Raw genomic sequence first — 71,235 nt, 5'->3', positions numbered from 1 at the left:
TAATAATATCCGTCCCCGCAAAACCAACATGTTTATTTATCACGTTTGCACATTTACTATTTCCCCTCAAATTTACAGTCTGCAATCTGCCAGCGTACAGGGGGAGGAGCATGGAAATGAGAACAAACTGGCAGAACATCAAGAAGGGAAGAAATGATGAAATATTTATCCCCTCTGTCCACTCGCCCCCCAGCCCCCACCCCAGCTGTCTTAAATCCACTTTCAAACCAAGGTGGTGATTTAGCCGAGCAGTACCATGCATCTCTATTTCAGGCCTCTGACAGCTAATTGAAATGAAGTCATTATAGAGTGGAATGTGTTGCAACAAAATGATTTTTGTGTATTCTGGAGTCATTTGCTAAACAATTACGGGGAATGAACAGCCCTCCAGAAGTGAGAGAGAGGGTCGATCTTGGGGACAAGACTTGTGTGTGTCCTAATGTCGGGGTTGAGAGGGAACAGGAAGCAACTTGGAGGCCAGATTCTCTTCCAAGACCTGAGTTAGGCACCCAACCCATCGTCAGAGTTCCCTGGGCTTCCAAAACGTGGAATGCCCATGCCTTATCCTAGACCTTCTGGATCAGATTTCCCAAAAGATGGAGTCCAGGTGTGGATGCGAAGGATCTGGTGGGCTTGCTGGGAGGCAAAGCCGTACTTACAATTGCCTTGTTGATAATTACTGGCTCTGATCTAGGTGCCTCTATGGTAGAAGCATTCAAAGGATTGTTGTTATCATCCCTACATCCATGGCTTTTCACGCGCCGTGATCTACGTATCCCTAGAACTAGCCCAGTGCTTGGCACACAGCAGGTGTGACCGAAATGCTTGTTGATTTTCTGAATGAGTGTATCAAGGACTATTAAAGGATATTCAGAGAAAAACCACAAGTCATCAGCCAAAGCAAGCCCTTAGCTGCCCTGAATTTTCTCTCCAGTAATACTGAATTGTTTTTCTATTCTCTCACCCCCAGCCTGAGCCCCTAGAGCCGATGGTGTGGTGCAGCCCACTTATACTAGCTCTCAAAAGCCCATTGTGCACATCTCTTCTCAAATTCACATTCAGTGACATCACATCGGTAGCTTGAAATTGGCCATGGTGAGAATATTTACACCATGGAAATTGGCAACTGCTACAAATCAGGTGAGTGGTTTTTTTGTTTGGAGAGCCAGTTGTTAAGTATCTGCCAGCACACCACTGCCCAAAGCACACAGGCACATATGTCCTATTTCTAGTCTTTTCCATGCCTTTATTCATGCTGCCCCCTCTACCTGGAAAGCCTCCTTAAGACTCAGCTCAGGATCTTCCTCCTCCAGGCAGCTTCCCCTGATCACAAAGACCAAATTCAACTCCTCCTCTAACAGCTCTGGACGTGGCCATTGTGATCTCCTCAGTAATCTGGTGCATGTGTGTGTCTCTCAGAGCTCAGGGCATGAGCTCTGTTAGGGCAGGAGCCTTGTCTTCGCCTCTGGATTTCCATGTGCTTCCTGGCCCACATGAGCAAACGTTGACCCAATGAAAGAATGAATACATCAATTACATTTAACACCATCCACCAGCCTCTCAGCTATCACAGACTTTGTGGTGAGTGGATAGAAGGATCCACCTGCCCAGACAATGGCCAGGAAGGCAGGAGAATGAAAAACTATTCAGAGTGATGATAGTAGCTAATATTTATTTAGTACTAATTGTATGCTGGGTACTGTGCTAGGAGCTTCATAGGTATGAATCATCGCCAGAACTCTGGGAGACAGGGACATTTAGTCTCCCCACTTTACAGTGAGGGAAATCCAGGTTCAGAGAGGTTGAGTACTTTGCCCAGTGTCACACAGCTGGGAAATGATAGATCTGGGCTTTGAATTTAGGCAGTCTAGCTTCAGAGTCCATATGTTTAGCCACAGTGCTTCCTCGCAGCGGGAGAAATGAGCGCAGAACCGAGAAGGAAGGGGTGGTTCTCAAGTCAACACGGAGAAGATTGCTGCAATGGGAGATGAGGGAAGAAAAAAAATCGTGCAGAGGATTGGCCTTTCTGGGGTTGAGGAACCACCGGGTGAAGAGGAGGTAGAGACAAGGCCGGAAGCTGGTGCTCCAGACAAGTCTGGGTTCTCAGCAGCAAGGTTGGTTTATAGGTTCCCATGGCAACTGCCAAGCAATAATCTCTTACTCCACAGCTCAGTGATTCTCTGGAATGTCTTTCCTACTCTCTGTCACTACCACTCCTCCCAGCTGACAGAGGCAGGGTGACGGCGTCTTCCCCAGGACAGACTGTGCTGGAGAAGAAGAAATGGCCTGAGACCCTTTCATGATGATGATGGAGGAGAAATTTGAGTGGGGGGACCAAAGAAAGAACAAAGAGGGGCTTAAAACCTCACAGGTCTAATCATCAGACTGGGAAGGGGGTGTCAACTCAGCTTATAAATCTCATGAAAACCATGAACTGTCTCCCCAGAAAAATGTGAGCATACACATATACCCCTGCATGCAGAGTTTTGCATAGAGTTTCAAGGAGCATTTAGGCTCTTTGGGACCTAAAGTAGGAAATTAAAAATCATGTAATCCAGCGGTTTCCACATTAGGGCAGTGGAACCCTATCTTCAATCAAAACCAAATGTGAAATCCTAATCTCTAATACAGTGGTTCTCAATCAAGGGGGATTTAAACCTGGGGATACCTAGCAATATCTGGAGATATTTTTGGTTTGGGTGGAGGCCAAGGATGTAGCTCAAAATCCTACAAAGCACAGAACAGCCACCACAACCAAGAATGATCTGTCCCAAATATCCATAATGCCAATGCTGGCAAACCCTGGTGTAATATAATAAAAGGGGAGCTGCTCATTCATTCATTCACTCATTCAGTGAAATGGGCGGGGAGTGGGGTATGGAGCTCCTCCAGCATCAGACTAAACTGACTTACATTTGGACTCAGCTGTGTGACTTGGGACCAGCTGCCAAAGATCTCTTAGCTTTAGTTTCCTCATCTCTAAAATGGAGATTATCATGGAATATAACTACAGGATTTCTTGTACTGGGCACAGTACTCTATACACAGAGGGAAGAAAAGTGCAAACGTATTCTCTTTATTATCATTACTATGATTATTCATGATGTTGTGGAAGATTTTTGCAAATGAGGAATTCAGTTTGTAATAACCCGGAAAATTGTCTGCCATTGGCTAACTTGAGGGATCAAGAACAGCTATAAACTATCTGTTTGTGTCCTCCTGAAATTCGTATTTTGAAGCCCCAGTCTCCAGTGTGATGGTACCAGGAGGTGAGGCCTTTGAGAGGTGATTAGGATTAGGTTAGGTCATGAGGGTGGGGCCCTCGTGATGGGATTCGTGCCCTTATAAAAAGAAGAAGAGGCACTAGATCTCTTTCTCTGTGCCATGAGAGGACACAGCAAGACGGCAGCCATCTGCAGACCAGGAATTGGGTTCTCAACAGACACCAAATCTGCTGATACCTTGCTCTTGGACTTCCCAGTTTCCTGCCCCTCTGTAAAACCAGGGCACTGAACTGGGCGATCCCCTAACGATCCAATCATCCCTGGGATGGGACAACTAGGGGCATATGTACAACTTAGAATCACACAAACCAACCCACTGGGAACAAGGCCTGGAGGGGGAAAGAGGTTTGCTCAAACTGTATTTCACACCTATGTTCCCTTTTGTCAAAACTCTTGTTCGGAGAACAGTCACCCACCATGTGCCCTTTCTCTGTGTGTTGATGGGCTAAGTGGACTAAGGCCACTGGGTCCTGATGGGAGGCTGGCAGGAGCCTGACCTGGGGAAAATCACACCCTCTTCCTCCTCTTGGTTGCTGCCCTGGAAAGCCAGCCATCCACCCTTCTCTTGCCTCCCAGGGCTGTGGAAAGTGTTTAAATAATAAACACACCTTCAAAGCAAGCTAATGTTAAAAAGCAATGTTTCAGTGCTAATTATTGTTATCAGAGGCTGCTTTCCACCTCATTAGCGGTATGGATTTGGTAATTGTTAGCTAATCCCCAAGGAGAAACCAGCGCCCCCTCAGGTGTTAGGATTGCATCTTTCCCCAGCAAATGACCTGATTCCCAAGCCACAGGATGGCCAGCTCTTTGGTCTTGGAGCCTGGATGAGGTGACTTCACCTTCCCAGGTTCAAGTCCCAGCTCTGCCACTTCCCAGGTGTGTGGCCTTAGAAATGTTGTTTTCATGTTCTTGAGCATCAGTTTTCTGGTCTAGAAAGTGAGACGTGTATGTGGACAGCCTGACCCACTGAAGGGATTTAATTATTATTGTTGTCAATATCTATGTCTTCCACCGTGGGCTCAATGTTTTCTTTTGTTTTTTGATCAGCTTTATTGAAGTATATTTTGCATATAATGAAATTTGCCCATTTCAGCCAAACAATTTGATGAATTTTAATCATCACCATATACAATCATGTCACCACCATCACCATCGTGCTATGGAACATTACCATTTCCCCCCAAAAACTTATTTGATGCCCTTTGCAGTCGATTCCCTCCCTCCGCCCCCCACCCCATAGCCTCTAGCAACCACTAGTCTGCTTTCTATCATTATAATTTTCCAGAATTTCATGTAAATGGAGTCATACAAGTCTTGCTTCTTTTAGCTAACATAAGGCTTTTGAGATTTATACTCAATGTTGCATATGTAAATAGTTCATTCCTTTTCACTCCTGAGTAGTACTCCGAGTACTCTTTTTTTTAACCCATTCACCAATTTATAGCAATTTGACTTCTTTCCAGTTTTTGGTTATTATCAATAAAGCTACTACAAATGTTCACATGTGGGTCTTTGTGTGAACATAATGTTTTCAATCTCTTGAGTAGATACCTAGGAATGGAATTGCTGCCAGATCACAAGGTAAATAGATGTTTAACTTTAATAAAAGAAACTGCCAAACTTTTCCAAAGAGGCTGCACCATTTCGTATTCCCTCCGGGAGTGTATGAGAATTTAGTTGTTTACATAGTTAAATTTTGTGCAGGGATTCACATGACAAAACAATCCCCTGCCCCATCAGTTGGGGATGTTTTGGACAATAAGTATTAGAATATCTGACTCACAGATATGTGAGCCCCCATGAGAACAGGGACTTTGATCCCTCCCCCTGCTATTAGCGGCTGCCATTTTGCTGGATCTATTCAGAAGCAGGCAACTTCCCAGCATGTAATTCTCACACTAACCTTACAGTTCAGAGAACACCACTAACCCCTTTCACAGCAAACTGAGGCTTAGAGGATTAAATGAATTGCTCAAGAGAAGCATGGAATAGTCAGGACCAGGACTTGAACTTTGGTGGGTCTGAGACCAAAGGCAGAGAGTTGAACCACTTGTCACATGGCACAAAGCAGCAGGTGGGGAAGGATGGTGGGGGAAAGATGCTGCCATCTAATGTAGGAAGTAAGACATGGACACAAATACACCAGAACGCAGTTTATTAGAAAGAAACCAGAGCCTTGTGCAGAGTGCTTTGGAGGTCAAAGGAAGCAGAAAGTCTGAAATCCAAGAGCCCTTTTTTCTCCAGCTCCTTTGTGGTTTGCAGTCCCCAAGCCAAGCTTTCCCTTAATCCAATTAAAACGCACTTGTTTATGCTTATCAGCCCTTTATTTGGTTTGTTAAAAATGTGCAAATTACCCAGAGGCCTCTTCGTCCTCTGAACCAAAAGGCATCAATAAAACTATTAAGTTAAATCCAATTAAGCGCAACTGCTGGAACATGAGTGTGGTAGAGCAGAACAGAAGGGAGGGAGGGAGGGAAAGGATTTTGCCGGGGAGAGGAGAGATTCTTCCTACTCCTTTCAAACATTCTGTGAGTGTGGGCAGGAAAAGGGCAAAAAGATCCACGTCTACCACATGCTGGATGGTGGATTTATATGTAGTATATCGTTTAATTATGTCAGTAACTCCAACAGGTGGACACGATGGACCCATTTTGCAGATGAAGGAACTGAGACTCAGAGAGGTGAAGCTAATAGTCCCACGACTGGGAAGTGGCAAAGGCAGGATTTGAGTCCTGATCTGTCTAAACCCCCTGCCTAGAATCTTGGAATGTCAGAGCTTAAAGGGTCCTTAGAGGTCGTCTGGCCAAGAGCAAGCCTCTGGAAACACACAAACGTGAGTTTCCACATCCATAAAACATGTATAGCCATGCTAGCCTCCCCGGGTTTGGGGAGGATTCGATAAAGTAATGTGTGTCTTAAGTACCTGGTACATAGTAGGTACCTGTTATATGCTAACTTCTGATAACTGCATTCCTGTCAAAACCCATCTCCTTCCCCTTCCCTATTTTTTCAGAAAGAAAGGCTGAGATCCAGAAAGGGAACATGACCACCTCAAAGTTACAGAGACCCCGTGACAGAGGTAGGACTCAAACACAAGTCTCTTGCCTTCTGACTTAGCACCTCATTTCAGAACCTGCACTGCTTCTCCATTTTGCAGATGAAAAAAAAAAGAAAGAAAGAAATTGAGGCACAAAGTGTAGAAGGCACTTGGTGGCCAGGTCATCAAGTTCAATACTGAGCCTAAGAACTTGGCAGCTGCCATGTCCTAAACTCTAGTCTTGGCACCGCTATTCCTTAGCTGTGTTGCTTGGGCACATGTCTTGACCTCTCTGAGCACCTGGTTCCTCCTTATTAAAATTGGGGCTCATCCCCCTTGTCCCAGTGAACATTTAGGGTGCAGTGAGGTCAGGCAGGTGAAAGCCTCTTGTAAGCCAGAATGGCTGCAAACAGCACTGCACATGGAACATTTGGGGAATGGCTTGAGCATCTGTTCTTGTAGTCTCCAAAGATCCAGGATGGGTCTCTAATTCCTGGTAACCCTCTGACCCAGGGGACGCAGAGAGCTCAGGAAGGGAGAGAGGATGGCCAGGATTCCAGGCAACATTAATCCTATTACAGATGCATTAGGAGACTAAGGGGATCTCATAAAGCACCATCCTCTACATGGAGCTTTTCCAGCCGTGTCACTGGCTGAGTCCCAGGTCTCAGAAATCTGGGAAGCAGCTCACCTAAGTGGGCAGAAAATCACATGTGGCTGTTCACAGGAGCCTGATTACAGCAACACCAAAACCTCCTGGGCTGCAATGATGCACTCTTCCTACTGCAAGGATAAACAGCTTGAAGTCAGACAAAGGTGGGTTCAACTCCCGTCGCCATACTATCTCCCCATCCCAGTCACCTTGGGCAAGAGGCTTCACCTCTCCAAGCCTCCATTCCTCCTCCAAATGTGAAATGTAGAATAATTGTCAATAATTGTTGCAAGTTGTTAACAATGATCTTAATAGTGATCATTATGACTTTTTCATTCCACTTTTTAAGACGCAAACCCTGTTGGGAGCAGCAGAAAGTCAAGAAGTAATGGTAACAGGTGGCTCTTCTGGAAATGATAATAAAATGAAACTTTTTTTTTTTTTTTTTTTTTTTTTTTTTTTTTTCTTTTTGCGGTGTGCGGGCCTCTCACTGTTGTGGCCTCTCCCGTTGCGGAGCACAGGCTCCGGATGCGCAGGCCCACCGGCCATGGCTCACGGGCCCAGCCGCTCCGCGGCATATGGGATCCTCCCAGACCGGGGCACGAACCCGTATCCCCTGCATCGGCAGGCGGACTCTCAACCACTGCGCCACCAGGGAGGCCCAAAATGAAACTTTTATTATTAGTGTTCCAAATGCAAGATCCTTGTCCAATTGGCCCCAAGAGGCTGTGTGCGTGGGAGGAGAGTTGGACCTGTTGTATAAGAGGAAGAATGATGGGATATTCTGCTCTGACACACGCAATGGGATTTGCAGGAAAGCTATGGACTAAAGGCGGGCTGTTGTCTTGAGGAAGGATTTTCCAACTTCCTTTATTCTCTTCTTTTAACGCACAAAAGAGAGCCTAGCTCCTGGATTCTGCCAGGGTGCAGAGCAGACCCCCTTCCTGCTACAACTCAGAGGCTTACCGCCAGATGATAGGGGAATACAACATAGGGAGAGGAAAAGAAAAGCTGCTGCTTTTTCCAGAACGAGGAGTCGTAGAAGGAGAAGGGGAGAAGGATTCAGGAGAGAGGACTGCTTAGGTATTTGCTTGGCCTTTCTTCTTGCAGCTTTGCCCCAGGTACAGTGAGGACAGCGGGGCTCTCTAGATCACAGCCTCATCTCACTGGCTTTCTCAGCACCCTCAGTTCTCACGTGGTATGGATGTGGGGCAGGACCAGGTGACCTTCACACAAGCTGGGATGCCTCACCTCAGTCCAAACTGGGAGGAGGGCAGAGGAGGGGTGCTGGGGTTTATATCCAGGGGAGCCACGGGGAAGCTAACCAGCCAAGCCCAGGGCAAGATCCTCTTTCCATGGTCTTATACTCACACATGCAGGACCAGGGAGAATGGAGACATTTCTCCACACGCACTGGGTCAGGGAGCCCTCAGGAGCTCTGGACTCCTCCACACTCCCCTGGGACCATCAGACCAAGCCCCGCCCTCCACATGCCCAAAACCACCCCAGGAGAAAAGCAGGAGGACACAACCTCAGGAACCTGTATAACTATCATCTAGACTAAAATGTCAAAACGGGGTTAGACTCATTTGCTAGAGCTGCTGTAACAAATTACCACAGATCGGGCGGTTTAAACATCAGAAACACATTGTCTCACAACTGGAGGCTGGAAGTCCAGGATCAAGGTGTCAGCAGGGTTGGTTCCTGCTGAGTGCCTGGAAGGGAAGATCTTCTCCACATCTCTCTCCTTGGCTTGTACATGGCTGTTTCCCCCTCTGTCTCTTTATGTCGTCTTTTCTCTGTATGTGTCTGTGTTCAAATTTCCCCTTTTCATAAGGACACCAGTCATATTGGATTAGGGCCCACCCTAATGACCGATTTCAACTTTATTACCTCTGTGAAAACTCTATCTCCAAAGCAGGTCACATTTTGAGGTACTGGGGGTTAGGAGTTCAACACATGAACCTGGGGGGTACACTTCAACCCACAACATGGGTAAAGCTTAACTGTTTGTTTTTTGTTTTGTTTTCTGCCAATGCAGGGGGGTGGGAGAAGTTGGGACAGATGTCATAAGGAAGACCAGATCAGCTGCAGACAAAGAAATTACATTTTCTTCACACACCAACATTGCAGCAAGCATTCGAGGTGCAACCCCAATACGTAATTTAAGCAGGTTTGCGCAGCCTCCTGAAACAATGGTCTGGATTAGGCAAGGCCCCCAGAGATAACAAAGCAAGTGCAGTCTTGTAGCTCCAGTAAAAGGGAAAAAATGGAATAAAACATTACAACAGCGAGAGCTAGCAACTTTGGGGTGCATGTAATATTTTCCAGATGCTGTGATAAGCTCTTGACATGGATTATTTTATTGAATCCTCATGCAACCCTGCAAGACATTTTCCCCACACTCTGAGTCGTATGGATGGGGAAACTGAGGCTCAGAGAGGAAAAGTTATTTGCCCAATCAACCTGGCCTCATTCCAGAGACTATGCGTGTGATCACTGCCTACTGCACCCGCCTCTCTTTCCTGAGCTGGCTGACCTCCTCTTAAGGCCTCCAAAGAGCGTGTCCCTCTCCTCCAAGGGAGAGAGTGGGGTCCAGACCTGAGGTGGGGCTGGTGTGTGGAAAGCTCAGATTAGTCAGATCTGCAGATTTCCCGGGGCTTGAGGGTCAGGCTTCAGAAGCTCAGCTATATCTAGCTTCTCCGGGGAGAATCCATCAGGGAGTTACAAAAACAACAACGGCCAACAACGACACTTCTAAAAAGGAAACAATCTACATGTCCCTCGATAGGGGGTTGCCTAAATAAGTTGTGGTTCTTTTACTAGGTTTGCTAGGAAATCAACTGAGCAATTAATGCTCTATAAAGGAATATGTGGTTGACACAGATTGATGTTTCTGAACCACAATGTGAGAAAAAGATGGAGCTGTTGAAGGGGATGGACAACCACACTGAAGAGCAGAGAACAGTGGAGCTGGCTGTGGGGACATCTGGGTTCTCACCCTGGCTCACCTCCAATGAACTGTGGAGTCCCATCAGGGATCCAGTGGAGGGGCTCCACTAGACTGACCATAAGGGTCTTGTCAGCTTTGACATGTTCAGCTTGAGCAAGCCGTTTCCACAGAACTATCTGCATCCTTGAAGATGCTGTGGGCAGGAGACCTGGATGAGGTTTATAAGCAGGTGACACACCTGGGAAATCCAGGAACAAGAAAGGGGTGACATTTGAGATTCCAACAAGCTGAAAACCCATTGTCCCTATGGTGAGCTTGCTAGGGGAGCAGGGAAGTCCCCACTCCATTCCCAACTTCTTGTTCCTTCAACCTTCCCGGTTCCTGCAATTCCACCTTTAGCATGCCATTCGTTTGGGCTAAGCAATGCCAGCTCCCTGATGCTCTTTCAAAGGAGGGAAGGAATATTGGATCAAATCACTCTCCTATTTTGAGTAGTGAGAGAGGGGGGAGTGGTTGCTGACAGATGCATCCTGGCCCCCAGAATCAATCCCAGTTCAGCAACTCGCAGCCAAGATGTGAGTCTTCTCTCTCTAACTCCTGGGAGGTTCAAGACTTTATAACAGAAAGCCTTTCTCTCCCTTCTGTACTAATTTCTTCGTACCTCATTTATTGAACACAAGAAGCAGCATATCTAGTGAAAGAGTACGAGCCACCAAGCAATACAGGCGTGGGTCCAAATCTCAACTCTTCTCCATACTAACATGTTGTAAGAGATTCAGGAAAGTGAGGATAGTGACTGCTATCATATTCCCAGAGCCCAGCACAGTGTAGGTGCTCAATAAAAATCAATGCAACTTCTCAAGTTTCATCAATATAGAAAAAAGGGTGAAAACAATTTGGAAATGGTGAATTGTAATAGCCATTGTCATAAACTCGATGATGATGATGATGATGAGAAAAATAACATCAGCTTGTGCTTATTTCTTCATTCATTGCACAAAAAAATACTGTGAGCACTTTTTGTGTACTAAGCACAGCTCTGGGTGCTGGGGATACAGAGGTGGGCAAGATATACACCAATCCCTGCCTTCATGGAGCTCACTGCCCAGTAGGGGAACAGCCTTAAGGCAGTTAAACACAGAAATAAATGAAATTATTCCAGATGGCAATAAGTACCCTAATGGATATCTGTGTGGTTCTAGGAAACTTGAGCTCTTGAGTTTCAACTTCTTCATCTCCAAAGTTAAGACGTTTTTACGCTTCAGGCTTCTAATGAGGATGAAATGGGATGATGGATGTGGACTTGCCTAAAATCCCATCATGAGTCAAACCTTCCCAGTAAAGCACTGGACCCTGAGCATCATAAACTGCCTGCCATGAACCAGGGGCTCATAGGCTGTTACCAGCCACAAGCCAAGGCTGAGAGCCCCCTTTCCCACCTCCCTGTGTGTGTCCCTGCTCTGTGGCACCAGCATCTGGGAGCCAACCAGAAACTCATTCTATTATCCAGATGTTTACACTATAGGTGTCAAACATCTGTATGATGGAAGCCAGGGAGAAGATAATCCAGATCCACCTCTCCCAAAGCTAGGCATCTGGGCTCCGGGGACACTGGGCATCAGGGAATAATTATCTGGCTGTGCTTCTTGCTGTAGTATCACCCAGTGCCCAACACAGACCTGGGGCCCAGTTGCTTGCTCTATCCATGATTTCTAAGTGGAAGTTTGTGGTCATGGTTGTACCAGCCAAATCCTTAACAGAGTCCTGGTCCGGAAAAGAACTACAAAACAGTAGGAGGAGGGGAAAGAGGAGGAGGGAGGTATCTGGTTCCTTTAGTTTCAGGCTGCAATTAATCAGACAAAAGGGAAGGGAAAAAACCAAGGGAGGTAGAAGCACTTAATGGAAGCCTCCTTCATTTGTGACCACTCCTAATGGTACAAGGGAAAGAACCGTGGCTTCTCCACTTCCAAACTAGGTGACCTGGGGCCTCAGTTTCCATGTCTGTGAAATGGGGGATAGTCCTACCCTTTCCAAGTTCCATCAATATGGGAAAAAATGTGAAAATGCTTTGGAAATGATGTATTGTAATAATGATTGTCATGAAATTAGATGATGATGATGATGATAAAAATAACATCAGCTTACGTTATTTTTTCATCCGTTCAACCAAATACTGTGAGCGCTTTTTCTGTGCTAAGCATCACTCTGGGCACTGGGGATACACAGGTGGGCAAGATGGGCACGGTCCTTGCCCTGATGGAGCTCGCTGCCCAGTAGGGGGACAGTCTTAAGGCAGCTAAACAAATAAATCAAATCATTCTGGATGGCAGGAGGTACCATGATGAAAATGAAACAAGAGATCTAATAGACAGTGAATGGGGATGGAGGCTACTTTAAGTGGGGGAGGGGGTCAGAAAGGACCTCTCTCAGGAGGTGACACTAGAGCTGAGATCTGGAGGAGGTGGAGGAACCAGTCATGCAAACAGAGGTCCCAGGATAGCAGACACGAAGGCCAGAAGTGGGGACAGCCTTGGATGTGTTAGCGTTGTTGCCGCTGTTAACCTGCCTCTTTTGTTTTGGGAACGCAGAGAGGAATGCCTGACTGGGGAGCATCACGAGATGAAGATGGAGGAGGTGATGTCAGTCCTCTAGGGCCTTGTAAGCCACAGTAAAACTTTGGATTATTGTACTCTGTGACGGATGGATGCTAACTCTGGCTGCTTTGTGGTGAGTGGTTGTCGGGGGGCAAGGCTGAAAGTGGGGAGACCGGTGATGGGGTGGATGCATGTCTAGATGAAAGAGGGCAGTGAGTGTGAGCCCAACACCTGCTAAATGCTTGCATGCCACATCTCCTTTAATCCCTATAGCAACCCCGTGAGCTGCAAGTTCCTATTATACCCATTGTACAGGTGAGAAAACTGAGGCTTCGGAGATGTTGAGTAGCTTGCCCAAGGTCATAGAGCCTTAACCTTAGCCCTAACCCTAACTGATGTAAATGGTGGAGCTGAGATTCCAACCCAGTCTGACTCCTGAGCCCATGTGATCCTGGACCTTAACCATCAGAAGCCCTTTGAGTCAGGGGACAGAGCTGGGCAGGGTGTGCTCAGTCTTTCCTAAGGTCCTGCCTCTTTGGATAGACCCTGCAGGGATTACCCCCCTCTGAGTTGCTCCCTTGAATCAGAGGGAAGCCCCCAAACCTGGGTCTTTCTATGCTGCCAATGCAAGTGGGAAGTCATTCCTGCAGACACCATGAATTGTTTTATTTTATTTTTAAAAATACTTTTAATTGAGGCATAACTTAATTACTGTGAAGTGCATTAGTCTTATATGTACAGATGAATGGGTTTTTACGTTTGAAGACAGCCATGGAACCACCATCTACATCAAGATAGAGATCATCTCTCGTCCATACCCAGGACAATTTTGAAGGGTAAAGTTTATGCCCCAAACACAGTATGTCTCTGCCCTGTACCAGGTTTTTCCAAGATCTCCTGTTTCCCCTGGAAAGAAGACTCTGCTGGAAACTCCCAGTGACTCCCAGATCTTAGGCAGTGGTCCTTCAGGGCAGACTAGCACCAAAGCCCTTGTCAACAAACTAAGAAGTGAAGAGGGTAGCTTGGTGAATGTCCAGGTTTGTAGAATAATGGTATTTAAAAATGATCCACATGAGCATTTCCACACACATCTCATTTCACAGCAGTCAGTGAGGTCCCAATATTATTACAAAAAAGCCTCAGTTTCACCATCTGCAAAATGGGAGGAGGGGAAGGGATGAACTTGATGAAACAGAGTTCCTTCCAAACTCAACAACCCTAAGATTCTCAGGCTCGGGAGGAAGTGACAAGGCCACCCAGACACCACTTCCTCCCTCCAAACGGAAAACCAGTCTCTCAGATTCCCCCACTCTCACCGCCTCAAAATCTGACACTGGAGAGAGAGCACATGCTTGCCATCGTTGTCCAGGGAGGAGTCTCTTCAGAGGACAGTTTATGTTTGCAAGTTGCTTTAGGGTCCAAAGAGACTGGGGTTTGAATTCTAGCTCTACCACTTACTAGCTGTGTGACACTGGGCAAGTCACTTCACCTCTCTGGACCTCAGTTTCCTCATCTGTACAGGCAGATAGTAATGGTCCTTACCACAAAGATCGCTGTAAGGATTCAATGAGTTAATGACAGGAAAGTGCCTGGAGGGTGTCTGGAGGATTCCCCCAGGGCAGAACTCGGTGACCTCCAAGGTTAAACCCCAACTTCAAGCACTTGGAGTGTCGTCTGCTTAAATTCCCCTTAGCCACCACCCACAACTGCTGCATTAATATGCTTCCATTCCTCTTAGGTTAATATATGTGTTATTTATAGGGCTTTATTAACTGCTCAGAGGGCTCCCCTGAGAAATATAAGTGTGCATTGGGAGGTACATCTGAATAATATTTACAATTAATTTCCGTCAATAAAGCAATGCACCGAGGTCTCTGTGCAGCTGAAACGAGCCCTGGGTTGGTTTCCCGCTAACCGGTCCCTGGAGAAAGCTTGGGTAGCTTTTAACTATCTTTGGAATAGTCCACTTCTCTCAAGCTCCACCTTGGCTCCCAAAGTCCAGGCACCAGGGCATTCACCTGGATGCCGCAGCAGCCTCCCGCTTCCCCCCTTGCCCCTCTCTAGCTTGTCTCCCAGAGCAGCCCTGGGCATCGGGCATCCTTTTAATAGGCAGGTCTGAGCACATGACTCCCTTAAACGTGGCTTCCCCTTCACCCCCATCGCCCCGTCTGGCCCTGTCTCCTCTCCACCCTATCTGGTCCCTCTTCATTCTACTCGCCCTGCTGCAGCGTCCACCCCCTTTCAGTGGCTCGGAGCCATTCTGTTCCCTCCCGCATCAATGCCATTGCCCATGCTGTTTCCTCCACCTGAAACACCCTCTCCAGCACCTACCCACTGAATCAGTGCCTACCCATCCTTCACATCTCAGGTGTCTCTTCCCCCAGGAAATTTCCTTGGCCTTTGGACAGGGTTACATCCCTCTATAATATGTGGGTAGCATTTACTAGGGTTGTTTTCCATTTGGGGTATGCTTTTTTTTAATTGGCTGTCCCCACTGGCCAATGAATGTGCTCAGGAGGACAGAGATGGTGTATGTACTGATCAGCCCCGCATTCCCAGTGCCCGCAGGGCCTGGCGGAGAGGACGTATAAAATGGATGCTTGTGGAGTGGATGAATGGGTGGATTTATAAACAGACGGTTATGGAAATGGATGGGTGTGTGAAAGGATGGCTAGATGAATGTGTAAATGGCAGCATCTGTCCTTGGGTGGCCCGATGCCTGGACTTAGGAGTAAGGAGTCCTGGGTTTCAGTCCCTTCTCTGCCATGGCTTGCTATTTTGTCTTGGGTAAGTCACTACCTATCTCATATCCTTGGTTTCTAGGAAAGTTACATGAGTGGAGGGAATATTTTTCGAGATGTGGATTTCTTGAAGTTCAAAATTTGGGGAATGGAAGCTCGGGAATTTCAGGGCTTCTCCTGCTGTCTCGCAACATAGCTGTGTGACTTTGGACAGGACATTTCACCTCTCTGAGCCTCAGCTGGTATTCCACAAGTTGGGCGGGGAAGACAAGGGTCAGGACCCCCCCCAGCATGGAGCCCCACGCTTGCTTCAGTTTCTTTATTTAAGAGAAATGTTGTCCTCAAAGAGGGGAAGCAAGCAAGCCCCCTACCTCAAGGTCTGACAAGCAGCTTCCTGGTTCCCCTGGTCTTGGATACCAGCCCCAGTAGAAATTTTCCAAAGCCAGAGCATCACAGCGTGTCAGGGAGGAACGGGAGAGGGAGGCCAGAGGCAGGAGTTGGGGAATCAGTGACCACTCCATCCAAGCCAGCACCACCTAATTTTGCAGGTTTCTCGAAGGGCAGCTCTTGCGACCTCAGTTCCCTCATCTGTAAAATGGGAAAGACCTGGGTGGTGTGAGTTTGAATGGCCCTGTGGCTCTCATGATTGGATTCTCTCTTCTCCCACCCATCCTGGCCCCTAAGCGCTCCAAGCTTAAGAGCTTAAGGCAAACTCCTCCCTCAGCCAGCGCCTGGGTTGGTCCCCCCTTCTGAGCCCCTCCCTCTTGTCTTGCTCCTTCTTCTTCGCTCCCTTCCCCTCCCCCTCCCCCCTCCCTCTCCATCCTCCCAAGGGCTGAAGAAGCTGGGAATTCAGGCAGCAGACCCAGTTCCGTTTACTACTGTGTGACCCTGAACAAGTGAGGTCCACAATCTGACCCTCCCTTTCTGCACCCCCCAAGGCGGGTCTGATGGTCCTCTTCTCACAGGACCGTTTCTGAGGGTTTGATGAGATTTTGTGCCCGAGACACACGGTAGATGCTTGATAAATGCCAGATCTCTTTTCTTCATTGTCGTTCTCTGTTTCCTTTGTGCTTCCCTCCTCCCTCCCTCTCCCCCACCCTCAGACAGCACCTTCTCTGCTTGTCCCTCTGCCCACAGCCCCGTGCCCCCTCCACCCACCCACCAAACCCAGGAAGCAGCACTGAGGCTCCACTGGCGGGTCCTGGCCCTGGAGGGAGGGCTTTCGGGCACAAAGCGTGTTGGCTGCCTGTGGAGTAATTCAGGTGAACGCGCTTTGTGAACTGCAGGGCCTTTGTATGTGTGACCTGTGGGGTCGTCAGAAGCTGTAGGGACAAGGTTGAAAAGGGTGTTATGGTTGCACTTAAGCATTTGATGGGGAACTACAATCGGAACAGGAAGACTTGGTGGGGCAGCCAGAAAGAGCGAGCCCTGGCTCCGAGGAGGAAAACAGCTGGTTTTCATTTTGCTCCTGTTCATCAGCTTTTCCAATGACAAAATGATTTCCTGGCTTCCCCAGCCTGGCCTGACCTGCACGCAGCCCGGAAGGAACGAGAAACTGAGCCCCAAGAAACAGCACGGTCCTCCCCGAGGGGCTGGTGACTGTCTCTGGGGCCTGGAACGCGTCCCACTCCATCTCGTGCCCTGGATGCTTCCCCTGTGAAGTTGGAAAGGGGGGTGACAGGGGGCGCTGGGCAATATTTAAAGTTCCCTTAGCTCAAGCAAAGTTCAGATTGCTCAAAACAATCGGAGCCCCAGTGGGGTCAATTCAGAGCTGCCTCACAAACACAATGACCCAACAAGGGAAGGAACAGTTTGTCTCTTAATGAGGTGTGATTCCAAACAGCCCACGGCCTCGGGAACTTGCCGCCAGCGCAGTGTTGATATTACATCTGTTCGCTGTATCTTGTTGAAGTGGCTTCGCAACAAAGAAACTTGGAAGAGAGCAGAATATGGACACTTGGAGGCCAAAGGGCCCTCCCGCCAGGCCTCTCTCCCCACTGCCCTCCCCCAGAGAGCTGGTGGGGACACAGGAGGTGGGAGCCAGGGTGGGTGGCTGTGAATGGATGCCAAGGGAGCTGGGAGCCAAGTACATTTTCTTTGCCACGTTGGATCGTTTTTGAAAACTATTTGCAAAGCTGCCTTTAGAGCCCTTAAGATGTTTACATTAATCTGCTGAGGGATGCATATATATTTATGGTCAAAACCCCAAGCCTCTGCGGACCTATCTGAGCCAGACAGACCTAGGTTCAAACCTAGCCAGACTCTAACAGAGACCTGCTGGGTGCCCTTGGGCAAGTTACTTAAACTCTGAGCCCCAGATGCCTCATCCATAAAAGGGAAGTGATAATTGTACTTAACTCAGGGCTGCTGTGAGGGATACATGAGATACACACATGTAAAGTGCTTAACATAGAAGTGCTAAATAAATGTAGGTTACCAAGATAGTCTAGAATATTCTCAGTAGATACATTCTCCGTAAAAGAACAGAGTTTCTGGGACTAGACAGAGCTGGGTTCAGACGGGTAACTGTGCCCCTGGCTAGCTGTGTGACGTTGGGTGTGTAACTTCCCTTCTCTGAGCCTCAGCTGTGTCGTTTGTAAATGGGACAATGACACTGCAGCACAGGGAGGTGTGGGCCCCAGAAAAGACAATGTGACTGCACATAGGAGGGGCCCTAGGCTGTGGGCCCCCCTCGGCCCTGCATCTCAGGAGCACAGTCCAGCGAGCCAGGCTCCAGATTCTGCTTCGAGCTCGGGGACTGAGCCCTCGGACTCAGCTTCAGCCCGTGAGGTGCTCCCAGGTTGCTTCCTGCAGCTGATGTTGGACTAGCCTCCAGCCAGGCTTTGAGGAAGTTGGGAAGGAGTATATGTCCCCCACCATCCTCCCATCTGCCTCCTGCCCTGGAGTGTTTTCTTCTGAGTATCTCCAACCAGAACCAGTGGATCAGGGAAGAGGGAGGAGACCCTGTGATGGGGTGGAGGCTGCTGGTGAAGCTGCCCACCTCGAACCAGCCCAGGGTAACAAATGCAAAGTGAGAACAGGGCTTTGGGCAAGGGGCTGGCATCACCCCCACCCCCAAAATAGCTACGACCCAAAGCATCATCGCCCTGGGAGGTTCGAGGGTGAGTTGATTCATGTCACGCCCCCTTTGAAAGGTCTTTTCTTTCTTCATTCCTTCCCCCAAATCCCCGAGTCCTCATCATAACCCTGCTTCTCTTGCCCTCACAAAGAGCCCCATGGCTCCTCAGGACCTGTTGTCTGTCTTTTCAGCTGATCTGAAAGTCAAATGCATGGTCCTGGGAGTTCCTGTGCTCATATGTCACCTTCTCTTCCCAGGGAACCTGGAGAAGGTGTGTGCATTTCCACACACCCTAACCCAGAGGAATGGCTTGAGTGGCAGGATTTCTGGCCAGCTATTGACAGAGGGATATGAGCAAGGCGTGACCTACATCACACGGGGTTTGCTCTGACCTCCTCTGCTCACACCAGGAATGCACCTTGAAAAACGTTTGTGTCATTCCTGAGAAGCACTCAGGTAGGTAACTGATCCCTCTGTCTTATGCCCATCCCAGTTCATGGCAGTGCTTTTGAGAATTCTCCCTTTTTTGCTTTGCACCAGTCAAGGCTGGTCTCCCAGGATGCATGGGATGCTGGTCCAAGGCTGAGCACCGTAGCATGCTCTGTCCGCCGTGCCCCTGGAAGAAAGGAGTTCTGAGCCCTGGATTCCCAATGCCAAACAGTTCAGCCCCATGCAAAATACAGCGGGCATCTGTGGGTGCCCAAGGTGTTCTTGCCGTGGTCTTGAGAAGGCGTAGCTTTGAGCCTCCAAGGTTGGGAGTATCCACGGGGGCGTGTTCCAGGTGAGGCTCAGAGCATGCTGGTCTCCCTCTCATTCATGGATGACATCTTGGTGAAACTTCTGTGGCTGGGATAGGAGGAGTGGCCTGTGTCCTCACTCAGAGCATTGACCAGACGGGAGAAGAGGGCCACCTTGAACTTCTTGAAGTCCTGACCCACGAAGACGTACAGAATGGGATTCATGCAGCTGTTGGCAATGGCGATGGCAGTGGCCAGGGGCACACCCAGGCTGAAGACGGAGCCAGGCATGGCGCTGTGATGGAGCTCCAGAAGGTACAGCGTGTGGTAGGGGCACCAGCAGAGGAAGAAGGTGATAATGATGGTCACGATGATCTTGAAGGGCTTCTTGGTCTTGGCCAGGCGGTTGCGCCGCAGCTTGCAGACAATGGTGAAGTAGCAGGCGGTGATGATGAGCACCGGGATCAGGAAGCCACAGAGGAAGCGGGTGACGGTCACCGCCATGTGCCGGCCAAAGCCCACAGGGTCCACTTGGGGATGAGTGGGCCACGAGGAAGAGCTGGTGGCAGACAGGCTGAAGTTGTTAAAGCAGGATATTTTCCCGTGCAGATGGGCTGTGTCCCGGAAGACGAGGGATGGGGAACTCAAGAAGAAAGCCAGGACCCAGATGACCACGCAGGCCATGTAAGCCAGCCGGACGCTGCGGTGGTTCTGGGACCAGACGGGGAGGAGCACGGAGATGCAGCGGTCGGAGCTGATGACCGTGAGCAGGAAGACGCTGGTGTACATGTTGTGCATGAGCAGGAAGCTGCTGACCTTGCACATGGCTGTCCCGAACACCCAGTGGTAGTCCATGGCGGCATAGGTGATGTGGATTGGGAGGAAGACGTTGAACAGGAAATCCGCAATGGCCAGATTGAGGAACCAGACGGTGTTCACCGTCTTCTTCATCTTGCAGGTGGCAATGATGATCACCAAGCCATTGCCCAGGATCCCGAGGAAACAGATGATGCTGTAGACGACCACCAGGAAGATCCTGACCACCCTGCCTTCCAGGGGAGATAACTCCTCGAAAACCACGATGGGGTCGAAATCATCAGAGTACACATACTCATAGGCGAGGGAGGTGTTGTTATCCTCATCCTCCATTCTCTGCAAGTGGAGGCAGGGGTCATTAGGGGAACTTTGATGAGAACTGGCTTTAAGAGGTGGACCACTGCCAGCGCGACTGACAGTGTCCTCCCGGGCTGTGAGCGAGGCCAACTGGGTGGCTTTGCTACTTTATTTACTTGACTAACACCTCTCAGGCACCTCCTATATATCGGGTACTATTCTAAAGGGTTGAGGTATGTAAACTCTTCTCATCCTCAGAATAACTCAATGAAGTTGTTACAAACCCCATTTTACAGATGAGGAAACTGAGGCACAGAGAGCTTAAGTCACGTGCCCAAAGTCATACAGCTGGGAAGAGGCAGAGCCAGGAGTCAGGCCCCAGCTTCAGAGTCTATGGTCCCTCTGGACCACCATGTTTTTGCTACCTCTCTGGGACCCTCCCCTTTCCCTTACAGTCTAGTGGAAGACAAATATTCATGAAAAAAACTCCTCAAATCATGGAAAAATCGCAACAATGCTAAGCGCAATAAAGGAGAGGTGCATAGTGCTGTTCTGACCATATTTTGGTTCTGACCATATTTCCAAAACCCAGGGACAGCTGCACTGACAGTGCACCCACCTCATCCTCGTCCCCCACTGATGCCCTTTGGAGAGAGGAGTTCAGATCCCGTGTCCCTTACCGTTCACTGTTACGATGCCCAAAGCTCTCCAGTATGGGTCCTTGGCCAATCAGTCCCCAAACACAGCTGGAAACACCTGCAGGGAAGAATGAGGAACAGCAGTTGGCTCTGGATCTCAGAACCAGAGGTTTGGGTGGACCCAGAGCCAGAGGTTGAATATATCGCTGTTACTCCCACTTTCCAGAGGAGGAAGCAGAGGCTCAGAGAAGCTAAGTGATGTGCCCAAGGTTACCCAGCTGGGAACCCCTGAACCCAGATCAACAGCTGAACCCTTCATCCCAACCCCCATCTCCACTGACCCCCCCATCCCAGCACATCCAGAGATGAGAACCCGATTCAGGGGTGGGTGCAGGGGAAGGTGCAGGGGAGAGAGTATGGATGGCTCAATACAAATCCACTGCCAGGGCAGGACCCAGAAAACACCATTTCAGGCAGTGTTGGGGACATAGGAGACAAGAAGGGGAACTGCCCAGAGCACCTACTATGTGCCAAGAATTATAATTCCCTCATCACATTAAATCCTCCCAGAGGTTCTTCCAGGCAGGTGATACTACTCTTGGTTTGGAGCTGCAGAAACTGAGGCTAGAGAGAAGCATCCTTCTCACCGGGCATCCTCTGGGCCCTCTGGTACCAAGAACTGGGCCCTGGTGTCACAACGGTCCAATGAGACAGACACAAATACATTCCCTGAGCATCTACTGTATGCCAGACAGTTGAACTGGTACTTCATACAATCCCCATAACAACCTTGTTGGGTATTTTCCCAATTTATGGAAGAAGAAACAAAGATTGGAGAGTTCGCAAGCTTGGGAGGTCTTGGAGGAGGTGGTCTCATGCATCGTTCACACCCAGCCTTGGCCACCTGCCAGCTCTGTGGCTTTGGACACATGATTTCTCCTCTCTGAGCCTCAGTTTCCTCATCAGTAAAATGGGAATACTCACTACTTCACAGAAAGGATGTAAGAATTACAGGCAATCAGGAATTTGGAGCATTTGGTTCCGTGCTGGCACACTCGATAAATATTAGTGATTACATTGCAACCCAAGGGTAAACAGCTGAATTCTGAGCTGGAATTCGAACCCAGGGTGCTGACAACCCAGAGCCCATGCACTTTCCACCACCCATGTTTTCCCCATCTGACAAATGGGCTCTAAACCAGATGTTTCAGCCTGGCGAGACTGGCAATCGACACTTCATTATAAATAAGTCCAACCCTTCTCCATATGAATTCATCATTGCTGCTTGATGGGCTTGAGGTTGTATTTTATTGCATAAAAGTCATCTTGTGCTTTTTATTAAATAAAAGCCACTTGGAAATTTCCATTGAGGACTCTGGGCTCAAAGGAGTGGGCATCATCCCACTCTGCAGCCTGGGAGAAGCATCCAGAGGTGTCCAACCAGGGGTCCCCAAGGACTTCCTGTGGGATGCGGAGAGAAGACGGGGAGGCAGCAGCTGCCCCCTCCCCCGACCCCCACAACTGGGGGAAACGTGACAGGTGTTCACGATAATAATGTATGTGCTGAGCATGTGATTCAGATGGTCTCACTTTGACCCAGGAGGGGCCACAGCGAGGCTGAAGGAGATGAAGACCCTTGCCCAAGGGTCTTCTTGGGCAGGGGGTGGGAGAGCCTGGATTTGAACCAGGTCTGCAGAATGTGGGATCTTGCCCGCCACTCCACGCTGCGAAATCGTGATCTCATGACAGCCACCGAGTGTGTCCTCGAGGAAGGAATGAGCATGTCCACGTTCCCTGTTCCGGGCTGTGCAGGATCCAAGGACGAGGCCGTGGCTTCCCAGGGTGCCTTCCCACAGGGACAAGACAGAGGTAGTGCTGTGTCCTGAGCGAGGCCAGGCTGCCCCCAGGGAGCCCCGCGGAAGGGCATCCCCTAACCTGGGCATCGGAGGCTTCCTGTGGCAGGTAGGCTATGGGCTGAGTTTTAAAGGACACTTGTGAGTTAAGACGGGAAGGAGGGAGGAGGGAGAGCATGCCAGGCTGTCTCCCCCGCCCCCGCATCCCCCCTCATTAGCGGGCGGGGGGCGGTGTCTGAGCCCCCAGAGGAGGGCGGAGAGTAGCAGATCTCAGGACCCAGCAATTGGCACTGAAGCAGCTGCAGAAATGCGACGTCACGTCTGGCTCTCCCGCTGGGCTGGAAGCAGCTCGGGGTCAGAGGTCACAGGTCTTTTCATCTTTGAGCAGGGTGGAGGCCAGGCTGGGCCTGCACAGGGTGGTGCTGACATCCCCCAGCATGTCTGTCCGACTACTCCTCACCCCTCATCCCCCCAGGAATGTCAGTGTCCCCCATAGTTGTGTGCCCTTCCCCTCCACTCCCCCCCCCCGTCTGAGCCCCTGGGATCTCTCTCCCTGCAGGGGGGCGCCAGTCACAGGTTTGCCCTCAGCCTTGACCTCTGCTCTATCCCAACGTACATCCCTCCCATCCTGTACTGCCTCCTGTACTGCCTGGGCAGTACAGCAGAGCCGTCAAGGACACAGACCCTGGGGCCCAGCCTAGCTACCAGAGTCCAAATCCTCCTCCTTCATGAACTCCCTGTGACCTTGAGCCACTCAGGTGTCTTCTCTGTGCCTCAGTTGTCTTATCTATAAAATGGGTATGATCGTAATAGTTCAAATGGTTGAGAGGATTAAATGTCACATGCAAAGTACTGAGAAAAGGGTCTCTTATGGGGTAAGCACTGTATTTTTACTGTCATTGTTACTGTTGTTATTATTATCATCATTTTTCCCCCTCAGTCTTCTACTCTTAACTCCCTTCTAAAATGGCCTTTGCCATTCTAAAATGGTGGGAGGGGCCAGGAAGGCCAGAGGACCTGTGCACCTTGCCCACTTGTCTCCCCAGCTCTGGGTTCAAGGGCAGGTCAAGGGCGATACAGGCAAGAATTTGCTTCTCTAAGCTCCAGTCTCCTCATCTCTCCAGTGGGGTAAGAACCCTTCCCTCATTGCTGTTGGAAGGGTCATAAGAAATGACAATGACTCCTTTGCCAATTGTAAAGAGCTGTAAGATTCTCGTTGTTCAGATTCCTTAAACCCTCTGTAACCAGGAAGCTTAGGAAAAAAGGGTATAAGTAGGGCTTCCCTGGTGGCGCAGTGGTTGAGAGTCCGCCTGCCGATGCAGGGGACGCGGGTTCGTGCCGGGTCCGGGAAGATCCCACATGCCGCGGAGCAGCTGGGCCCGTGAGCCATGGCTGCTGAGCCTGCGTGTCCAGAGCCTGTGTTCCGCAATGGGAGAGGCCACAACAGTAAGAGGCCCGCGAACCGCAAAAAAAATTTTTAAAAAGGGTATAAGTATAAGTATACATACATAATATGTGTATACTAACATTGTATACATAATGTTAGTATACGTTATGTGTATACTAACATTGCATACATAATACGTGTATGGCTAACATTTACTTGAGCACTCCCTATATGCTATTGTGCTCTGCAATAGCCTTACAAGGATACATCAGCTTGCAGGTAAGAAAACTGAGGTTCAGAGAGGTGAAGCAACTTGCCCGAAGCCACACAGCTGGGAAATCTGACTCCAGAGCCTGACTTCCAAGGATCCCAAGTGAAAAGTCTCTTGGGTTCCCCCCTGCTTCCCTGGGAGATTAGGAGTCCCAATCCCACCTCTCTGAGCTCTCTAAGCCTTAGCTTTGAACCCTGAGATCCCAGACCTTCATCACATTCTTGATCCTCCCATGGAGCTGCCTTCCCCGGTTTCCCTTTGCCTTGCCTTCAAGGTCCCTACAAGCAGCTACCACAGGGAAATCACATCTGTGATGTTGTATTAGTCCTGGACAATGATGCTACCCATTGCCTCTCTCAAGATGCCCTTTAGGAAGTTTCCTGCCCAGTGAGAAATGCCCCGGAGAATTCAAGGTAAGGGAAAACATTATTTCCTCTGAGGAACTAGGCTGCTTCCTCAACCTTAATAAATAAAATTCTACAGAGGATCACGCTTCCCTTTTTGATGTGGCCATAAGGAAGCTCAGAGTCACATCTGCAGGTCAGAGGCAGCAAGCCCATTCATCCTGCTGGTCTGCAATTTCTGCGTTGGTTGGCTCTGATGTCTACATCTAGCTATACTTTATGTTGGTTAGTTCCTTGTGATAGATAAATCAGGGCACACTCTAGCCCAAACACTGTACCAAGCTTTTTAATGACATTCACTCACACATCCCCAACAAACCCCAGCAGTAGTACTGCTATTACTCCCAACGTAAAGGTAAGGAAGTAAAGCTAAGGCACACAGTCAGCTAGCAGCCAGTTCACACCCAGGTTGCTGTGACTCTGCGCCCTGCTCTTAACCATCTTGCTTTCCAGGAAGTGGAGCACATCTTTCCATGTCTGTTCACACCCTTGCTGATGCCCCAGGGTCCCCAGCTCCACCCTCCTGGGAAACCTCCTCTTTGCTCCCCTTTTTTAGCCCCTCAAGGAACCCATGTTCCCCAGTTTTCAGGACAATCTGGCTGAGGTCTGGGGCACAGATGGGAATCCTTTGCCAAAGCTGACATTGTCCATCACAGCCCAGGAAGGCAAGTGAGCCTGTAGCCAGACTGTCCTTCTTTCTGCCCTCGGCTCCCCAGGGAGCCCAGGGGACAGGTGAGCTGTCCTGGCTCGGCTCCCAGATTCTTCCTGTGATCCCAAACTTACACCCATTTGGAGCCGGGGCATAGAGCTGGTCTGCTCTGAGTCTCCTGAGACAGACTCCCCGAGCCCGTCTTGGCAGTCTTCTTTGGGACAGTTCCCATAGGTCCCCAGAAGGGGATGCCAGGGAGGAGGTGGTAGGGGAGGCAGGAGACCCGCTATGACACCAGAGCAAGTTGCTTCCCCATCTCTGAGCCTCGGTTGTGCCATCTGCAAAATGGGAATGATAATAACCCCTGCCCTGCTTACTTCTCAGGACTGCTGGGAGCACGCATTAAGGCCCTTCAGCTTGTCCCATGCTTGGTGAGGATGATGGAGAAAGACCCAGTGTGAGTCAAGGCCCTGGGAGGTCTGAGAGCTCCACTTTGTGGAGAGACAAAGCTTCCCGAAGTGACGCAACACATTTGCTACGTGGCATCTGCCAAAAATCAAAATCACTCTTTTTTTCAGAGAGTAAGAGTTTCTATTCCCTTTTAAATTTCCTCTACAAATTCAAACTCATCTCTGAAAACCAGGCCCCTCTCCAGCCGTTTTTCCCTTGGCAGCCCTCCCTCCACCCTCTGCAGTGGGTTAAATGTCCTCCCTCAAAAAAAAAAAAAAGATACGTCTACCAGAACCTGCAAATGTGACCTTATTTGGAAAAATGGGTCTTTGCAGATGTAATTAACATAAGGATCTCAAGATGAGATCATCTTGGATTAAGGTGGACTCTAAATCCAATGACAAGTGTCCCTATAAGAGGAAATGACAGAAGGAGGTTTGACACAGAAACAGAGAAGGCCATGTGAAGAGGGAGGTGGGGCCTGGAGGGATGCAGCCACAAGCCAAGGAACACCCAGAGCCCCAGAAGCTGGAAGACACAAGGAAGGGTCCTCCCCTAGAGCCTTCAGAGGGAGCAGCACAGCCTGCGATGGCTTGTTTTCAGACTTCTGGCCTCCAGAACCACAAGAGAATATACTTTTCTACCGTTTTAAGCCACCCGGTGTGCAGTAATTTGTTACAGCAGCCCTAGGACACTAATACACCCTCCGTTCTGGCTCCGCCGGCACCCTGCTCCCCACTGCGGGGCATGCAGTATTTATATGATTATTACTGGCTTCACCCATCTGACTAGATTGCAAGCTACCTGAGGGGGAGGACTGGGTCTTATTCAGGCTCCATATCTCAGGTCAGAGCAGAATGTGGGCACCAAGTGGGTCCTCAGGATATTGCTGTGTCCTCACATGGTCTTCCCTGTGTGCTGTGCGTGTCCTAATCACCTCTTCATATAAGGACATCAGGCAGATTGGGTTAGGGCCCACTCTAATGACCTCACTTTTCCCTAATCACCACTTAAAAACCCTGTCTCCAAATACAGTCACATTCCCAAAGTACAGGGACTTAGGACGTGAGCATATGAATTTGGGGGAGGGGATACAATTCAGCCCACAACACCTACATAGTTGTCATTATTGTTAGAACTTAACATTGTTATTTGCTGTTCCTCCAGATCGCTTCCTCTGTACTGGGACTGCCATCTGTAATGTACAGGGAATGCCTTCCTGCAAATCCGAAAAGACAGCAACCCCAGCAGAAAAATGGGCTAATGATATAAACAGGTAATTTACAGGAGGGAAACCTCCAAACTGAGGTATTAGACAAACTGATCATCAAAGACATGCGAATGAGAACTGTGGAAAGGTTCTAGAAACCTGGGATGGAGATCCCCTGGGGTTGGCACAGGTTTCATGCCTTGCTGCAGGTAGCCGTGAACCCCTGTGTGCCCCCCAGCCCATGTGCGGTGTTTGGAGGGGCATGCCTTAGCTTTGGTTCTCCAGAAGCAAACCTCACATGAGCCTTCCTGCAAAGGTGATTATTAAGGATTAGGAAAGGGAGGAGGTCCGACAAGGGGGCAATGCCAGGCAAAATCCCCGGGAAGGTGGCTTGGTTCATGCGGGGGCCAGGGAACAATGGAGGTTGAATTCCAGGAGGCTATTTATATCCCTCCATCCAGTCCTAGGAGGGGCGCAGTCCCAGGCCCTCCCAGCACCTGAGGGCAGTCCTCAGACAAAGAGCCACAGGTGCGGGCTGTCAGTAGCGAGAGCCTACCGGGAGGCTGTGTGCCCCCAAACAGTCAGAGATCCAGGGGTCTCGGGAAGCACAGGGGCATCTGCTGACGGCTGGAAGCTGGAAGCTGCTTATGTCCGGTGTGGGAGAGGCAAAAAGCTACGCAGCTGTTAGAAGCAACAGATTAGCAAATGTACACACAGCAAAAGAACACAGCAATTTAAAACCACCTACCCAAATCGCACATAAGTACCCTGAAAACAAGCATCCAAAAGCAGCAACACAGTAACACACGTTTTGCAAGAACAGGGCCAAATAACGAGATACACGCTGAACAGATTAGAATGGCTCCTTGGGAGCGGGGGTGGGGGGAAGAGGGAGAAGGAAAAGGGGAAAAAGGAAATGAATGCAGAGACTAATGAAAATAAGACAAGGGCGGGGGCTTCGGAGGCCTCTGAGGCAGATGGGGATGGGTGGAGGGGTGTCATTATGTCAGCCTTCCCTCCCCTCCTGAGGTCTAGAAAAACCCAAAGCCAACAAACACACACCCCAAATTCCTGCCCGGGGTTCAGGCTTGGGTAGTGACCAGCCCATGCCTGGGTCACTGAATCCCTCATAAAGCCACATTGGGCAGGGGAAGGACCAAACAAGCAGCCTTGTCCCTGCCCGGGGCCTTGAGAGCCCCGCCCTGCCAGCCTCCTCCATCAGGCTGGGAATGAACTTGGACGAGCCCACAAAAGGAACAGCATCAACCCAGTCAGAGGTGACTGTGCGGTGGCCAAGGCCCGATTCCTCCTGCCGGAGACCAGATGGACCAGGCAGAAGACACTGCACAGATGGTCCTGCCCTGCCCACCTGGCCAGGGCAGACAGACCTTTGCTGGGGGAGGGGTGGGAGAGCTCAAGGCCACATCTGGTTCCTCCCACCACAGAGAGCAGAAACCTCAGGCAGATGTTCTTTGCTTAGTTTTTATTAAGCAAACATGTATAGAGCCCTCACCAAATTCCAGGCACGGTTCTAAGCACGATTACAGAAGAGGAAATTGTGCCAGAGAGGTTAAGTGCCCAAGGTCACACAGATAGCTCAGGTAAGCAAGATAGGCCAAGTTGTCATTCCAGACAGGAGGAAGCTCAGAGCCTGATGAACTGCCAGACCCACTCTCCTTCCTTGTCCACTGCCTTCCCTCCTCGGGACATTCCAGAATCCTCTAGTCATTGCCCCAGTGGAACCTCCCAAGAGTCCCCAGGAGGTCAGGGTGTGCATTTTCCAGGTGGGGCAAGACGAGGCTCCCCTGGGTTTCCCCCAAGCCCCCCTGCCTCTAGGTAATGGCCCTAAGGGGAGCATGTCACATCCCAGGTGCTGCAGGAAAAGCCCTTTGGAGGGGGGCTCATTCATTCATCCATTCTTCAAGGATGTGTGGAGCCCGCTGGCCCCTGGCCCTGGAGAGGAGGCCAGGGTGCCGTGAGCACGGCTCTTCCCACCTGGACCTCCCCCTAACCCTGCAGGGTCACTGTCATCAGTCCTGATGTACTGAGGGGATGTCTGAGGCCAGGCTTCAGTGGGAGAAGGGTCATCTGCCTGCAGTCACACACCTGGTTAGTGGCAGTGCAGGGATTTGAACATGGGTCCTTAGGAATCCAGGGCCCCACCTCCTCCAGCTGCCACCTGCTGGCCTATGTCCCCTGGACTCAGGGGACAGCAGGGCTGAGAGCCATCTGGGCGGCAGATGTGGCCTTCAGCTTCCTCTCCGTGTCGTTGCCACGCCCCTCTGCCAGAGTGTGCAAAGGACTCGCTCCCTTTCTGTCCGGGTCTGGTCTCTCCCTGCTTGCTTCTCTGTCGTCAGCCTCTATCTTGGTCTCTCCCCCTTTGTCTCGTCTTGTATTCTCTGTGTGTCCCTGTCTCTGTGTCCCGCCCTGCCTCTCACTTCTCTGTGCAGTCTCCCTGTCTTCTCTTTGTCTCCCTGTTCCCTCCCTCTCTCCCCACCCTTCCCCCTGAGAGGCCAAGCCACCCCTCACCTTGCGGCATCACTCACCTATGTGCCTAGCGGGCTACACCGCAGGCTGCCACCCTGTCTCCCAGCCTGCTGCCTTCCGGTTGCTGCCTCTCCAGCCTATGGCTAACCGTCTCCTGGCTGCAGGCCCCAGGCCGAGTGCAGGGGCTTTATCAGGGCCCGTGGGCGTGGGAGCCCATCGGGGAAACTAGAAACTCTTCCCCCCATGTTTGCCCTGGCTCCTGTCCGCGTCTCCCACCTCCCCCACGGCCCACCCTGACAGTCTGGGCCGGGCGGCCCCGGATGCCTCTCCTCCAGCTTTCGGAGCCTCCAACAGGCTCTCAGGAGCTGGGAGGCCCCTCAGAGGGCATTGTTTTGTAGCCGGGGAAACGGAGGTCCAGGAGAGGGACTGACCCTCCCTAAGCCTCAGAGAAGAGGGCCTTAGCCTGTCTTGCACGTGATGTATCCCAGAGCCTGGAAGCCGGCCTGGTGCCTGACATACCTTAGGCCTCACCACTCCACCCTCCCCTTGTGGCATAGATTTGCAAATGTAGCCTCACTCAGAGAGGTGAAGTGACTCACCCCAGCTCACACAGCCTTTAAGCATCAGCCCAGGGTTTGAACCAAGGACTCTCTGACCCCCAAACCTTGGCTATTTCTACTTGTCCAAGATCACAGCCTCAGCCAGCAGATGAAACGTAATGGGGCCTTCCAGGCACCACTCTCCCGGTCAAAATGTCCCTCCTCGGCAGTGTCCCCCCACCCCCCACCAGGCCCTGCCAGCCAGCTTTGGTCCTGATACCTTGGCCTCTGCCACAGTCCCCTGGCTGGTCCCATCCACCAGTCCCTCATCCTTCAGGGCAGAGACAGGGGGCCTCCCAGCCCCACAGCTGGGTCCAAGAGATACTCAGGGGTTACCATCCCTGGATCCCTAGCCCTGAGAGACTCAGGAATCTCGAAACCACACAGCAGCAGCTGTTCCAGCCACAGCCCTGGCTGCCAGCGCTGGGACAGAATTAGCTCTGTGTCGGGAGAAAATTTCCTCCCTGGTCCCACACCCACACCCGGGAGCTCTGCCTGAGTCACTGTAGTGGGGATCGAAGGCGCTGGCTGCCTAACAGCCTGCCCCATTTTCTTTGGGTTGGGATGGGGCTGCGTTTGGGCTTAGGACTCTGCAGCGGTGGGCAAAAAGCAAGGAGCTTATGCCCTTCGACGTGGGCAACCTGCTTGCCCAGAGGCCCCAGGAAACCTCCAGTGCCTGATGGGAGCACTGAAGCAGGAGACTGCCCCCGCCCCCCACCCCCGCCAAATGTCCACTCCGCTGCCTGGATCCCCCCCATTAGAATGATCCATGCCTTCTCCCCAATGTGCTGTCCTCAAATTCACTGCTCCCTGCTCTGTGCCCTGCAGGCTGAGCTGTAGGAATAATATTATTAACTCCCTGCCCTCTGACCTCCAGTTGACTTAATCCACGAAGGCCCAGCAGGGGCTGCAGGACAGGAAGAAAGCAGGTCGGGTGTTTATTGTCCCAGTGCCCTCCCTGCAGGGTCTCCATGAGTCGGTCACAGCTACACAACCTGGGTCCCAGTAACCAGTCCCTCCCTGACCCCTCGGCCTAAGGGCAGGAAGGTCTCCTTGTATCATAGACCTGGGGTCTAAGATACAAGGATACATCATTTATGCTGTCCACACTTTCCAAGTCCTCCCTTGCCTAAGCACTCATCAAGTCCCCATTTGAGTGGGTCATCTGTTTCCCGCTGAGACCCTGACCCAGAATCCAGACTCTCCGTGTCTCCCCCTCCAACACCCACACGTCTGTTTCCTAAACAGCTCACAAATCTGTCCATCATTTCTGCCCGCCTGGGTGAGGGCTAGAGACCCCTAACCAGCATGTCATTTCCACTATGATTTCATTTTCCACCTAGTAGCTGGAGAGACCATTTCAAAATGCAAACCGCATTACAGCTCTCCCTGCTTAAAAGCCCCTGGCAGCTCCTTGTTCTTAGAACAATGCTAACTCCTTACCAATGTCCCAGAGGCCCAAAGCAGTCTGGCCCCTGCCTACCCTAGGACTGAGCTGAGGCTGGACCCCAGCCCCAGAGAGAATCCTGACTCGGAAGCAGATTCCTGGCCCAGGTAGAGTGCGGACTCTTCCTTACAAACACAGCCCCACTATCTTACTGCAGACCCAGCAGCTATTCCAGCCACAAAAGACCCCCAAGATTGTTTGGATGTATGTCTCTCTTTGGACATACGTCCAAGATTGTTTGGACGTATATCTCTCTTTGTTTGGACGTATATCTCTCTTTCCAGGCCAAAAAGCTACTCTGGCCCCCACTGTGGGTCCAATGCACAAACACTACGAATTCTCCCGGCCACTCAGCTTACATCCAAAGCGGTCAGGGAAATAGCCTGGGTCTCTCCCCCATAAACAGTGCCCCAGCCCCTGGAGGTGGCCTGTAAACAGATTTTCTCCCGCGCTTATAACCCACTGGACTGGGAGGCCCGGCATCCCATTCGCTTAATCCCCTGAAGTCAGCCTTGAGTCCACTCACACAAATAATCCCCAAGCTGTGTACACAGAGTATCTGGAAGGCAGCAGTCACAGGGGTTTTACATGAGCCGCTCAGGATGTGGTTGGAGGAGGCTGCCAGTGCTGGTCGCTGTCTCCCCAGTGCTGGCAATGCCCTCAGTGCTCTGCTCATGGCGTGGGCTTGGAGCCCAGACGCTTGAGTGGCTCCTGGGTGCCCTGCGAGTTGTCATAGTTCCAGGCCCTGTCCCCCTAAATCCAGGCCAGCACAGCCCACCTTCAGCCCTGAGGGCCAGGCTGCGTCTGATACCGCCCCAGAGCATGGCTTCTCCTCTGGGTACCTTGAGACGCGTGGAAGGGAGCAGCCAAAGGAACTGTCCCCATCTTTAGTGCCCCAACCTGCTGCAGGAGAGAAGGGCAAGGAAGCAGAAGACCGGCCTCATCTGCTTCTGCAACCCTTCTTTGCAGCCCCTCCCTCTCTCTCTGTTACTCTGAGAACCTTACCAGGCCCCTGAAAGTCACTCCTGGACATTCTGGTAAAGAGCTTTTGACCCTAGAATGCCAGGGTTAAATATTATAATAATCACCAAAATATCAATATTTTATTGAGCACCTACTATATATGCTAGGACATTGAGAAGCACCTTATGTGTATCATCTCACACAAACCCAGGGGGATTATTATGGCCATTTTAGAGTTGAGAAAGCCAAGGCCAGAGAGGTTAAGAGTCTTACCCAAAGTCACGTGGCTAGTGAGAGGCAGAGGTAGGATTTGAACCCAGATTAAGAATCCAGTGCTCTTTCTTTTATACCTTACAGGATCTACTTGGCAAATGTCTTTAGATAAATCCCTGACCATTTGGGGCCTTGGTTTCCCCAACTATAAAACAAGGAGGTTGGAGTTGATGGCGTCACAGGCTCTCTTCCAGCTTTAAAATATGTCATAGTTGAATGGGCCAAGTGTCTGTCTATTCCCAGCCTTGTGCCCATAAAAAGACAGCATGGCTCAGCTCCACGCTGTGTGACCCCAGACAAGTTGCTTTACCTCTCTGAGCTATAGTAGGGTTGCTTATAAAATGGCCATAATAAAACCTTCCTTTCAGAAAATCCAGGGATCTGGATGAAGAGATCTCTTGGGACCCCTTGCAGGCCTAAGATCTCTGGGATGGAAGTTCAAGGTTAATTTACAAGCCTCCCCACCACCAAGACCCCAAGTCTGGAGTCCTTACTGACTGTGACAGTGTTGTCTCAGACTCGCCGCCCTCCCCCTTCCCAGCTGCGCAGTGGCTAAAGGCCCATACTTGAAAGTCAGCCAGACCAGGTTTAAAGGCCCTTCCTCATTCAGTGACGGTGGACATATTACCTCTCTTCTCCAAGCCTCAGTGTGCTCATTGGTGAAATGGGGCTGATATTATTACCTCCCTCCTAGGGTTACCGTGAGCATGTCACGAAATGATGAGGTGAATGTGGTATCTGGTGCACAGCAGGCGCTTAGCAAACGTTTGTGTAGAAAAATCAGATGGTGACGTGCCTGTGAGATCCGGTAGCTGTCTCATGGAGGGAGGGGAGAAAGCCAGGCCGAATATCCAGTTTGCAGATTCTGAACCAAAGCAAGGGGCTGTGTTACCAGGAAACCCACGGAGCTCAACGATGAGCCTGGATGGTGTCTGGAAGTAGAGGAGGGCTGGGAGCCAGCCAGCGGTTGCTCTCAGCCTCCTCCTTCCAGACCAGATGCCGCCTGGGGCCGGATGAGGAAACGGTGGCTACTGCCATTCCCTCCCCCTCTCGGCCCCTTCTCCCTTCCTGGCATCCCCACATCCTCTGCCAGAGCTTCTGCAAAGCATTTTTCAACCTGACTATAGTCCCTAGGTTAAAACAAGCATTGTCCCACTTCTGGCTGCACGGGGCATTAAAACATAACAAGGAGGTGCCCGGGCTATGTGGCCTCGGGCCCATTCTCCACATCTCCAACCTTCCGTTTCCAACCTGTCACATAGAGATGGCCCAACATACTGTGAAGATGAAGGAAAATGATCTATATGAAGCACCTAGCAAAACAGCCAGCCGCTCATAGGGCCTCAGATGAGGCCACTTTCCCCTTATGCCCATTTAACAGATAAGAAAACTGAGATTCAAACAAGTTTCATGGTCTTTCCCACAGTTACCCAGAAAGTGAGCAATGAGTATAACCAGGAGCTCTAGGCTGGACTTTGGGCTTTGCCTTTCCTGGTTTCCCCTGGAATCATGTTCCATATCACTTAGAACTAGATTTCAATTCCAGCTCCAGCACTTAGAGGCTGTGTGACCTTGTACAGGTTGCTTCACCTCTCTGAGCCTCAGGCTCCTCATCCATAGCATCTTTCTCTGGGAGTTGTGAGGATACAATAAAACAAGGCTGGTAAAGTGCTTGGCATTGTGCCTGCCATGATCACAATTACCAATACTATTAATACCAGTAATTAGTAATATTACAGGAAAGGGGGGGATTTACCTCACAGCAGTGAAACTGGAAAATATGTTTCCACCCTCTTGGTGGGGTCCTTTATTTTAGGATCCAAGGAGAACTTGGCAGGACACAGCCTTTTCTGGAATTCCCAGAATGTCAGGGAACATTGGGTAAATTGGAGACACCAGGAGGCTGCAGCGTCAGGTCACAGACCCCTTTCCAGCCTTCTCCTGTGTCCCATCTGCTCCTCGCCTGAGCAGCCCTGAGGCCCCAGCACACCTAGACGAGAGCAGCCCCGCCCAGGCCCCTCACTGTCTGCCCAACAGCCCTGTTCACTCCAGGCCACTTTGTTTCGGAGACTTCCTGCCTCTGGCCTGGAACGTTCTCCTCCATGGCCCTGTCACAGGAGGAAGTGCGTGCAGCAGGGGCCTGGGGTTCCAGGAGTGCGGTTTGGCACCTTTGCCTGGGAGAGGTCAGAAAACAGAAGCCCTCTTGGAGGGTGAGGGAGGGGAAGGGAGGGCGAGGTGGGGTCCCTTCCAGACAGGCTGACTCAAACCCTCCAGGAGGCTGAGAAACTTCCGACAAGATGGCCTTGACATTGGGCTAACGGAAAGCTCAGAAGGCCAAGGATTCTTCCCTCCAGTTCTCCGCTCCTCCTCTCTCCCCTCCTCCATCCTTCCAAGAAATATTTATTAAACACCTATTGTGTGCCAAGCCCAGATCCAGACCCAGATCCAGGGGCTACAGCAGGGAACAAAATGGACACATTGCTTCCCTGGAGGGGCTGGCATTCTCAAGGGTGAGGATTGGGTAACAAACAGATAAACAAATTTGTAATAAAGAGGACAAACACCTCTAGTGCCAAACTGCCTGGGTTTGAACCCCTGCCCTGCCACTCACCAGCTGTGTTACTGTGGGCAAGTCACCACACCTCTCTGTGCCTCAGTTTCCTCATCTGAAAAATGGGGGTGATAGCTCTTTCCTCATAGGGTTGTTAGGAGGATTAAATGAGTTTACGGTGGTAATGTTTAGAAGCATGCCTGGTTCACTGGAAGCACTATGTAAGTGCTGGAAAAATGAAACGAATATAACAGATGGTGATATATGCTATGAACTAAAATATAAAGAGGAGTGGGGCATAGAGATGGGCGCGGGGTGCTATTTTAGGCAGAGTGTTCCGAGAAGGCCTCTCTGATACGGAGACCTTTGAGCAGACTTGAATACAGGGAGAGGGAGACATATCACTATCTGATGGAAGAGCACTTCAGGCAGTGGGAAGGGTAAGTGCAAAGGCCCTGAGGCAGGAGCAGGTTTAGCAGGTTCAAGAAACAGCATGGATCCATTCATTCAAACATCCATTCAATAAGCAACTAGTGAATACCTTCTAAGTGTCACACTCCTTGTTGGAGACTGTGGGAGTCTATGCCCCCAAGTAGGGGAGGTGGGTGCAGGAACATGGCATAGTCAGTGCTCTGAGATGTCACCTAAAATCCAGACTTCCAGCAAACCAGCCCTATTGGGCCTGCATCACAGACAGGATGAGGTTCTTGGCAGCCTCCCTATCAACCCCCTTGACTCTGGGGCAATGAGTCTGCTGTGATTCACCATGGAGCCTGCCCTGGCTCTCTACTGTTTTCAAAACAAGAGCAAGATAAGAGAAAGATGAACAAAGTCATTCTCACTTTCAGCTTTAATGGGAGAGTGTGGATTTCTTTGTGGAAGTGGAGAATGTTCTGATGTTAGTCAGTCGTGTCTCCTGCCTGACCTTGTTGCTGGCTGAGTTTGTGGCCCTGGCTCTGTACAAAACAAAGGTAGCCAGGGAAATCAGGGGAGGCTTCTGGGAGGAAGTGACACTTGAGCTGAGGCTTGAGGGGTACGAAGCCTTTGCTTAATGGAGCAGTGGAGGGAGAAGGCATCTCCGCAGAGGAAACTGTGTGCAGAGGTACAGAGGCTGGGTAACGTGAGGTTAGATTGTGTGTGGGTGTCTGTGTGTGTGTGGCGGGGATTTTGGGGGAATGGCAGGAGACGTGGCTGAGAAAAGAAGAGGGGTTCAGATTATGAGACCTCCTGCAAGGTACCAAATTTATCCTGTGGGCAATAGGGAGCCATGGGTGGTTTTTAAGCAGAGGGGTGTCCATTTTTCTAAACAACCCCAGCTCTAACCCAGGTGGCTCATACGGAGACTGCATTGGAAGAGGGGAGACTGGAGGCAAGAGGCTAGCAAGAGACCTGATGAGCTGAGTGAGAATCCCCTACCAGCTTCAGGTCCACTCAGAACTGGCAGTTTTTGGAGGCTTCAGAAATCAAGGGCCCCATCACAGAGCCGGGGAGTCTGGCAATCTCCCCATTTCCTTGAGGGAATTCTTCCTCAGCCGGCATGGGCACATTTGCCTCAAGAGCCGTTTCCATGGCAACTGCCAATGCTCCAAGAAAAACCTTGGATGAGCAGGGGAGTAGGGACAGGATACACCAAAATGAGTCTTCATGGAAGAAACCAGGTCACACTGGCCAGTCCCAGGGGCTGAGACCCAACCCCAGCCTCAGAATCCCTGATGCCACAGATGAAATCTAGTCACCATGGCAACACTGATTCCCCATCCTTGGGTATCACTGGGGATGGGGAGAGACAGGAGGGAGGAAATGCCAAGGGGCAGCCAGACCAGTAGCTTACAAGGTATGCTAATCCTAGGATGGGTGTGAGAGGCAGGTAAGTGAAGAACACAGGTGCAGATGAAAGAGCAGCCTCTGGGGTCTGATTTTTGGATTCAGAAAGGCATCCCCTACCCAAAAATTGATGCTTGGTAAACCCTGTTGCTAGGCCTTGAATTCCACCATTAGAGTTCTACTTTTAACTCCCGCACAATTAACTGCAGTAAAAGTAATAATGGCCTGGGGGCCAACACCCCCCCCCACCACCACCATTCACTGGCTCAGGCTGGTTGGGGGCAAGACTGGAGCGGTTGTGGGTGTGGAGAGAAGCGAGGGAGAGAATAGTTTATGCTAAATGATGGGGGTGGCGGGACATCTCAAGGATGCCACCTGATCCCCCATCCCTGTCTTCCACTCTAGCAAACCTGAGGAGTGCATGGAGGACTGAGCTTAGAGAACAAACTGACAGAAACTCCCATTGTGTCCCTGGTTTGCTGTGTGACTTTAGGTAAGCACTTTCCCTCTCTGATCAGGCCTCAGTTTCCACATCTCTAAAATGGACAGGTTGGACTGAGAGAGGAAGACTTTGGAGTGGAGGAAAGAGAGAGTAGGAAAGCAAAGAAAGTTGGGGTGCAGTGTGGAGGAATTACGGGGGTTGCAGAGCTATGAAAGACAAAAGGCAGAAATGTTGCTATTATGTAATCATTAGCTATTCCTTGAAATAGGATTTGGGGGAACGTTTAGACATCCAGCCCATCAAGCTCAGGCTCTCACTGAGGCCAGATGGTGGAGGGGCTGAGTGCCCAGGTGGGGAGCCAGGCTACCTGGGGTTAATCTCAGCAGTGGGACTAGGGAAGGATCATTTACCTGCCCTCTGCCTCAGTTTCCCTATTTGCAAAGTGGGGAAAATAGTAATACCTCTTGCACTGAACTATTCTGGGATTAAATAACTTGACATACGTAGAGCGCATAGCATAGATCCTGGTTCTTGTTATCTCACTATTGATGAAACAAGGCTAAAAGCATCTACGTGGGGGCATGTGCGCACGTGTGCCTGATCCTGACGTTACTAAGTTCCAGGGGAGGGATGTTAAGGGGAAAAGGCAGCCCAGATCAGGAGGCTGGGTGGAGATAAGCTGCAAAAAAGAGGAAGGGAGGGCCTCTGGCTGTGAGCACTGAGCTCTGTTCGCCTTAGCCAGCCCGAGAGAGGTCAGCGACATGCACGCACCCACCCAGGACAGGGCGGCAGGGTTCATGGGAAGCCGCTGGCTGGGTTCAGGGAGGGGCCACAGGGGGAACCTTGGACCCCAAGTCCTTCCAAGACGACCCACTCCCTTGTGCCCCCAGGAGCCCAGTGCCCCTTGAACGCGTGGCGGTCAAGGCCTCTGGGCATTTGCTCTTACAGGTTGCTGTGCTGGGGGTCAGAGGAACCTTTTCCTGTCCTCCTGCTCCCCCCAGCCTCGCTACACACTGGACAAAAAGACAGGCAGAACGGAGAGCAAATAGTAAGAAGACAGAGAATGATCCTGCTGGCGTGGGCCAGACGTCTGGCTGGATGCTTGCCTTCCTTATCTCCCGATAGCCTGACCAACTCCCCACCCAAGACGGGGATGGTTATTATCCCTACTTAACAGGTGTTGAAATTGAGGCTCTGAAAGGAACCTGGTCAGGATCACCAGACAGCCCTGGTGGAGCCAGGACTTGAACTTGGATCTGTGGTCTCTAGAGCCCGTGCTCCAGTGCACCCCAGCTGCAATCCACACAGCTGTTTAAAATGTTCTCCTGTCCTCATCACAGCGCTTCTAAGCGTCCTGGGTGGGCTGCTGGCCTCTTTCACTGCTAGGCCGTGACAAGCCTTCAGGCCGCATCCCTTCCTCTCCCTCCTTCTTCCCCGGGTTCCCAGGTGCAGCCCTGGTAGGGGAGGAATCTAAACCACTGAGAGGCTGGGGGTGGGAGGTGGTGATAACAGTGGCCCTTACTTGTCAGGTGCCAACTGTGTACCCAGTGCCTCTACTCAGAACAAACCTTTAAGGTGGGTATTTTCATTCCCATTTTGCAGATGTGGAAACTGAGGCACAGAAAAGCAAAGCCGCTAGCCCAAGATCCCACACCTAGGAAGAGGCAGAGGTAAGATTTGAACCTGGGCTCTTCTGACACGGGGGCCCACATCTTCAATCACCGTGACTGCCCTTGATGTTCTGTGACTTGCTGGCTGGGGACTCCACTGTGTGCAAGGCCCTCTGTTCTTGCACCCGCTGACTCCCCCGTGCACAGGGCAGGCAGGGGAGCCGTGTCTCACATAACCACAACCCCACCTCAAAGAGCCCTCAGTGACCCGACTTACCCACCTCTGGCCAGTGCAGTCGCCACACACCAGGCTCCAGGGCAGACAGGGGGCTGCAGAGGCACGTCCAGCCGGGAAGACCCCTGGGAGATCCTGCAGGCCTGAGCCGCCCCAGCCGCGCCCCGCCCAGGCTGCCAGCACCAGGCACAGGGCCCCTGGGGCACTCAGGCAGGCTCTGGCCCCCTGGAATTGCCTGGCTCCAGCCCAGGCAGCTGACGGAAGGGCTGGCATTGGTGGAGTATGTAGGAGATCCCACCCTGTTCCCAGGCTTGGGGGGAGGAGGGACAGGCTGCCCTCCCCCTTGACCCTGTAACTGTACTGTCACCTTTTCCCAAGGAAAAACTCAGCCTTGCCCCAGAAAGGGTCTCACTGGGAAAACTGCCCCCCACCCTCAGTGGAAAAAACAGACAGTTGAAGCCCAGAGGAAATGTCAGAATCCTTAAAAGCCACTGCTGGAGAGGCTATAGGATCGAGGGGTCTGCCACCCCCATGTTACAGAAAAAGGAAACTGGCTCAGGGCAGCGGAGGGCTTAAGGCTCACGCAGCTGCAGCAAAGCCAGGTGCCAAGGCCAGCCTGACCCCTGAGATCTCAGGTCATGACTCAGTCTCTTCATCTGCAAAGCGGGCCAGTGTAAAGCTTACATGAGATCACAAATGCAGGGTATATAGGTTGACCAGTCATCCCAGTTTGGGGGTGTCCTGAGAAATAGGACTTTTGGTGCTAAAACCAGAACATTCCAGGCAAATCAGGACAGGTAGGTGGCCCTGCCTGTATGAAAATCCCAGCTCCAACAAACACACCCCGTGGCTGTGATGTTTAAAGGAAGCTACTTCTGGAGTCAGATAACAGTGAGTTTGTTATTCTAGCTCTGTCATCATTTAAAAAAAAAAAACTTTTATTTTTTCATTCAGTTAAATTCGACAAATCTCTGTGCTAGGCGTGGGGATGCTGTGGAGAGCAGAGTGGGCAAAAACCGGTGCCTGGTAGAGCTTAGAAAGACACAAGACATCATCACACAGGCAGCAGGAAGAGGAGCCCTCCTGGTAAGTTGCTTGGTTTCTGAGGCTTGGTTTCACCTCAAAATGGGGGACCATCCACTTAGAACCTCCTCTCGGGCATCCCCTGGGCCCTCGAGTCATCACTCAGAAATAAAATCATCAGAAAAAAACCTCTCCCTGGGTTCTGCTATTTTCCAGAGAAGGTTGCCCTTCTCTCTCTTCCCCCATCCCCACAGCAGAACTTCTAGAAAAACCCATCAAGTCATTAGAAAGCTCTTCCTTTTTTTTTACTAAACTGAATTCCAGCAACCTGTCACATTCCCCTCAGCCTGGGTCAGCCCCCTGGAGTCACACAGGATAAGCCGGCCACCTCCTTCCCCTGGCAGCGGCCACTTCCTCACTTTAACCTTGGCCAGCACTTCCTCTGCATCATTCTTAACCCCTTACCTGCTGGTCCCTACAGCTGGGACCGCTCTTTCCCCGGGCAGGGGGAGGGGTGTTCACAGGCTGCCTTTGCTTGCAGGTTTTGTCAAATTTTTTGTTTGCTTATGTACCGGCTTGGTCCCAAGGGTGGGATAAAGCTCCAAAGAGGCTCACGTATCCAAGGGAACGTAAATTAAAAGTGAGAGTGAAAGGAGGAAGGGAAACATGGGTGGAGTCAGAAAACGGAGCCAGAGCTGAGGGGAAAAATGCAGACAATAAGTAATGTCCTAAATACTTAGCCTGGGTGGGCCACACAGTGGACTCACAGACTCCTAGTCTGGAAAAGAAAACCAGTTACAGGAGTCACGTGCCCCTTGGCTCAAAACAAACCCACTTCGGGGAAGGTGAAACCTTCGGGGACCAGGAGCAGAAGGACCTTGTCCAGAGTTCCACATAGAGAGGACCCAGCATGACGTGCAGGCCAGCATCCTCAGTAATGTGCTGACGGGAGATGCAGGCTTGAGGTTCCAGATGTTTCAGGAGAGGCTTCCAAACACTGGCTGCCTGAATACAACACCCCCTTCTATAAGCTGGCAGCTCTGCCCCAAAAGGCCATTCAGCAGGAGCTGCTTTCCCCAGACGTGCCAGGGAAGGAGTGACTATTTGCTTTGGTCTAGACATCCAGGGTTATGCATTGCTGGCTTAATGGGAAGAAATTTCTAGAATGTCTGGGAAAGGGCCTGAAGTGTGTGGCCCTCAGGGCATTCTCCCTGATGCCATTTCTCTGAAGTCTTGATACTATAAGCAGCAGAGAGCAGGACATTATTCTCTGTGACAAATGCTAGAACCCAGCCATGCTCTCCACCAGCCAGAGACGGGCCTGGGGTGTCACGACGCTCACTGCCCTGGGCTTGCTTGTCTGTTACCCTGTTCTATGGTAAAACGATGCTGACAAGGACACTCACGACTCCTGCAAGCATGCGTTTTCAGTCATTACCTTCTCCAGAGGATCTCTGTGTCCACTGAACATTAGCCCATGAGGACATATTTCTTCCCTACAAACACTTCATCGAGGGGTCAGGCATTCAAGGATTCTCTTGGAATGAGATGGCAAATCCACTGTGAGAGATCGGCTGGACCGGCCGTGGCCGCAGGGGGCCACTGGGAGCACATGTCATCCACCAGGATGACATGGATGCTGGAGGAAAGAGTGGGTCCTACATAAAGCTCAAACAGGACCCTCTCAGGCCAGGTTCAAGGAGACCAGAAGGAACTTTCTCCTTGTGACATCGAGGAAGCTGGAGTCAGGTAGAGTAGGCTTAAAATCCCAAATATGTTCCTGTGGTGGTCAAAGAGATAACAGTGATGAAAGCCACGGACATTAGCGTTTATAATATCTCTTCACAGTGGCACTTGCTTTAGCCTAATGGGCATCCATTCACAATTCTAAGTTGGCTTTTTTAATTTAAATTTTTGACTAGGCTACACAACTCCATCGAATTGGTGATGTTCAAAACGATCTAAAATTATAAAAAGAATGCAAATCCTCATTCTATCCTGCCACCATACACCCAGTCCCCACTGCACCCAAATCCTTTTGTTTCTTATGTCTCCTTCCAGAGTGTCTTTAAACAAATACAAATATATATCCAAGTTCTTCCCTGTTTTTCATGAAAGTTGGTCTATTACACACACTATTTTGTAACTTGTCTTTCTTACCTAACAATATACCTTGGAGATGATTTCATATCAGTGCGTAAAAAGCACCCATCCTTTTTGATGGCTGCATAGTATTCCATTATTGGATTTGCCTTCATTTACTTAACCAGTGTCCTGGGCAAGGGCATTTGGCTTGTTTCCAGGCTCTTAATGTTAGAGTTCATCATCATGTATGTGTTACAGTATTACGTGAAATCATTGTGTGTGTGTGTGTGTGTGTGTGTGTCATTCCCCACTTATTCTTAATAGTGTCTGGGGCTCTCAAACCCTTTCTTTTATGATGAGCAAACAAGTCTTAAGCCCTTCCTTTGCACGGGCTGTTCTGTGATTTAATCCATCAAAAAAAAAGAAAAAAAAAAGCTTCAGAGCCGTGTAGACTGGGATCAGAAATGAATTCTGTGGTGTATGAAACTATCTGCAGAGTGTGGGAGACAGATTTAGGTCCGAGGCGCCCTCAACAACCCCAAAGGGTAGATCTGGAGCCTGTAGGTTCCCAGAGAAGAAGGCACTCAGGCTGGAGGAGGCACAGGACAGGGTAGTGACGGACCAGTCAGCAGATTTCTGGGGTCGACCCCGAGTTCAGAGCCTGGAGCCTGAGCCCATGGGAAGCCATTTTCTGGAGCTGGCTTGGCTGCCTTGAGCAGCCCACAGCAGCTGCCGACTTGAAGCTGTTTTCTGCTTTCATTCTGTTTTAAAATAAGGCCATGATCACATTCCTGGGGTGTGGAGAAACCTCTCCCCTCCATGAACGGGCCCTGGCCATCCCTGCCCCTCAGGAAAGGATCCAAAATAATTTTCCACCCATTTCTCATGAAGAACAAATCTTGGCGGGCGACAGAGTGCCCACCCCATGCCCAGGCACTCCTCATCTCTCCCTTGTAAGACTCACATCTTCCCAACTTGGGACGGGCCCCAAGTGGCTGACAGAAGAGCCTTTGTCTCCCTCATCCCTCTTCCTCACCCTCCTGCCAAGAATCCTGGCAGCGTCTCACTGGTGTAGGTTTCCCAGGGCCCCTGCAGTTTGTAGCCACAAGTGGGGACCCTTGAAACTGCCGTGGTGCTGAGCCGTGGGAACCATCACCGTGAGCCCTCAGGATCCTTCCCATCCCTCACTTTGCTCCAGCCTCCCAGGAGCCCTGATACTACCCTTACTTCACAACTGAGGAAACTAAAGCTCAGAGGGGGTCAAGCAACTTGCCCAAGGTCACACAGTTAAAAAATGGAGGAATCAGGACTTGAACCCAAAGCCATGCTCAATGTGTGATAGTGAAGAGGGCAGGCTCTGGGGCTGGGCCATCCAGGTTCAAATCCCAGTTCTGCCACTTACGACTTGTGAGACTCCTTTGTCACTTAAATTCTCTGTGCCTCACTTTCCCGACCTGCAAGATTGAACAGTAATAGTACATACCTCACAGAGTTGGTATTAGAATTAAATAAGAGAAGGAATACAGAGCATCCAGAACAATACCTGGTCCACGTTAAGTTCTCAGTAAATAATCTATCGCTGTTTCTGTTATTAGTGTTGTCAAGTATGATTACGATTCGTACGATTGCCTGACATTGCCCCAGACGTGAATGTGGTACAGTCATAAGGGAGTGTCAGTATACAAAACCTCCTCTCAGAGCTTCTTTCACACTGAGGTGTAAATATCTGCTCACAGATTACATATTTCTCATTCATACATTCAGGAAACCTCACGGAGCCCATATTATCTGCCAGGTAGCAGGCAAGCAGCTAGAAATACAAAGATATAATTCCAAGTCCTAAGAAACCCAAAGCCAGGTTCCTCCTTCCTCTGCTCCTCTTCCCATGGCCAGAATCATAGATACTTACTCCACTTTGGCCTTCCTCTCCCCAGCTCCCACCTTCTAAGGAAATGAACGAGCAACTTGAAATGAGTCCACCCCTCAGGTGAGGTCCACAGCCACACTAGCTCCGCCCACCATCCTGCTCCCCTCCCCCCAAGCCCGGACACCCTCCCTGCTGCAAGCATTCATTCATTCATCCATTCTATAACAGGAATAGAAGCTGCGCCCTGGAAGCTCTAGCACAGTCAAAGAAACAGTCCAGCAGCCATAAGCACTTATAAATAATTCAAATTTTACTGCCATCTCTCAAAGAACCACAAAGGATATTGTAGTAGGTGTTGGTGGCCCAGATCCCCTTTACCAGAGGGGGGCACCCATCCCACAGCTGCAGAGAACGCTAGATATCACAGCTCACCGCTGCCTCCTTCTCCTGAGAACTGCCCTCAGCCAAGCAGGAGCTGCTTCTCCCCGACTGCCATGGGGTACAATTCAGGCTCCAAAGTCCACCCACCCCCCGGGATCAGGCTGAGGCTAGTCACCACCTGAGACCGTATTCTTGCTGACATCTTCCCTGTGCCCGATCCTTGAATGCAAATTTAAGGGTGTGCCCCCCCAAACCCACTAATCAGGATAAATAATACTTTCATGCAGTATTGAAAAATCAAAGCTAATGCACAAAAGGCACGATGAGCAAAATATCAAAATGTTCAATAAAGATGAGATCCAACCCTGAAATGGCATGACCCTGCCTGCCTTCCCTCACCAAATCCCAGCCCTGCCTGAGACACACCCTCACCACCTCCCATTCACCAAATCCTCACCTCAGGCTCTGCTTCTGGGGAGCCCCTGCCTAAGACAGATATCCAGCTCAGAAGCCACAACAAGCCTCTTGGGACTGTCTTTTGCTCATTCCTTTCCTGTGTATCTACCACCTTGACAGAGGCCCTACGACCCCCTCTCAACTCCTCCCCACTCAGCCCCCTTCCCACCAAAATCTCGCCCTCTGTCCCAGCTGGAGCAGGCTCCCTGCGCCCCTTCCCAGCCCCCTCCTGTGTCCTTCTGAGCCATGATCAGCATCTCCCCCTTTCATTCTCTCTCCCCCAGTCCTCTCCCTCCCCACCCACTGCCTGGACTCTGAGTCATGACGGAGGCCTCACATGGCAACCATTGCATCCTGTTGCCCCCGTGGGGAACCCATGGTGTGCCAGGTACGTCCTCCTCTCTGAAGTCCAGCCCTGGCGCTGGCAGCGACAGCCTTCATCTCCACACCCAATTTCTTAGTGCTTTCTGGGCGCCCCACCTCAGCTGCACCCGTGCCCTCCCTCACCTCAAAGGAGCCCAAGAGACGCTCTGAGCTCAAGCGAACTCCTGAACCAGTTACATTTCCCAAACGCTTCTGAGACTGTCCTAGACTTACCACTTTTCTAGGTTTGCCAAGTAAGGGCACGGCAGAATTAAAACTGTCTTTGACCATCTTCATCATTTCAGAAAACAAACAGTATGTTAATACTGACAAATATCGATGGGACATGGACTCATCCTTCTCAGCTGAAAATACTTCACTTTATGAAAAAATGACTCGATTGTCTGTGTTCTCTCTTTTTGTTTCTCTGCAGGCTGGTAAAAACTTGGCCAGACAGGTTCCAGTGGGCCGGGGTTCTCAACCCCCCTTTTGACATCAGGGGAAACTGAGACCCACAGAGCAGCTCTGTCTTTCCCGTCCAAACCCACGTCCTTGAATCTTCCCCAGAGGGAAACCACGCTGAGGTAGGAGGCCTGGGTTCCAGGCCCAACTCTGCTCCTAATTTTCAAAGAATCTGCACAAATCTCTTCCCCTCTCTGAGCCTCGAACCTGTAGATATTTCAGATGACCCTGAAGATGCCCTCTGGTCCAGCATTGAGGACATGGGGCTCAGACCCTGCCCGAGCTCAGGAGCCAGCACGGCTGAAGAAATGGTCTGGACACCCAGGCTTCTTTCTCTGACATCACTTTTGGGCCTCAGTTTCCTCTTCTGGGAATGCAAGTGTTGTGGTTAATGCTGTCTGGGTTCAAATTCTGGCTCTGCCTTTACCAGCTGTGTGACCTTGGGCAAGTCACTTAACCTCTCTGTGCCTCTGTTTCCTCACCTACTCAGCGGAGAAGCAAGGGAAGAGGACTCAATTGTCTGTGAGTGTCCCCCGTCAGACCTGACGATCCATTCATTCTCTACCCCAAATTTCTCCAAATGAACCACAGAGATAGGAATCAGGTGAGGGGCCTCTCCCTGGAGCTGAGCCAAAGATTTCCAAGGGACACAATTTTGGTCTTTAAATGGATGGGAATATTACAGTGTTGAACACAAAAGTCCCATGCTTTTTTTTTTTTTTTTTTTTTTACAAAGCGTATGCCCTCAAAAGAATTATGTGTGTTTTAAAAATAAGGCACACGACCTCAAAATAACTTTAGTGAGGGTTGGTTTTCTGTGAGGGAAAGAGGGTGCTTCAAGTGATGCCCCAGATCCTGTCCCCCAAAATATCAGGGGGTGGCCCTCTGCTGTTGGGGCTCATGTGTTCATTCCCTCGCTAAGGGTTAATGAGGGCCCATGATTCAGGGTGCAGGTAAGTGCTTGGCTTTGCCCAAAGATACTCCATCCACTCCAGCTCTGGAAGATGTCGGTTGGCACAGAGCACTGGCTGTCGAAGAAAGGAGGGGGAAGGGGAGAGGAGTGGAGGGAGAGCCAGAAGGGATGGAGGGGTCCCGGGGGCAGGAGGTGCATTGAGAAGGCAGGGGCCAGGCAGCCGGCCTTCTACTCAGCTCCCCACGGTGGCCCTGATCCACATCCCATGAGCTTCAGAGCCCCCTCAGGAACTTGAGTGTCTGGGGTGCCCCCAGCATTTCCATATGACATCCTAGGGGAGAAACCAGCCAGCCCCCGCCCCCACCCCCGCCCCGGGGAAGCCAGATGACGCCCAAAGAGGCCTTTCAGGCGCTTCCAGAACTGATGGCTGCTCCAGGGCCAGGGCCGCCTTTGACGTCAGCCCTGCATCCTTACAACCACCAGAGATGGAGCTGACGCAGCCCCAGTTTTCAAGAACACGGCTCTCAGCAAGGCACAGCAACTTGCCAAAGCGCCACAGCGAGAAAGCAGAAAGGGGCAGAGCTTCTCACCAAATCTGCCCCATCGCCGGGGACACGGACACCTAGAGACAAAGTCGTGAACGCCACACGCTTACCGAGCTCTGGGCCCCCAGCTAAGTGCGTCCCCCACATGAACGCCCAATTCCAAGTTCCCCAACCCCAGTTTCTTTCCTTTAAACAAATGGCACGGCAAATACCAAAATAACAAAGATAAAAAGTAAAATAGGGCTTCCCTGGTGGCGCAGTGGTTGAGAGTCCGCCTGCTGATGCAGGGGACGCAGGTTCATGCCCCGGTCCGGGAAGATCCCACATGCCGTGGAATGGCTGGGCCCGTGAGCCATGGCCACTGAGCCTGCGCGTCCAGAGCCTGTGCTCCGCAACGGGAGAGGCCACAGCAGTGAGAGGCCCGCGTACCGCAAAAAAATAATAAATAAATAAAATAAAATAAAATAAAATAAAATGTGCCCTCCCCTAGATCCATGTCCCCCCACCAAAGGCCCTGTGAGGCAGTGTCGTTCCCATTTCACAGATGAGGAAACCAAGGCTGCAAAACTAGGAAGGCAAGGAATTTGAAGCCAAGCAGTCGGATTCCAGAAACTCCAACCACCGTGCCATCCTGCCTCTCCAAACACACCTTGACGAGCCGTGCTTCTCTCCCTGGTCTCCCGGCACTGGCTCCAGTGCCCACACAGGGAAGGAAGGATGCCTGAGTGAGGGAACAGTTTTACCAGTTCAGCAGAAGGTGACAGGGACTCCAGTCTCTTCATCCAGGTCACAGGACACAGCCTTAACCACCCTCAATCACCGTGGCCCGTGGGCTCTGGCAGAAAGCCGCAGGCAGGCAGGCAGGCAGGCAGTGTAGACATGAGTGTGCCAAGATTGCAACACTTACCCTCATGGCCTCCCAGAAACCTGTTCGGTTTCTCTGAGCTCTGCTGATGTGCAGCTTTGTCACATTAAAAAAAAAAAAAAAAAGTCAACACAATTCTACAAGAAAAGGGAGGAACAGAGAGGTCCCAGTGGAGGTATGAGGAAGTGGTAACACAGACATCTATGGAACTGACTCAGTCACTGCCTGTCCTCAGGTCCTTGAAGCAGGGGAGGCTGCTGCTTACTAACCTCCAGGAAGATCCCTGGCCAAAGGCTCCCCTCACCCGTGTCCAAGAGCCTGAGGGTCCACCACTGTGGACACGCTGTGCTGGCTTAAGGCACTAGGCTCACAAACCCCTCTCCTGCGAGCTGTCATCAGCTGCAAACACCTCAGGGTGAAGGAGTTGATCCCTTTGGTTTTCAGCAGAACATCTGGATGAGAAGAGTCTTCTGAGGGATGGGGCATGAGATTCGTAAGTTTTGATCGAGCTCTCAAAGATAAATGAGATAACCCCGACTGGCGTAGGGAGAGTCTGTGGCATCAGTGGAAAGGCCTGGAAATCACAGAGGAGGAGGGTAGGTGAGCTCTGGAGAAGGGACCAGGAGAATAGGAACAGCCCTTGTGGTGTCCAGGTAAACGAAGGGCAAGGCTCAGGAGCCTGACTCCTTTCGTTGTGAGCTGTGTGGCCTTAGGGAGCCAATTAACCTCTCTGATCCTCAATCTCTGAGCCTCATCCTTCACAGGAAAAAAAATAACTGCCAACAGTCTGGGGGTTGGAGCAGAAGGGGGTGATTAAAGAATTCAATCTCATTTCAGGTAGTATTTACCAAGGACCTGCCACATACCATTTTCAGGGCGCAGAAGTCTTTGCAGGGACCCACTAAGTGCGGGACCCAGTGCTAAGCCCTTTACATGGATTATCTCCTTTAATTCTCACCACACAACTCAGGGCAGAACCTGCCAACACTCTCATTTACAAGTGGGGAAACCGAGGCTGAGAGAGAGGAACCGACCCGAGATCACCCAGCTGGTCATCAAGCGACTCAGGATTCGAACCCAGGTCTGCCTTACTCCAAACTGAATCATTACTCTGAGGGCCCCATCAAAGCACAAAAAGCCAGGGCCACTGGAGGTGGGACGTGTTCCCAAGGCAGAGAGGGAGGCTGTGAATTAGGGAATGGAGGAGGGGTGAGCACACATGTTTTCTCCAGGCCTCAGTTTCCTCAGCTGTAAAATGGGACAGTTTGCCCCATCTCCCACATTTCTGATGGGTCTGTGTGACACCAGGAGAGGAATGACTGGCCCCCGAAGAGGATCTTGGTGGTGGGAAGCAGGATTGGGCAGAAGTCCGGCGTGGTCTCGGCGAATGAAAGCTCCCTGTCCCTTCAGACAGTGGAAACAATACAAAAAGCTCTTGGAAGGAGGAATCTGGGGGCGCTGCTGGCTTCCCAGCCCCTGGAAAGCGTGAGCTGCCAGAGCTGCCAGAGCTGGGAGAGGGCCGAGAATATGGAGCAGACAGGATGCGTGGAGCCAGGGCCAGCCCAGTTGGACGGGGCAGATGAGCAGCGTCGCCCAGCCCGGCTCCGGGGAGCTGCCCTACCCTTCCCCAGGGTCCTGGCTCTGACTTCCCTCGTGTCTGAGGCTTTTCACAGGAGGGCAGGGAAACACAGGAAAAGAAAGGCTCACTTAAGCCAGTCAGGCCCCACTGGTCCCAGGAAAAGAGAGACCTGTGATCTGGGGTCTCTACCCAGACCCTGCCGTGTTTTCAGGCCAAGCCGGGAAGTGGAGGGGAAGCTTGGGGTGAAGCTCCGACCCTGGCACCATCCACACCTGGCATTTCTAGCCTCTCACAGCTCAGGACTTTTGGCCCCCGCTGCTCAGCCCATCACCTGAGCCAGCCCCTCATGCTCAGGCCACAGTTGGTCTTCAGCCCCGACTCTGTGCCACTCTGCATCTCACGTAAGCCAGCCAACACCCTCCACCCCGTGAGGAAAACCCTTTAATCACCCCCAATTTACAGTGGAGGAAACTGAGGCTCAGAGAAGTTAAGTGTCCTCTCCGAGGTCTCACAGCCAGCGAGGGCAGAGGTGGGTTTCAAAACAGGTCCGTGAGCTGGCAGAGTCCCGCTTCTACCCTGGGGGGCTGTTTCTTTCTTACTCAAGGGATGTTGTTTTTCTTCCTGACCCAAATCCCTGACCATTGAAGAAGGCCCCCTGTGAGTCGCATCTGTCATAAAAGAGACTGAAAATTGCCTGAACTCCCCGAAGACCTGCTCTTGACGTCAGTCAGCTCTACACCCTGGCGATGGCGGGGGCCAGCAGACCCTTCAATGCCCGGCCCGGTTCATCTGGCTCCAGCGGGCAGTGGCCAAGTCCCTCTCCCCACAGTAAACGTATCCCAGGCCGGCCACAGGTGCCACCCTAAGCCAACTCTCTTTAACCCTGAAGGAAACACCTCGTTTCTCCCAAGTTCCGCGCCTACAGCTGTCAGCAAGTCCTGGATGTGCTAGGAGAGGAGACCCAACATTCAGCCAAGAAAGCCACCAATGCAAAGAAATATTCTCTCCTCCGAGCTGGTTTCTGGACCAGACAACCCAGGAGATGAAGCCACTAACCAACGTGCCCTTCTGCCAAGTTGGAATTTCAAACTCAATTAACTTGAGATTGTCTGGAATCTTCACTCGTCCAAATGTTCGAGTTTAAGCACCAAGTTTGGAGAGGGCAAGGTCTGGGGGCAACAAGATGCTGTTCCAGTGAAATGGGGCGTACTGGACCACCCAGCAAGTTGCATGGGACCTTCAAGGCCCTGCAGAACATCCAGGCTCCCTCCGGCCGTTCCCTGCTTCCATTCGCCACATCAGATATTCCTCACTCGTCAAGCCTCCAAATCTCTGCTCATGTTGCTCTCCCAGCCAGAAATATCTTTTATTTCTGGCCAAGTTTTCCTCTAGGCGCTCAAGGCCAATCATCCTTGGAACCAGCTCAGGTGCATGCTCCCTTCTCCAGACACTATTTCCTGACTTCCCCGATCAAAGCTACCCCCTCTTAGCTCCCGTGGTAGTTTGGGTGCTGAATGCACCAGGCAGGCACTGATGGGAGTGTCTTCAACAATTGAAAAGGCCTCGGTCAAAAAGGCCCAGGTGAAACTCATTTGAGACTTCTGCCCTCCAGAAAGGTAGGATCATAAATGTGTATTGTTTTAAGCCACGAAGTTTGCAGTGGTTGTTATAGCAGCAACAGGCTCATACCCTGACTATCTGAGCAATTCGTTCATCCCACGCCCCGGAATTCATAGATTCTGAAAACTGTTCAAACAAATTCTGATAACAAGGGATGGGCATATTTTAAATGTCCCCTGGCCCTAATCACCACCCCCCGATCACTGATTGAACACTGCAGAACTCAACAACTCTGAAACAAGAGGAAACTGAGGCTCAGAGACCAGAACCCAGGTCTGCCTGGCTACACCCCACCAGGCCTCCTGTGTCTCTGACCCCTGAGCTCCAGGAGGAAAAACTGAGCATGCTAGCCACTGCTTCTTGCACCAGTCGCCCCCCATCCCCCACCTAACCCGCCTTCTTGCACAAGAGCTGCTCTCAGTGGGATCCCAGGGCCAAGATCAGAGGACCCAAGTCACATACCCCAAGAAAGCAGAACCGATTCTGAATTCTGCCTGGATAGCAGCTGACCCTCTGCTGAGTCAGCTGCTGATACTTCCAAGGTTGCCAGAGTGTGTCTATGGTGGGTGGGACGCCCCCCACTGCCCACAGAGACCAGGACTCCCCCATGGGGCAAGACATGAAGCCAGGAGACTGCCTGAAATGACCTTTCCTGTGCTGGGAACCCGAGGTCACAGGGCACAAGATGCCCACATCACCCTCTGCGTACAAACGTGAATATCAGTGCCCACTTCCCCGGGAATAAAAATAGAAGCGCCTTCGTTGAGCTGGCCATGTGCTGTGCTCATGTATATTTTTACGTATATTAACTCATTTAACACCCAATAACCCTGTGAAGTAGTAGACCCTGAGAGTATCCCCCCCTTAGAGATGAGGACTCGGAGGGGGAAGGAGGTTAAAGGGCAGAGACGGGGTCTGAACCCTAGAGCAGGTGGCTGTGGAGTTCATGCCATGTCATGCTGTCAGCCGATGCCAGCCTGACATTGTTTCTTTCTCTGACAGCACCGTGTAGAATTAACATGGCCTCTGGCTTCCATCCAGCAGGGCAAGAAATTCTACTCTTCCTCTATCATGCTTGTGCCCGACGCTGCAAAAATATAGAGGTTCCAAAAGGGAAGTATTGTAAATTAACTGGTGTCCTAATTTTGCCTGAAAACAGCACGTCCTGGGAGCCAGAAGCCAACCCTACATCCCAGGCCCAAGGCTAGGGCCTCGCCCTCAGCCAGGGGCACATAAGGAGTCCTGAGCTGGGAACCAGAGCCCCGGGTCTTAATCCTACCAGGTGACCTTGGGAATGTCGCTCAACCAATCAGGGCCTCACTTTCCACAGATCTAATACGGGGGCCAATGTAACTACCCTCACAGCCCCTCCACAGTCCCACGAGGGCAGGAATCCTGTCTTTTTCATCACCCTGCCTTGTGGAATGCCAGACACAGAGCAGGTGGTAATAAATGTTTGTTGAGTGACTGAATAAAAGTCTATGTGACAAGTTTGCCTCCCCTCCCCCAAAGGCCTTAAAAACAGGGACTGGGCTGACCCATCTTAGGTTCTCGCACAGGTACAGCTTTCACTCCTCCGTGGGTTTATTCACACAGGAAATCATCCACAAGCACCTACTACGTGCCTGGCCCAGTCAAGGCCTCAGTGGCATCCAGGACCCACACACAGCCTCAGCTGTGTCCTCACACGCCACCCCCTTCTCTTTTTTCTGGCCAGTGACTATAATACTTAGTCACAGTGGGCTTCCTCGGCCCAAGACAACGACCCAGCTGCCTTCTAAATAGCAAGCTTGGCCCATTCTGGGGACTTGGACAATGATTCCTTCACTTCCACTTCCTTATACCCCGTCCTGGGGAAATACAGCCCAAGGAAAACCCCTACCCTAACCCCACACATGCACTGGCACACACACACGCACGCTTGCACACACGCACTCCAATGTGCAGTAGGACCCTAGGACAGAAGTTGGATTTTCTGAGTTCAAATCCCAGCTCTTTTGCTTATGAGCTGTGTGACTTTGGGCAAGTCCCTTTACCTCTCTGAGCCTCATTTTCTTCCTTTATAAAATGGGAATGCTAATCATGAAGCCTTTCCATGTAGTGTTGTAGCGAGATTCAATGAGATAGTGGATACAAAAACCTTTGGTTCGTAAATGTGATTTGCTCAACAACATTGTTATTTTTGTTTCCTTTTTCCAGGAGGGAAAGAGAATGGCAGTTGCCTAGGTTTCAAGGAAATCCATGTTTAGGGGGCCTGGAATGTGGGAATTTACTCAGTCTATTTGATGGGGATTATTTTGAGGATAGGAAAGTATTTGTGGGTCCAACATCACCATGTTAACTTTAAGATTAACTAATGAAAATTTAGAATTTAGAATCAGAGACTGGAAGAGACTCAAGAGGTCACCGTATTTGTGGCAGAGACAGCTAACTGTCCACAAAAATTCGTTCTCCCTTCCACAGTACACAGCCATAGATGGGAAAGAGCCACCCTTGCCAAGCGCTATATTTCACAGCCTCCTTTGCAACTAGATTGGTCCCATGACTAGTTCTCATGTGTGGCAGAAAACAGTTAAGAAGCAAACATGCCCCCTCCATGCTTTCTTTCCTTGGTGATGATATCCAAGGGATAGTCGGAAGGTGAGATGGCTCCCTGAATCACTGTGTGGAAGAGGACAACCCTCCACTCACAGATACCTGCCTTATAACAAACATCTGTTTTGTTTGAGCCACGATACACGCTTGGGTCTATTTGTTACTGTACCTACTACCCTAATACAACATTCAACCTCCTTATTTACAAATGAGACGATTAGGGCCAGAGAATGAGAGTACCTTGCCTAAGGTCACACAGCAAATTCAGCAATGGTTAAGAACTTTGGTGTCTTAACAATTTGGAGTAGATTTTGCAGTTTTCAACCTGCCCCCGAGAGCCATGAGGATTCCGAGAGGCCCTTCAGCAGTGAGACTTAAGTTCAGTGAGCTGCCGTCTGCAGTCCTCCACTTCTGTTTCTACTAGAAAAACAGCACTTTTATCTGTCTTCAAATTGCACTTCTCCATATATTTTCATCAGAAGAAAGGGCTCTGTGGCTTAAACTAACGTCAAAGCCCGAATGCTGGGTGATGTGGTCTGACTTTCTGTGGTACAAGACCAAGTTTTGCTTCTTCTCCACCATTGTCTCCTGGCCTCAGCTGCTGACACAGGGCATGTAGACTCGCAGAAGGGCATAGATATTTGCTTAGAAAGGAAAAAAAGAAGGCTCAGCGTGCAACAAAGAACCCAGAAACTTGGACAAAGGGCAAAAAGAAAAGACACTTAGCTCAGTGGTTCTCAAATTTTAGGGTGTGTCAAAATCACTGGGGGTGCTGATTCAAAATGCAGACTCCTATACCCCATCCTCAGAGATTCTGACTCAAAAAACTGATGCTCGTGGTCCCAGGATTGCCCTTTGAGAAGTCCTGAGTCTAATTCGACAGCAAGAACTACAGGGAAGATTGGTCTTGAAAAGGAGGTCAGGGATGACAAAAAGGAAGCTGGGGGCTGGGCCCTTGCATAGAGAGAGAAGGTAGACTCAAGGCTCAGCCGCTTGCTCGCTGGCCTCTCTGAACCACATAGGTCTGAATGATCAGACAGACATCAAGTAACAGTTACTTGAGTATAATAATGTGCTGTTTGCTCATAACTTTGCCAAACGCTGGTCCAAATGGCTCACCCATTTAAAATGTGCTAATTTGAAAGCAGAGAGGGGAGTGGAATATTTTCAACAGATACCACTGGCAAAGGGTGCGTATCCTTCATATACAAAGAACTCTTAAATATCAATAAGAAAGGAGAGAAACATGCCAGCAAGGAACAAATGGGAATAGACTTGAGCAGGATAGTCATAAAATGAACAATAAGATTATAAAGGTTATTCAGCATGAATGAAGGAATGCAAAGTCAAGCAGCCAGATGTTATTCTCACCTTTCCCATCAGGGAAGTTTTAGGAGATGGGTAGCAACCAGTGTGGGTGAGGCTGTGAGAATATCACACCCCAATACTGTGCCAGGGGAGTGCAAGCCGGCACAACCTTCCAGGGCAACAGCCTCAAAAGACTTAAAAACACGCGAACATTTGAGCCAGCAATTTCACCTTAGGAAAGGTATCCATAGGCCCAAACACGCAAAGATGATGTACTAGGAGCAGCCTTTGCAGTGCTGTTTATAATAATGAAAAAAATAAAAAAGAGGAAGAAGAAGGAAGCAACCACATGGAGGAATGATTAATAAATCCCAAGTCACCCTCTCTGTGCAGCCATTAAAATGTATATTGGAGGAACATAGAAAATACAGATGCAGGTTCATGACCCGTGGTTAAGGACAAGGTAAGGTATGAAACGAGATGTTGGAAAAGCATGTGTGTGTCCACATTTAGATACTCCTATGTGTCTGGTACGTTGTAGGCACTCAACAAACATCATAGGTCAAGTAGTGAGAGGGTGAGTGAGAGGCACCCGAAGGTTCACCTCTGGGTTAGGAACCCCTTCTTTCCTCTCCATAGCTGAGCGGTAGGACAGTCCAGCAGCTAAGAAGGTGGGCTATGCAGACCCTCATGTCATTTGGATCTCAGCACCCAGCCCCGCAACCCCCAATCTGACTCTCAGTTTCTTCACCTATAAGATGTGGACAATGAAAGCATCTCCCTTGTAGGGTTTTTTGTGAGCATTAACCGAAGGGAAACACTGAGCTCACTGCTTTTATAACTATGGTGACCTTGCTGGTTTTTTACAATTAGCATGCATTACTTTGGAAATCTGAAAACCATAATAAAGCTATTTCCATTTTGACAAAAATTACATTTTACCAAGAACCAAAGAACTTCTCTCTCTATTACCATTTCCCCTTTCCTGGCGCCTCTGGGTGATGTCAGAGCGGAGCGTGATACCTTGTGGCTGGTCTCCGCCCAGGTGTTCCCAAGGGTTCCGTGACTTCAGGCCACTCGAGGTTGTGCAGGAGACCCGTGTTCCCCGACTTCTTTCTTGAAATCACACCGTCCTTCGGCTGTGGCCGTTTGCCCAGAAAGCAGTTCATCCATTCATTCAAGGGCCCCTCAAATAGCCCAGAGTTCAGCCCGACTAGAACATTCTCATCCCCCAGAGGCTCCCAGGGAGACCCCAGTCTGTCCTGCGCTCTTTGCTCACCAGGGCTGCTGTCCTGAATGGGACAGGCCTCTGCCAGAGAAACAGCTGGAGGGAGGAGAGAAGGAGGGGCAGGAAACCGGGCTGACCCGAGGGCGGGGGCGGCCAGCTGCGGGGAGCGGGGCTGTCAGGGGAGCCTGCCTGTCGTGGGTGGTGGCTGATGGCGAGGCCTGCTGGGGACAACCCGCCCCTCTGGGAGCTGGGAGCTGTGCTCACCGTCTGAGCACAAACCAGGAGCACATGTGGGCCCCGGGCAGCTGTGGGAAGCACGTCTGCTCCCAGCAAGGGCCTCCGGAGCTCCAGACAGACTACGTACAAGGGAGACTAGCTGCCGGATATCCCACCACCTTGGGTCACCTCCTCACCCCAGGCATCTGTACGTCCTTCCACCTGGATGCCCTTCCTGCTTCCTGCCCCTATTCGTGGCCTGATGACCTCCTGCTTCCTTTTGTTTTCGGTGGGGGGGGGGGGTTTAAATTAAAATAGCGATGTGGTCTTTTTTTTTAAGTGTCAAATGAACAAAGATTAAAATGTTCTGTAATATTTGATTTTAGTCAATGTTACAGGGAAGCAAAATCTTATCCATCATTGGAATATACATACGTTCATGTACCACTTCTAGAAAGCTAACAAACTACATCAGACCTTTAACTATGTTCAGACCTTGTGTTGTTTAAATATAAATTCTGTTTTCATCCTAAACCCAGCTCCCCAGAGATAAATATCATTAACATGTTGGTATGAACACATGCACATATATATTTTATATATAAATGTAAAATGGCTCAGTCATGCTCTGTGTACCATACTGTAACCTGCTTTTGCATTCAATGATTATATATATAAAATATATGTGTATATGTATATATACCTTACCATATTTTAAACGTTGCTAATTATTTCATTTACTCAGTGTACCGTAGTTTATTAAATCAATACAATACTTTGAGGGTGGATGATTAGGTTACTTTCAACTTTTCGATTATAGTGAGCACACCATTGCACACTTGTCCAATTACTTTATTATACAAATTTCCTATGAACATGTTTATTATTCAAAGAGTCGCCCACTCTCTCTTCATGTCTCAGCTTGGGGCCACCTCCCAGGTGAGACTTCCCTGCCCCTTGGGGGACTGCTCTGGGCTTCCCCCATCACAGCACTGATGCAGTGTTGTCCCAGCTTGTTAGGGTGTCTCTTTCCCTTGCACTAGGAACTCCTTGGGGAAGGGTCTGTGTTTTGTCCCCTGCTCTATCCCCAGCGCTAAGCACGGTACCTGGCAACATCACCATCATCAGTGAATAATCTAAATAGCTGACAGCCAGGCAGTGTGCTAGAAACTTGATACTTAATCCTTATGAAGGAAGGAAGCAGGCACTATTTCTGCCCCCATTTTGCGATGAGAAAATTGGGACACAGAAAGGTTAAGTCGCTTGCCCAAGGCCACACAGCTAGTAGGGGGCACAGCTGGGATTCCAACCAGGCCACCTGGCTCCAGAGCCCCGCCTTTAGCCTCCAAACTAAAGAACTAACAGAAGGGCCCACTGTGTGCATTGCCCTGTGCCAGGTGCTTTCCGTGGAGTAAGTAGTGAACCAACAACGCTGCAGGAGGTGACACTTGCCCATTTTACAGATGAGGATTCTGGGGCCACGGAGGGAAAGTCATCTTGCCAAGGGTGCCCAGATCATGCCAACAGAGGCATGACTGAATCCAGGTCTGTCTGATTCCAAAGCTGGGGCTGCTGAAAATAACCTGTGAAAAAAGGAAAAGAGAAGGGGAGGGGTGGGGGAGGGGATGAGAAAAGGTAACAGAGAAAAAGGGAAGGAGGGGGCATAGGAAAGAAGGAAAGGAAAAAAGGAAGGAAGGGAGGGAGGGAGGGGAAGAAGGGACATCTGCTCTTGTTGGGCCTCCAGAACTTTGGCAAGTGGGGAAACATGTCCTTCACCATATGACCAGCCCGAGAACCTCATCTTCTCTCCCCACCATCCTCAACCCTAATTCAGTGAGGTTTACCCTTAGAAACTATCTGGTTTAATGCTTTCATTTCAGAGATAATAACTGGAAGCACTGAGAGGTTAAGTCACTTGCCCAAAGTCACACAGCTTCCTAGGGTCAGAAGTCAGACCCAGCCTGACTCCAAACTCCTCTCCTCCCCACTCTGCCAGGCTAGCCCATGCAAATCCTTACTGTACAGATGGGAACATTGGATCCAGAGAAGGCAAGGGACTTGCCCAAGGTCACCCAACAGTTAGCAGTAGAGCAGCAGCCCCAAGTCTCCTGGTCCAAAGGAGAGGACATTTCCACCATGCAAGGGGGATCCTATACATCACCATCTAAAGGTTTGTCACTAATACAGACCAGTGGTACTCAAAGCATGGATTCTGGACCAGCAGCAGCAGCCTTGCCTGGCAGCTTGTTAGAAATGCAGGCTCTTAACAAGCCACCAAGGGGTTCTGATGCTGGCTCAAGTTTAAAAACCACTGATACAGAAAATGTCTGTATTCTTAATGGAAAAGCCATTAAGAATACATTCTGGATCCCAGGATAGGTCACCTTCTCAATCCACAGAATCGTAGTTAAGAACAGAGACCTTGGGATCAGACAGACCCGATTTGATTGAATCCCTGTCTCCACCCCTGGAAGCTGTGTGGGCAAGTCGTTTCACCTCGCTGAGCCTCAGTTTCCTCATCTGTTCTGGATGAATGAGCAGGAGACGGGGTGGGGGTGGGGGGCGGAGGAGGAAGTAGAGGATGGAGGGGAGAAGGAGAGGGAGGAAGCAGCCTTCCAGGAAGATGGAGCACGCTGGGGGCGGGGGAGGGGAGATCCTGAAAGAGGAGCTGGAAGAATCTGGCCTCTGGATGGATTTATGGAAATTGCCTTTTCCTCCTTCCTTGGGTGCGGCTACTGCAGGGCCCCCGGAGGCCTCTCGCCTCCCGAGCCAACCCAAGGCTATAATAATGAGGCTCAGGTGTTATCAGCTGGGAACCACACCAGGCTGAGTGAGGACGCTGGGCTCCCAGCCAGCCAGGCCTCGGAGGCCGGAGGTCAGAGGTGGAGGCCGGAGGTCAGAGGTGGAGGTCGGAGCTCACAGCTCCACCCGGCCTGGCGAGGAACAGGCGGAGTCGCGCTGCTCCGACCAATCAGAAGCCACAGTCTTGGGCCAGCATTCTGAACGTGGCGGCAAAGTTTGACTATTTCTTCCTTGGAGTGAAAAGCCTTTCGGTGAGTTTTTTGACTTTTTGGTGTTTTTTTTTTTTTTTAATAGGATTTTGAAATCTAAGGCCTGATATAGGAATACTGGGGCCTGAGAGAGACGTGGTGCTCTTCAGGGCCTGCAAGGACGCCTCTGTTTATTCCCATAGAAACTGTGTTGTTCCAAGGTGGTGGATCGGGCTTCATTCTTTTTTTTTATTTTATTTTATTTTATTTTATTGAAGTCTAGTTGATTTACAATATAGTGTTAATTTGTGCTGTACAGCCAAGTGATTCAGTTATACATACATATGCATTCTTTTTTTTTTTTTTTTTTTTTTTTTTTTGCGTTACGCGGGCCTCTCACTGTTGTGGCCTCTCCCGTTGCGGAGCACAGGCTCCGGACGCGCAGGCCCAGCGGCCATGGCTCACGGGCCCAGCCGCTCCGCGGCATGTGGGATCCTCCTGGACCGGGGCACGAACCCGTGTCCCCTGCATCGGCAGGCGGACTCTCAACCACTGTGCCACCAGGGAAGCCCTGCATTCTTTTTCATATTCTTTTCCATTACGGTTTATCACAGGATATTGAATATAGTTCCCTGTGCTATACGGTGGGACCTTGTTGTTTATCCATTCTATATATACTAGTTTGCATCTGCTAATCCCAAACTCCCAATACGTCCTTCCCCCAACCCCCCAATACGTCCCTCCCCCAACCCCCTCCCCATTGGCAACCACTAGTCTGTTCTCCATGTCTGTGAGTCTGTTTCTGTTTCACAGATAAGTTCATTTGTGTCATATTTTAGATTCGACATATAAGTGATATATGGTATTTGCCTTTCTCTTTCTGACTTACTTCACTTACTATAATCTCTAGGTCCATCCATGTTGCTGCAAATGGCATTATTTCATTCTTTTTTATGGCTGAGTACTATTCACCACATCTTTATCCATTCATCTGTCAATGGACATTTAGGTTGTTTCTATGCCTTGGCTATTGTGAATAGTGCTGCTATGAACATAGGGGTGCATGTATCTTTTTGAATTATAGTTTTGTCAGATCAGGCTTCATCTTTTTTTTTTTTTTTTTTTGCAGTACACGGGCCTCTCACTGTTGTGGCCTCTCCTGTTGCGGAGCACAGGCTCCGGACGCGCAGGCTCAGTGGCCATGGCTCACGGGCCCAGCCTCTGCGGCATGTGGGATCATCCCGAACCGGGGCACGAACCCGTGTCCCCTGCATCGGCAGGCGGACTCTCAACCACTGCGCCACCAGGGAAGCCCGATCAGGCTTCATCTTGATGCCCAACTCCAGTTGGTTGGTTCTGGAGTCCTGGAGCTCTCTGTTTAAGGGACTCTGAGGCCACATCCAGGCCTGGCTGGGAAGAGCACAGTGATCGATTAGCAATGCCTGCCCTGGCCGGGAGTGGGGTGGGGCCGTATTGGCTTTCTCATCCCACTCTGTCCTCCAACAGAAGTCCATCCCATTGGACTAGAAGGCTCAGGGGCTGGTTCCAGCTCTGCCCCATTTGTTCCAGGAATTGGCAGATCCTAGTGTATATCTAATCTGTATCTCAATTCCCACACTCCTTGGTATTTCTGATTGATCTTTACAGTTCATGGATCCCTAATATCCTAGTTAAAGCTAAATGATTCCTCTATCTTCCTGATCATCAGTTGCTAAAGCAGATTCACCAGACAGGCTCTCAAACCAAAGGGAGCCTTCATAGATGCTTTCTGTGACATGCAGGATTCTCTATAAAACCAAACTGTGCCTATTTTGGACTTTATTTAAGGCATGAACAAGCCACACCGAATGAGAACTCCACTTCAGCCTTGGGCTGTGTGGCCTTGGGCAAGTCATTTATCCTCTCTGGTTCCTTCAGTGCTCGTGAGATTAAATTACGGATGTGATTAAGTTGTGAATCTGGAGATGGGAAGATTATTCTGGATTATCTAGGTGGGCCCAGTATAATCCAAGGGGCCTCAGAAGAGGAAGGGAGGAGATAAAAGGGAGGAGAAGGCAGTAGGGTGATGAAGGAAGCCGAGATCTGAGATCACAAGCCAAGGAATGCAGGCAGCCTCTGTGCTGGAAGAGACAAGGAATGGATTCTACCCTGGAGCCTCCAGGAGGAGCCAGCCCTGCCAACATCCTGATTCTAACCCCTTAATACTCATTTTGAACTTCTGACCTCCAGAACTGTGGGAGAATATGTACTGTTTTAAACCCCTAAGTTTGTGGTAATTTGTAAAGTGGCAATAGGAAATGAATATAAGGGCTGTTCCAGAGAAGACCAGAACACTGCCCTTGGTGGTAGGCAGATCTGGGCTTGAGTCCCTGCTCCACTTGCTAGCTGTGTGGCCTTGTGCAATTCCTAACCTCTCTGAATCTCAGCTTTCTACTGTGCACATGAGAGTAATAAAGAACCAACCTCGGGGGGCCTCCCTGGTGGCGCAGTGGTTGAGAGTCCGCCTGCCGATGCAGGGGATACGGGTTCGTGCCCCGGTCTGGGAGGATCCCATATGCCGCGGAGCGGCTGGGCCCGTGAGCCATGGCCGCTGGGCCTGCGCATCCGGAGCCTGTGCTCCGCAACGGGAGAGGCCACAACAGTGAGAGGCCCGCATACCGCAAAAAGAAAAAAAAAAAAAAAAAAAAAAAAAAGAACCAACCTCGAGCTTCCCTGGTGGCGCAGTGGTTGAGAGTCCGCCTGCCGGTGCAGGGGACACGGGTTCGTGTCCTGGTCCGCGAAGATCCCACATGCCGCGGAGCATCTGGGCCCGTGAGCCATGGCCGCCTAGCCTGCGCATCCAGAGCCTGTGCTCCGCAACGGGAGAGGCCACAACAGAGAGAGGCCCGCGTACCGCAAAAAAAAAAAAAAAAAAAGAGGAACCAACCTCAGACTGTAGGGAAAATGAAATCAGTTGATACACACCACATGCTTAGAACAGAGTCTGGCACACAGCCCTCAATAAATGTTGGATTTTCCCCCTTCTGTTGGGCCTTAAGAGGCCTACATTCCCAAATACAGGCCCTCTAATCTCCCCTGGGATGCTGCTAGAGCCACCTTCCTGATGCTCCATTTCATTCAGTGTCCATCCACTGCTCAACAACATTCCATGGCTCCCCAGTACAATGTCTTTAATCTGGTTGATCAAAATCCCCCATAACTGGGCTCTTGCCAGCCTCATCTCCCAGGAAGGAGAAAACAAAGGGATGGCAAAACTGAAAAGAGTTTGAGGAGACAAACCTTCAGATGTCAATTGAAACGTCACTTTCTCCAGACCCCCTGAGACAGGTCAGCACCCCTGTTGTTCATTCTTGTAGCATCCTGACCTCCACAGCAGTACCAACCTCAGTCTAATGTGATGATCGTTTGTGCTGGGAATATACCACCCATCTCCCCCCCCACATGTAAACTCCATGGGGGCAGAGACTGGTGCTAGGCATGTAGTCCCTTCTCAATAAGGACTTGTTAAATGAATGAAGAGATGGATGACCAGTCAGCAACCTCCCAGGCCAGCTGGGCTGAGGACCCAGAGTTTTTCCTGACAGCCAAGTTCTGGCTCTTAAGCACTGAGGGGGCTGCAGAGTTATCGAGGCAGGAGAGTTGAGCACTGGGCCAAGCATCACCAGACACTTGTCACACCCTCAGCCAAACATTGTATTGCAAACTTGATTTGGGTTCACGTAACAGCAAGAGTTAATTCTTCCTGCGTGAAGGCGGGTCCCTCGAGCTGTCAGAGATTGTCTGAGGTGAGGTGTTGAATTGGGGGGGGGCTGAAAAGGGGGGAGAGATGGGAGGATGTAGCAGCCCAGGGTTCTGTCCACTCAGCAAGCATCCAGGCCCGGGGCTTTCATCCAAGCTGGGAAAGGTTAACAGCGCTAAGTGGGGCCTGGGTGGGATAAGGAATGACGAAGCCTCAACTCTGAGACCAGGGGAGGGGACTGGCATGGTGAGGGGTCGATAAGGCCCACCGCTCCCCCGTGAGCCATGGAGACCCCACCCGCCCTACTCCTCCTGCTGGAAGAGACAGTTTGCCTCTGGCAGTGGAGGTGGGGGACCACCCCGGATGCCTGGGAGGGCTGGGAGAGCCGGCAAGGTTGTTCCGGCCCATTTCTCCAGGATGGGGATGGGAGAAGCTTGGAGCCCCCTTGCCTGCAATTCCCCAGCTCTCAGGTGGTGCCTGACAGCATGTAGCTTGATTCTGGGAAAGCTTCCATTTTCCAGGGGGTAGAACAGAGGCCCAGAGAGGGTTAGCAGCTGCTCAGAGCCATACAGCAAGTCCTGAGCAGGCAAGCTTCCCAGTTCCCAGAGAACCCTCTCACCTCTGCTACACATGGCGCACGCGCACGCGCGCGCACGCGCGCGCACACACACACACACACACACACACGTTTTCTATTACCTTGCCCCTGCCCATCTCCCCAGCCACATGGCCCACCTCTTCCCCTCCTTCTACTCTGACCCCATTGTGCAGTTTCAAATCCTGGCACCTTTGCCTGAGCTGCCCCTTCTGCCAGTAATGCTCTCTCTCACTGCCCTGTGCCCAGCCATCTGGTAACCTGGTCATCTTTCAAAACCTAGCTCAATTGCCCCTTCCTTCAGTCAGCCTTCCAGGATTGTCCCTTCTCTCCCCACCTACCTGGGAAAGTTGATTGCTCCTTCTGCCAAGTGGGTCTGTACTTGGCAACACATCCGTCCTTTCTCAAATCACACCGCTTTTTCATTCTGCCATGTGCACACCTGTCTCAGCCTCTGGACTCTGTCACTCCAGTTCCTGACACTAGACCTGACCCTTACTGGAAATGTTTGATGGATTGAGGTAGCCCCCATGCCTGCCCATCCCTCCCCAAGGCCAGCTGTTATGTGAGCTACTAGAAATGTATCAGATACCTCAAAGCCACTGCATATTAGGGCAGTTCAGCCTAGTGTTCAGGATCACAGCCTTTTATTTTTTTTTTAATTGAAGTATAGTTGATGTACAATGTTGTAGGAACACAGCCTTTTGAGGTCAGAAAGATCTGGGTTTGAATCCCATCTCTGCTACTTTCTTGCTGTGTGACCTTGGGTAAGGCACTTGCCCTCTCTGGGCTTCCCTTGTCCTTTCTGTAAAATGGAGAACATAATCTCCACCTCATAGTTAGGAGAATTCTCCGAGATGATACATGTTGTATATATGGCATGGGGCTCAGAGCAAGTGCTTAATACATAGTGTTGCCATAACTCTGTGAGTTATTTCTGGAAGCCCATTTCCCTCCATCCTCCCTCCTTGCTCTGGCCTTGTGTCATTCACCAAAGTCCCTGTTCTTGCTGTGTTCTTTTTTTTTTTTAAAGGAAGAGTTATTTATTTATTTATTTTGTGTGCTGCGTTGGGTCTTCGTTGCTGCCCGGGCTTTCTCTAGTTGCGGCGAGCGGGGGCTACTCTTCATTGCAGTGCGTGGGCTTCTCATTGTGGTGGCTTCTCGTTGCGGAGCACGGGCTCTAGGTGTGTGGGCTTCAGTAGTTGTGGCACGTGGGCTCAGTAGTTGTGACATGCAGGCTCAGCAGTTGTGGCACACGGGCTTAGTTGCTTCGCGGCATGTGGGATCTTTCCAGACCAGGGCTCTAACCTGTGTCCCCTGCATTGGCAGGCGGATTCTTAACCACTGCATCACCAGGGAAGTCCCTCTTGCTGTTTTCTTAACAGGGAAGAAGTAAAGCCACGCTGGGTCTGCCACTGCCTGGCTCTGTGATCTTGAGGAAGTGACTTCACCTCTCTGAGCCTCAGTTTCCTCCTCTGTTACATAGGGATGGTAACAGTGCCTGCCTGGCAGGGTATTCTGAGAATGAAAGGAGTTAGTGCTTGTAAAGGACCTAGATTAGCACCTGGTACGTACTGAGCACTGGCTGGTAAAGACTCAAACTCACCATCGTCTTCTGCCACTTCTTGCTCCATGTGTTTCTCCTCCCATTGCCCACCTCCTCCTCCTGCCTCACCCACAATCTACAGCCAATGACTTGGCCAGTTTTCCCTTCACTGTTAGGAAAACCCAAGGCCTCCAAGATGGCTGGACAAGATCCTTCATGTCCTTAGACCTGCCTCCGTCCTCAAGCACTTCCACGGCCACTGGTATCTGGCTTTTTCTTTAGGGAACCCTCTTCCAGAAGAATCTGGATCCCCAAAATATAAGGCACATGAAAATGGACGTGCTTGGCTAGAGGAGTCAGGGGACAGGGAGACACACCCTTCAATTCCCTGGTTGTCCCCAGGCTCCATCTGAGCAGAGCCCCAAACTTCCATTTAATCCATTGACCCTGCCCCCTCCCACCTTGGGTGGGGGGACTTCTTCATTTTTCATCTTGATATAATGTCATTTCATTTTTCAAATTGAAGTATAGTTGATTTAGAATGTGTTAGTTTCAGGTATATAGCAAAGTGATTCAGTTATACGTATATATATATTCTTTTTCAGATTCTTTTCCATTGTAGGTTATTACAAGTTATTGAATATAGTTCCCTGTGCTATACAGTAGGTCCCTGTTATTTATCTATTTTATATATAGTTGTTTGTTCCTGTTAATCCCGAACTCCTAATTTATCCCTACCTGCCCTTTCCCCTTTGGTAACCATACATTTGTTTTCTATGTCTATGAGTCTATTTCTGTTTTATAAATAAGTTCATTTGTATCATATTTTTAGATGCCATGTATAAGTGATATGGTATGATATTTATCTTTCTCTGTCTGACTTACTTCACTTAGTATGATAATCTCTAGGTCCATCCATGTTGCTGCAAATGGCATTATTTCATTCTTTTTTATGGCTAAGTAATATTCCATTGTGTATACCACATCTTCTTTATGCATTCATCTATCAGTGGACATTTAGGTTGCTTCCATGTCTTGGCTACTGTAAATAGTGCTACAGTGAACAATTGGGGCGCATGTAACTTTTCGGACTAGAGTTTGTGTCTTTTCCAGATATGTGCCATCATTCTGATATCCTTTTAAACTTGCAGAAAAGTAGCAACAGTAGTGCAAGGAACTCCCTTATACCTTCACCCAGATTCTCCAATTATTTGTATTTTGCCCCATTTGCTTTATCTTTCCCTCCCTCCCTCTCCCTCCCTCTCTCTCTCTCTCTCTCTCTCTCTCTCTCTGTGCACATCTTTTCCTGAACCACTCCCATTTTGCTTATGGGAAAACTGAGACCCAAGGAGTTGCTTCTGGCCCCTACCTCTATGGTCCCACATTAGAGGCCCAGAACCTTGAGATCTACAAACCTGTCAAGGGCCTGCAGTGATATTTGCAACCTGAACTCACAAGCAAATCGACTCCAGAACAGCAAAAGGCAACTGCAAAGTCAAAATTAATAAATGTCTGATTAAATGTCTACAACACGTTAGTGAGTCAACTGCCATCCAACGGCACTTGTGTTTAGAAATAGAAAAGCTCAAATCACAAGGACACGAAAAATAATTTATTCTTCATAAACCCCATATATGTGAATTACTTTAATACCTTTTCAGATACTTTTAGCAAAAATGCGTACGTGTAATGGGATCCGTAGCGACATTATGAGGTTTGCCATGGTGTGGGGTGTGGTCCCCATAACGTCAGAGGTCCTGGAACCTTCAAAGGCCTTAAAACAAGCTCTCTTGGTCCATAGTCCCTTGAGTCTTACTCAAATTGGGCATAAGATGAAGATTTTTCCATGTATTTTTACAAAGAGGCTGTATGTACCTTTTTATGTGGGTCATAAAAAATTTTTTTAAATTTAAAAACATGGAGCAACACGAGAAATTCGTCATAGCAACAGGGCTGCCTCTCCTATTTTTAAAAAGTGAGCTCTTCCCTCCTCCTCTTAGTACAGAAAGTTTATTTTCCTGCTGGGGCCTCTGACTCAGAGGCAAGCCCGGAACTCAGTCTGCCGCCTCTGAGGGAGGGCTGGGGGTCCTGCTGACGCTCAGGAGCCCCAGCCTCAGGTCCCCTTCAACTGGCATGTCCTCCAGGCACCCAGATGCCCCTGACATTCCTGGCCAGCCCCCGGGCTTCCCCCACCGTGTTCATCCACAGGCTCCCACCTAGGAATGCATCTTCAGAACAGCCCACCTTGTAGGAGCACAGCTGGACGACTTGAGCTGGTTCTGTAAATATCAAAATACTTCCTGGCCAGTTGGGAAACCCCAGCTACACAGGACCCTCTCCGAGGACCACCCTCTGATCCAAGAACTAAAGGGGTAACAACAGGCAAGCGGTGGGCCCAGAATCTTGACTCAGAGCTGCCTTCTAATTGGTCAGAGCCCACGTCCTCTCAGCCTAAGGACTTGGAGACAGCAACTGAAGGAGGTTGAGAGCACAGTGTGAGTTCGAATCCTGCCCTACCACTGATGAGCTGTGTGACCTAAGGCAGGTGGCTTAACCTCTCTGTGCCTCAGTTCCCTCTCACGGGTCATAATAGTGACAGTGAGTTGTGATGGGGATGACTTATGTTAACCCAAATAAGGTACTTAGCATAGCACCTGGCACATTGCAGACTCTCAATAAATGTTTATTATTATTATTATCAACGTCATCATCCTCTCCTACCTCCTATCCTTCATAACACTTTTTGTGACCATCTCTTAGGAACAAAGCAATAAAATCAGAATCTATCTCCATCAATTACCTGCCAAGTGACCTTGGGCAACTTGCAACACTAATTTCTCATCTGTAAAATAGGGATAATAATAGCCCATAATATATTATATTATTATAATATAATAAAACATACTCAGATCTTGGCTTATGATGAGTGTTCCTAAACACTGGCTGTTATTATTATCAGGGGTCAGAAAACTATTACCCATAAGCCAAATATGTAAATAAACATATTTTGGTTTTGTTTATTTACAAAAACACTGCCTGTTTTTGTAAATAAACATTTAATGGAACACAACTACACCCATTCATTTATGGATCATCTCTGGCTGCTTTGATGCTATAACCACAGGGCTGAGCAGTTGCAGCAAGAGACCGAATGGCTCACAAAGCCTACAGTGTTTACTATCTTGCCCTTTAAGAGAAAGTTTGCCTGATGTGTATCATTCATACCTTCTTTAACAGCAATAATTACAGTACATATACATCTTGTCTCCCTCAGTGGACAATACATGTTAAGATTTGCTTTCCAGGGATCACATAGCAACCCATGGTTGGGTTCCAGTGGTCCAAAAACCTCATCAAGTTATTCGCAATAGTAACGTATGGAGAGAGGGTCCCATAGTTTTCATTGGCTACTCAAAGCCTGTGACCCATGAGAAGGACACAGTCACAGGATCAAGAGCATTGAGGAGCTGGCCTGGGTCTAAATCAACGCCCTCCTTTATTTTCCCGGGTTTGCCTGTTCTCAGACAGTCCTGCTCCAGGGCACGAAGACATCGAGGCTTCATTACTAGGGTTTCTCTTTGTGCTGCTTTATTGCCTGTTCTGAAGCAACTGGCTGCCCCCTGGTTCAGAACCCTTCGTGTTCCTTTTGTGTGATGTTGGGGTGAAAGAAAGGGCGGCCCAAGAGCTCATTTGGAATTTGACAGAGGACACCTGTGAATTATTCACCCCAGAAAGATACCTTGCTATGTCTGACTGGATTCACTCCTTTGGAGGCAGACGGGAGAACCTGCCATTCCTCATCGGTGGAACAGGATTTTGGTGATGTGGTGTGGAAAACCGCACACAAAGTAATTTGTGGACCTCCCAGATCTGGAGGATCTTGGTGGCCACGCCCCCTGGCTTTGTTTCATGCCCACAGATGTAACGCATTGGTTTTGGTTTCCACTGTTTGAGGCGTGTTGGTTCCCAAAACCCTAACTGGGCTCTGATGTCCATCTAAAACACCAGGCTGGACTCAGCAGCCCGCAGCCCCTGCCTTGACTGGAGGTCATCATACCTGGTGCACCCTGACACCACCGCCGCCTACATGTCCCCTCTTCAGTTCTGTCACCCTTGTTTCTTCCTGACACGCTGTCAGTGAGAGCCAGAGGACAAACACCCTGCTGAGATTCAGCAAATGTCCCCAGGGTAGCCCAGGTCAAGTAAGGACAGAAGCTCCTCCCCCAGATCGCAGGCTCCGTGAGGGCCGGGACCACGTCTGTCAAACTTCCTGCTAAAACTGGAGCATCTCAAACAACCCCAGCAGAGAACCTAGGAACCGATGTTCAGATGGCAAAGTCTACAAATCCTGCAGTATGAGGAAGGAAATCCTTGATCTGGAGTCAAGCTTCAGGGTGTTACATAATTATAATAACACAAATATGACACGGCATCTTTTTTTTCTCACTTACTGGAATATAACAGTGACTCTGAACTTGGGATCCATGGCCCCACCTAGGAAATCCATTGGTGGTCTCTCAGGTGGACATAAACACATAAAATCACGTGTGTGTGGGCACAGATTTTTCTGGGGGTTGGTGCTTGTCCAGCTTTTTCATCAGATTTTCAAAAGAGTTCCAGAACCTGAAATGGTTGTAAATATGAGATCATGAATCTGATGCATAGCTCCGTCCCTACCGTCTCGTACTGTAGCCAGTGCATGATAGGTGCTCAAGACATGTTGGCTGAACGAATCATTCACTGAATGACCGTTTCAAACCACGGGTTGCCAAACTGATAATCAGGTTTTTCCAATTTTCCAATCTGGAATTTGGGAATCACTTGAATGGATTCTTTTTCTGTCCCAGGAAGGGAGAGGTACATTAATGATGCAAAGAAGAATGAGCATCGAGTGACATTAAAGGGTGCCCACTGCCGGCCAGCCAAGTGTTCTCAGAGCTGCCATTTCCTGCTCCAAGCACTGAAGCAGCTCCCCAAGGAACTTTACAAAGAAGATGCTTTCTCATCCCAGACAGTTGTGTGCACACAAAAGTAATGAAACTGCATCTCTTAAAAGACAGTCTGGGATCTAATTAGCCATCTCTTCTACCTAGACTTGCCTCTGATCAACCCCCAAATTTTTTCCCCAGACCAGCTAGAAAATACACATCTAAAAATTCAGTGAATTTGGTAAAGAAGTCTTCCTTTGTAAATAATAGTACCAGAGGCTGCATTGACTAGGCACTCGTATGCATTATAGGGATGGGTGGTGGGCAGAGGAAGGTACACGGGACCACTACTTTTTTGGAAAGCAATCTTGTAAGAGGCGTCAAAGCATTCACAGTCTTAGGCAGAATAACTGCCCTTCCAGGACTTTGTCCCAAGAAGAGCATCAGA

The 71,235-nt window shown here is 50.2% G+C and overlaps 1 protein-coding gene across 4 annotated transcripts; it reads right to left on the bottom strand.

The window, feature by feature from the left end:
• Window positions 1-18,771: 18,771 nt before the first annotated feature.
• Window positions 18,772-56,832, bottom strand: CMKLR1 (chemerin chemokine-like receptor 1). 4 transcript variants are annotated; one of them, XM_081251755.1, is made up of 3 exons: window positions 56,569-56,832; window positions 20,871-20,946; window positions 18,772-20,229 (listed from the first exon to the last, which is right to left on the bottom strand). In XM_081251755.1, the coding sequence occupies exon 3, from the start codon at window positions 20,224-20,226 to the stop codon at window positions 19,129-19,131; it is 1,098 nt and encodes a 365-aa protein (XP_081107881.1). In that variant the 5' UTR covers window positions 20,227-20,229; window positions 20,871-20,946; window positions 56,569-56,832; the 3' UTR covers window positions 18,772-19,128. The 4 variants fall into 4 exon arrangements, with proteins under 4 accessions (XP_081107881.1, XP_081107884.1, XP_081107882.1 ...); XM_081251758.1 differs by having other exon boundaries at window positions 56,518-56,581; XM_081251756.1 differs by lacking the exon at window positions 56,569-56,832 and adding an exon at window positions 48,228-48,612.
• Between the last annotated feature and the right edge of the window lie 14,403 nt (window positions 56,833-71,235).

Source organism: Mesoplodon bidens (genome assembly GCF_964165515.1).
Source record: "Mesoplodon bidens genome assembly, chromosome: 13".
NCBI classification, from domain to species: Eukaryota; Metazoa; Chordata; class Mammalia; order Artiodactyla; family Ziphiidae; genus Mesoplodon; species Mesoplodon bidens.
The sequence above is the reverse complement of the archived record's forward strand: the minus strand, read 5'-3'. Positions and strand labels throughout refer to the sequence as shown.

What these genes read in the sequence shown, in the direction of transcription:
- CMKLR1 (XM_081251755.1), bottom strand. Translation starts at nt 20,226, where the DNA reads ATGGAGGATGAGGATAACAACACCTCCCTCGCCTATGAGTATGTGTAC.